Source organism: Phocoena phocoena, chromosome 16, assembly GCF_963924675.1.
Source record: "Phocoena phocoena chromosome 16, mPhoPho1.1, whole genome shotgun sequence".
In the NCBI taxonomy this organism is placed as follows: Eukaryota; Metazoa; Chordata; class Mammalia; order Artiodactyla; family Phocoenidae; genus Phocoena; species Phocoena phocoena.
Window position 1 is genome coordinate 67037872 of NC_089234.1, and position 72089 is coordinate 67109960.

The window sequence follows — 72089 nt, forward strand, 5'->3', positions numbered from 1 at the left end:
CACCACATGACAGGGCCTCTCCTCTTTGCAGGGTTTATGTAATAATGTATGTAAAGCCCTGAGAAGAGTCTTAGAAAACACCAAAAATGTTACTTACTGCTGTGTTCGTTTTTATTCCTCAAACCTCTAAGGTTCTCTTCAATTCTACTGGAATTAGTCCCTGAAAAGTTATCAGTGACCACTTTGATGGCCAAATCCAAAGACATTTCCTTGTTCTTATTCTCCTGGAAATTCCTACTGTATGTGATATGGCTATGAAGAGTTCATCATGGAATTGATATTATGAATAACTAACATTCTGTGGAGTAAAGGCTGTGAGCAATCACTGTGGCTATTAAAAATTACAAAATATTAAGCAAACAAGTTCATCATTTACTGTGAAATGTAAGCATCTATACTGATTGTGCTAGATACTGGGAATAAAAAGACAAGTATACCTACTCCCTCCCTGCCAGGAATTCTGAAAAACAAATGAGACAAATACATTGACGGAAACAATCCAATGTGATGAGTGACAGTAGGTATACATATAGAACAGTGAAGAATTCAGATTTTTATGTTGTGGAGAATCAGAAAAACTTCACAGAACAGTTGATATTTAAGCCAATTCATTAAGGGTGATTAAACATTCATCAGGTGAATAAGAAAAGCTAGTAAATTCAATTAGTAGGAAAATAATTAGCAAAGATATGAGTGTGTTAGAGTACTACAGAGAATTCAGTGCAGTTTAAGGGATAGGCCATGTGAGGAAAAGAGCCTGGATATGAGGTTAGAAGGCTCAGTCGTGGCCATACTTTGATGGCCATATAGGCCATTCAAAGGATTTTGAGTTTTAGTCTGTGAGTAGAAGGATGTTATTGAAGGTTCTGAAGCAGAGACATAATACAGACAACTTTGTATTTGAAAAATTTATCACTGATGCCAAGAGGAAGATAAACAGAGTTGGGGAAAATAGGGTGGAGGCCTTGACATATTAGGCCACTTTTTTGGTTAATTCTTCAGTCTTTGGATGAAATGAGGTTGCGTTGAAGCAGGGGCAGTGAGCAGACAAATGGGGCAAACATATATCAAAGGCAGAGTCAATAAGATTAGAAGAAAGTGTGAGAATTGAGGGCATGGGAGAAGGAGAAGATGATTTAAGATTCTCACTTGGGAACTTGAGTTGATGGTGATGTTATTCAGTAAGATATGAAACCCAACACTGCATTTACTGCATAGAAGTAAGTAATTAATTTTCTCATGAAATGTATTCATATTACTCATAACTTGTGGACTACACATTTTAAGAAATATCTGTAAAGACAAAATTTCATTGTTTGTATTGCAAAATTTAAGAACACTACTGAAATGGATTTTCTACATAATATAGCTTTCCATATTTTTCTTAATGTAAGCAATTTTAATAAATTCTACTTTGGTAATATCTTCTTGACTTACTTTCAATATGGAGCATCATTAATACTGAGACACTCTCCTAATGGTTCATACTCTGCCATCATCTTATCGGTGAGGCCCATCTTATAAAAATTCTGCAGTGTGCCAACTCCCCTTGGATTTGTCATATATTAAATTCAAGATGGACTTTGCTTCTGGCTTTCATGCTTCGATTCTCTATCACTCTCTCAAGGCCCTGCAACTTCACTCTTGGGTTTTGTGATAACAAAGGTCCCTGATGTCCTCCATCTCCGTCTCCGTCTCCGTCTCCGTCTCCGTCTCCGTCTCCGTCTCCGTCTCCGTCTCCGTCTCCGTCTCCGTCTCCGTCTCCGTCTCCGTCTCCATCTCCATCTCCCAATATTGTGTCAAGTTTTATCAAGAAGAAAGGAAAAGTAGTGCATGGACTCAACTTCCCTTTGATGTTGCTGTGCTGACTACAAGATGCATCTTAACTGGTGATAGTCATAACTGAGGGAGTGGCAATGCTAGAGAATAGAATGTTTCCTGTACTGAAAGGAAACCTGGGTCCTAGTCTTGATTCTGCCACTAGCTTAACATTTGACCTTAAGAAAACCATTTTACTTGCTTGATGCTCCCTCTCATCCTGTATTAAAAAAGGTCTCTATTCTCTCTAAAGCTGACTCTTTGAAGGTCTGGGTGGATTTAATTCCTACTTGTTTTGTTTCCAGCTGCTTCTGACTAGTGGTTTTTAAACTTCTCAGTTAAAAGACAATAAGAAATTTAGTTAAGAACTAATCATCTGATCCCTAAGATCTTTTGAACTACTTGCTGATATATACTGCTTTTAGAATTTCTGATAAAGGCCAGGCTCTTGCGTACGAAGATTCATTAGCAGCCCAGACTGTTGCATAAAGGGCAACTAGAAGCTAAGCAATAATAGCCATACCATTTTGTTAGTGTCCAATTAGGCAAGAGCTGCAGAGCTCATCTGAGGGTAATTTGAAGCAGATGCCAGCATTAAGGCACAGATGTAGGACATTTTTCAATGGCCGTGAAATGTGTGTGGTATAGGATAGCTGTTGGCTTCATCATCATTTTTCTTGCCACGGTTACAGTGGTACAATGCACTAACATTCAGCTGATTTTAAGCCCTTGGGTTACTCCCAGGAGCAGGCTGTCCTCCAGGTAGATATACTTTCAGAGCTGAGGGTCGTTACATTTTAATTTATTCCATCCTCACGGCCTTTTCACAATCTGATCTCACATTCCAGATGTGGAAGTCAGAATAAATTTCTGAACATAATACCCAGAGTTTCACCACATAGAACCAGAAACAGATGGACAACTTTGATAACCCAGGACTCTTGTCTGGCAGAAGAGGTGCCCTCTCACCGTGATTGTTGAGAATTTAAGTGGATAATTTCTGAGCCTCAAACGTCAGTACATTTTCTTAAAGCTAGACTTAGTAGATCTAATGCTTCTCTTTTCATGAAAGGTTTGTTGTCACTCAGGTTGAACAGCAAACGTAAACTTCACAGTTTCTTCCCTGTGAATAGTACCATTCTCTTTGGATGCCAGACTCTGGAGGTATTGGTATTTATCAGTCTTCCTTTTCTCCCTAACTCTCTTTTTTTGATCAGTCATACAGAACTTATGAATGCCACCTCTGTGCCTAATAAGGTGCTGGTCTATGAATAAGATAAAGATGGGGAAGGTTAACGTCGGCTGTAGTGAGATAAATGTGAACATGCGTGCAGAACAATTGGAGATAACTTCAAAACCAGAATATAATCTCTTAAAAGTTTCCTGAGAAGGCTGGGTCCTAATAGAGAGGATTGGAAGAGTTGGCTGAGTGGAGAGAGATTTTCCGGACTTTAGGTACAGCACAGCAAAGGTGTACAGATAGGACTGAACATAATTTGTCAGAAAGTTCTGAATTCAAAGGAGAGTAATGGTTGAGGCGCTGAAAGAAATTAAAGAGAAAGGAAATGGCCACCTCAGTTAATGGAAATCAGGCAGAGGAGCAGGGGTTTACAGTTTTGTAAATAGTACTAAAAATACAGCAGAGTAGAAAAGAGCACCGTCTTGGATTCTGTGAGGCCAGGGCACTAACCATGCTGCTGTCATTTCATCGCTGTCAGACCATATTCAACTTCCCTGATGTCTCTAAGCCTCAGTTCCCTTATCTGTAGAATGGATACAATGCCAAGGAGCAACGACATGGCTCTGCTGTGGGAATTAAGTGTGATAATACTTTTAAAGTAATTGGCAGAGCCTGGCCCAGGGTAAGCACTCAGTATATGCTAGCAGTAATTCTTCTTATTGTTGTCTGGAGGCTGACTGCATTGGACTGGGCAGAATGACCTTCACTCTGAGGCCTTTAGAGGTTTTCCAAATTAAAGGGGCTCCGATTCATTTCATGATGTTTATTGCTTTTCCCTTAAACTTTAAGGTGCTCTTTCTCTATTGAAATGGTTCCAATTACAGACAGTAGAATCAAAGTGATCCCTAAAGCTCCGGAAGGCACCTTCTCTCCTTTGTATGTATGTGTCTAGTTGAAATGATCCTTTATGTTCATCCTCCTGAGAGGGCAGTTGGCTGTTTAGCAACAGCATTATAAACTGAGCTCACATACAAATTATCATCCACTATAACCAGAATCGTTTTAAACATTATTTATTTACAAAGGGAGAATGGGTTTCAATTTTATATCTTAGCTGCCGGTGAATTTTCCCTAGGTAAATTATCCTGCAGTATTCGTGTTAAATCTCATCTCATTATATCTGCCAATCTCCCCAAGCTTTTCATTCAACAGCTCAGTCATCTCTCCTGTTTACTTCTTTTCTTGTTAAGAATTATCTGCACAGTTCATTAATTTTGCATTCAAATCATCTGCTGCTTCAGAGGGATGGTTTGTGTGGAACCCACTCCTCCACAAATTCTAAGGCTATGCTGTTGACAATTCAGCAAACTTTGTTTTGATGGATACAGGTTTTTTCCTATGCATGTCAGGCTTTCCAAATAGAACTTCTACATACATTTTACATTTCTGAAAACACTATGTACTCACTCATTCATTCATCGTTTATTCATCGCTTATTATGAGGCAAGTACTTTGCTAAGCCCTGGAGATCAAATTCCTCCTCTTAAACACTAACATTTTAGTGACAGAGTAATACCTATAACAAATAATTATAATGCAACATAGTAATTACAGTAAGAGATGTATGAAGAATTGATATACAGACTCAGAGAGGGCAGAGATTACTTTGAGTTAAATTTTGAGTTGGGCTTTAGAAGATGAAAGGGCGGAGGAAGACTTATTTTTATAGTCTTTAATGACACGCATCTAATACTGCATATTCACAATATATAAGCATCCCTAATCACACAAATACATACCCAAGCCAGTACGTTTCAGCTGTACATGTACATACGCACACACACACAGACACACATTGCAACTGAGTGACTTTTCTTTTGGTACATCAGGATTTGTACACAACTTTGTTTTAGGATGCGCCAGTCTCCATCGAAAACTCACTCTGTTTTCAGTCATCACTGATTCCTCAATAAAGACTGTCACCATCCTGTATGCGCAACGATGCATCTATATAGACACACTGGGCAAAGTCACTGATTTCTCATTCTAGCTTTCCTTCTTGGCCCAGAGCAGATGTATCCTGAGGATTCATCCTCTGCCTTTTGTCCCTTGGTTGCCTTTTTAGGCTCCTCTGTGTGCTTCCCTCCAGCTGTTCTATTTGGATAAACTTCTTAGGTCCTCTCATGAAGCAGTCTCTCATCCCTGTGCAGGAAGTAGAGACAAAGGCTCTCCTTTTGTACTTTTTACAAGATGCAAAGGGATGTTAACCCTCCAGCCTACCTAGGCTCTGTTGGTACCTAAGCTGTCTCTGGTCTTTATCTTATGCTTAGTTCATAAATCGCAGAGTAATATGTAGTGCATACACACACACACACACACATATAAAGTCCCAATTTTTCTGGCATTAAGTTACTAGTTGAAAAATCAATTTTCCTTTAAATGACATTATTATTTTCTTTTATTGAGATATAGTTGACATAGAACATTGCATACGTTTAAGATCTACAATGTATTGATTTTATACACATATATTTCAAAGTGATTACCTCTGTAGTGTTAGCTAACATCTGCATCACATCACAGGTATTAACACATTTCAATTTTAAATGTGAGAACATTTAAGATCTAGTCTCTTTGCTTATACTTACAAGTATATAATACAGTATATCATTGACTATAATCATTGATTAGAATCACTATAATCACTATTGCAGTACATTAAATCCCCAGAACTTTATTAATCTTCTAACTTCAAGTTTGTACCCTTTGATCAACATCTCTCCAATTTTCCCATCTGCTAACCCCTGATAACCACCCTTCTATTTTATTTCCTGAGAATCCACCTTTTTTGGATCCCACATATAAGTGATATCATATAGCATATGTCTTTTTTGTGTCTGACTTATCTCACTTGGCATAATCTCAAGGTTCATCCACGTTGTTAAAAATGACAAGACTTCCTTCTTTCCTGTAGCTGAATAGTATTCATTGTGTGTGAGTGTGTGTGTGTGTGTATATACACACACACGTATCATATGGTGCGTATATATATATATATATATATATATACACACACACACGTACGGTATATATATTTATATACACCATATCTTCTTAATCCTTTCATCTGTAGATGGAAACTTAAGTCTTCTTGTAGTTAGCCATTCTAACAGGTGTGAGGTGATATCTCATTGTGGTTTTGATCTGCATTTCCATGATATTTAGTAATGTTGTACAACTTTTTATGTGCCTGTTGGCCACTTGTATGTCTTCTTTGAAAAATGTCTTTTCAGCTCTTCTGCCCATTTTTAAATGTTTGTTTATTTGTCATTGAAGTCATATGAGTGCCTTATGTATTTTGGATATTAACCCCTGTCAGACATATGGTTTGCCAGTATCTTCTCCCTCTGTAGGAGGGCTTTACATTTTCTTGATTTATCTTTCTTTCTTTAATTTATTTATTTTTGCTGTGCAGTGTGTTTTCGTTTGATGTAGTCACTCTTCATAATTCTGGCTTTTGTTGTTTGTGCTTTTGGAGTCATATCCAAAAAATTATTGCTGAGACTAACGTCAAAGGGCTTTTCTCCTATGTTTTCCTCTATGGCTTTTATAGTTTCAAGTCTTATGTCCAAGTCTTTAATCCATTTTGAGTTAATTTTTGTGAGTGGTATAAGATAGGGGTCCAATTTAATTTTTCTGCATATGGTTATCCAGTTTCCCAGCTCCATTTATTGAAGAGACTATCCTTTCCCTATTGAGTACTCTTGGCTCCCTTGTCAAGTATTAACATATTTTAAAAAATCATATGTGTGACAAAATTTAAGAAGTATCCAAAGACATTATGAATATCTGGAGGTGGAGTTGACAAAATTTGTTAATAAATTCAATGGGAAATGTGTGAGGAAAGGAAAGAATCAGTGTCAGTTCCTTGGTTATTGGCCTGACCAACTGGGTGATGGATACAAATGTTAACAGAGGGGAAAAAAGGCTAGGTTGGAGGAAAAGAATGGCAATAAGAGCTCATTAGCTTTCAGAAATGCTAAATTTGAGGTGCCCAATAGACATTCAAGAAATGATGTCAGATTGCTCTCTCTCTCTCTCTCTCTCTCTCTCTCTCTCCCTCTCCCTCTCCCTCTCCCTCTCCCTCTCTCCCTCTCTCTCTCTCTCCCTCCCTCTCTCTCTCTCTCTCTCTCTCTCTCTCTCTCTCCCTCACTTACTAATCCTTGACAGATCAAAACATCACAATATGCTTGCAAGAGCAATGGCTTTTTAGATTAAATCCTGGATGTGCTATTCTCTAGCTGTGTGATCTAGCCTGTTTCAGTTACTCTCTCATATACTCAGTTTCTTTAGATACAAAATAGAAATAATAATGCGTTATGTATGGTATTGTTTATAAAGAATTAATTGACAATAAGGTAAATTAAATTAGAAAAAAACTACGTGGTATATGGTATAAATTTAACGTTAATGCCCTGTGGTCACCATCCAGGCCCTCCTGTGTCACTTTGTATAAAGACAAATGAAATTTGGGCATAATCTCAGATATTCTATAATTTTCCTCTCTTGGGGAAGGGGAACATTCACCTCCTACCTCTTTTGAGTTCTTGTGGCTGGAATAATAACAAAATTGACACAAGATAGATTACTAGAAGAAAAAGAAGATTTAATTCATGCACATGGAGATCTAGAAATGGGAACTGAGGGGCTTCCCTGGTGGACCAGTGGTTAAGAATCTGCCTGCCAATGCAGGGAACATGGGTTCCAACCCTGGTCTGGGAAGATCCCACATGCCGCAGAACAACTAAGCCCATGCGCCACAACTACTAAGCCCACGAGCCACAACGACTGAGCCCACGCGCCTAGAGCCCGTGCTCTGCAACGAGAGAAGCCACCGCAACGAGAAGCCCGTGCGCTGCAACAAAGAGTAGTCCCCGCTCGCAGCAACTAGAGAATGGCCGCACGCAGCAACAAAGACCCAACGCAGCCATAAATAAATACGTTAAATAAATACATTAAAAAAAAAAAGGAACTGAGAAGTGTCCAAAGCAGGCATCTTTTATACTTTTTGAGGAATTGATAGGACCAAGAAACTAAGGTTTTGGGTGCTCAGTTAATGAAGAATCTAAGCAGAGTTTGGGCTTGGGGTAGTGAATTAAAGAAGTAACCAGGTCTGTTGTTTCAGACTTCTCATCTCCAATCCCCTGTCTCTGGTGTTAAGGGTGACCTTTTACCTCTGCCTGCCTGCAGTGCACATTTCAAACGAGAGATTTATTTCCTGCCTTCAGGGAGACAGAAAGGAAGGTCAGGGTGTCCCTCTTTCACTGGCCATTTAAGTAACTTTTATTCAAAATAATCAACATGTCATTCAAGTACATTTTGGGGTGACCTACCCTGGACCTCAACACTTCCAAAACAAGACTAGTGTTTCTTGAAATCCTCAGGTTTAGAAGAAGAAAGTACTGGCATTGACACTGTTCAGTAGTAACTACTGGAGACGTTATTTTATAATAAATTGTAGTTTCTTCCCGAATAAGCATGGTGAATTAGAGCATTAGGATATGTAAGCCCTAAAGAAGCAATTTTAGCCTGCTGGACTGCCTAGACTGAACAAATAATGAATTTTTTTAAAAAACCAATTTGTGATCATGAAATAAGTATTTATGTTCAGGAAAGGGGTTCTAGAATTATGAGCAAATAAACACATACTTCACTGGGTCCTTTTATCAAGGTCTATTCCATGACTATAAACTAAATGTATTATTATTATCTAATACTAGATTAGAATTTACTGATAATAATAAATATCAAAAAATAAAATAAAATACCAAAGGGGATCCCTAACTGAGAGATGAATGGCACAATACATGACAGGAACCCAAGAAATGTAATTTTTTATTTATGCATTTCACTCAAGTTATCATTTACACAGTAAGATTTCATCTTATAAACTTGTTAAACATTTTTATTAATGGTTTATTTTCACAGCTTTATGGTTGAAACATAATTTCTAAGGTATGCTTGGTTTTATGAAAAAAAGCAGTGAATTATTTTTATTTAAAACAAAATACTCTGAAAGGATTAGGATTTAATTTTTACTTTTTAAATTGAAGCATAGTTAATTTACAATATTATATTAGTATCACATGTGCAAAATAGTGATTCCTTATTTTTGCAAATTATACTCCATTTAAAGTTATTACAAAATAATAGCTGTATTTCCCAGTGTGTATTTATTTTATACATAGTAGTTTGTATCTCTTAATCCCCTACCTTTATCTTGCCCCTCTTCCCTCCCCTGTCCCCACTGGTAACCACTAGTTGGTTCTCTATATCTGAGAGTCTGTTTCTGTTTTGTTATATTCATTCGTTTGTTGTAGATTCCACATATAAGTGATAACATAGAGTATTGGTCTTTCTCTGACTTATTTCACTAAGCATAATACCCTCTACTTTCTTCCACATTGTTGCAAATGGCAGAATTTCATTTTTTATGACTGAGTAATTTTCCATTGTGTGTGTAATATTCCACTGTGTGATGTGTGTGTGTGTATATACACACACACACATATATATATACACATATATATACATATATAAACATATATAAACATATATACACATATATAAACATCTTCTTTATCCATTCATCTTTTGATAGACACTTAGTTTGCTTCCATATCTTGGCTATTATAAATAATGCTGCAATGAACATTGGGGTGAGAGTTTTCATTTTCTTCAGCTGTATACCCAGGAGTGGCATTGCTGGGTCATAGTGTAGTTCTATTTTTAGTTTTTTGACAAACCTCCATACTGTTTAGTGGCTGCACCAATTTACAATCCCACCAACAGTGTACAAGGGTTCTCTTTTCTGTTCATCCTTGCCAACATTTGTTATTTGTGCTATTTTTGATGATAGCCATTTTGACAGGTGTGAGGTGATGTCTCATCGTTTTGATTTGCATTTCTCTGATGATTAGCATTTTCATGTGCCTGTTGGCCATCTGTATATCTTGTTTGGAAAAATGTCTGTTCAGGTCTTCTGCCCATTTTTCATTTTTTTGTTTGTTTTTTTGGTGTTGAGTTGTATGAGCTGCTTATATATTTTAGGTATTAACCCCTTATCAGTCACATCATTTGCAAATATTTTCTCCCAATTAGTAGGTTGTCTTTTTTCATTTTGTCAATGATTTCTTTTGCTGTGCAAAAGCTTTTAAGTTTAATTAGGTGCCATTTGTTTAATTTTTCACTTTTAAGGCTGATATTGGTGTGGAGGTTTAGATGGCTTGAGTATCAGGTAATTATGAAAGAGTCTGGGCTTGTAACCACAGTTATATGAGCTAGTCCTCCAATGTATGTTCAAAATATGCCAGGGAACATGGTGAGAGAGGTTCTCAGTATGTTAACACCTCAAAGGAAGGAAACATGTAATCTACTTGGGCCATAGCCAAAGATTTTATGAAGGAAGAATTATTTGGAATGGAATTAATAGGTGAGCCAACTTTAAAAAGTAATAATTTTTAAATTATATAAGTGCTAAATGCTGTGTGGTTGATATAAAACATTTGGAAAAAAAATCTTATCTGCGGGACAGAATAAAAAGTTATCTGTAATTCCGTCACCCAGGAAAACTTAAAATCAAGATTTAAACATTTATTTCAGATAAGCTTTTCTTTCACTCATATATACATTGAAAAATGTATTTTGTATAATGATATTATGTATAAATTTATACATTATTTTAAAATAATGTATCATTAGTACTGCACAGACTGTTAAATATTCCTAGAATATAATTTTGAAAAATTGAATAGCATTCTATCATATTGCTGTTCCATGATTTATTTATCTCTCTATCAACAATTTAAGGTCCTGGATGTAAATACTAATGTGTTGTGTATGATTTCGGATTTTAGAAATGGACCTGGGAGTAAAACAGGAAAGGGTAGATATATGAAAAAAGTTGTGGAAATGAGAATGTTCAGGGACCATTTAAGAAACAATTAATAGATATGTTTGGACAACAGTTAAGAATATGAAAGCTGTTGTAGGAATTATGTAAGAATTATTATGTAATTATTATGTATTATTATGTAATTATTATGTAAGAATTATTATGTTGTAAGAATATGAAAGCTGTTGCAACTGGGTTGGGGCAGATCCACATGAAAGATAAATGTTTGGTTCAGGTGTTCAGAGTTTTGGGGTGGGGGGTGGGGGTGGGGCTGGCCCTGCAGGTCTGAGCATAGCTATGAGACATAATCAGAGCAGGGTTTCAGGAAAATTCTCCTGCAAGGAGAGTGTGGGAGTGAATTGGAAAGGCAAAATAGTGAGGGGGAAGAGGCAAGACAGCAGGTTATTTCAAGAGTGAAATGCAAGATAATGAGGGCTGGAAGCCAGGTGATGATTGTAGGAAGGGAAAGGAAAAGATGTTGGAGAGAGGTGTTTCTAAGCATTTGCCATAGTGTTCTTTTCCTAATGCAAATTAAATACATTCTGGGGATACTTAGCATGGATATTACCAGCCATTTTCTTTCTGAGTGCTGCTAAAACTAGTAAGTACAATATAATGACATTGCTAAAATAAAACTTTTTCCTTTAATAATGCTGCAATCTCATTATAAAAAATAAGCCAGTGTAGAGTCACAATTCCAATAGTTTAGAATGATCTGCTAAAGGTTTTGTGTTTACTTCTTTTAACATTTCAAAAACTGTCTTGATAGACTTAGGGTTTTTTTGTTTTTTGTGTCTTTTAAATTATCTCTAGTGCTGTTTATGTATAAATAATAGATCAGGTGTTTGCAGTGGATGTTTTCCTAGGTCTGTTTTCCTGTCTAATGACTGCTTGACTCTTTCGAGCATGTCTTGATTGAAATTATTAAGAGGGTTAACATCACTGAATGCTTTTCTGTTTGTTTGATAATAACACATCAACCAATTGTTTATAGAAATACAGTCTTTTTAGAGAAGGAAAGTAGCATAATATCATGGGAAGAGGACTGGAGTCAGATTCAAGAGTGTCATGTTTTAGGCTAATTTGGCCACTATTCAACCTTGGTCAAGGCACCAAACCGCCAGGCACTGGGTTTCTGTGCTTCTAAAGCTACTTCTACTACTACTTCAGAACCACAAGTGTTAGTATTATTGCCACAGAATTACCACAGAACTATCATTACTGTATACCTGCTGCTACTCTTACTGCTAATAACATGACTCTCCCCCACTTTTTTTTTTTTTTTTAATGTGGCTGGACACACTATTCTGAGGGGCTTTACGTGCATTAGTTTTAACTCCATGTCAACCCCGTGAGACAGGCACAATTACCTCTGTCTTACTGAAGAGGAGCCTGTGGTGCAGGGAGATGAAATAACTTGCTCAAGGAAAATAGTGATTCTGGATGTTAAACCCAGATCTGTCCATACTGCCTCTGTAAGGCTGTAAAAGAAGTATATGGGATCTGACCTGCTATTGAAGTGCCGGGAGGATTTAAAACCTTGTAACTTCAAGAGCAGAGGAGCAGAAACCCTATTTCCTTTTTTTTTTTTAATAGACTTTCTTATCATTAATTTTTAACAAAGACTCCATATTTTAGAGCAGTTTTAGGTTTACAGAAAAATTGAGCAGGAAGTACAGGGAGCTCCTGCCTTATAACCCTCTCCCCCGCCCTCCACACTCCGTTTCCCCTGTTATTAACATCTCGCATTGGCGTGGTACATCTGTTACAATGATGAATAAATTTACAATGTTGTATTGGTTTCTGCTGTATAACAAAGTGAATCAGCTATACGTGTACATATATCCCCATATCTCCTCCCTCTTGCGTCTCCCTCCCTCCCACCCTCCCTATCCCACCCCTCTAGGTGATCACAAAGCAGCGAGCTGATCACCCTGTGCTATGCAGCTGCTTCCCACTAGCTATCTATTTTACATTTGATAGTGTACATATGTCCATGCCACTCTCTCACTTCATTCCAGCTTCCCCTTCCCCCTCCCTGTGTCCTCACGTCCATGCTCTATGTCTGCGTTTTTATTCCTGTCCTGCCTCTAGGTTCATCAGAACCTTTTTTTTTTTTTTTTAGATTCCGTATATATGTGTTAGCATATGATATTTGTTTTTCTCTTTCTGACTTACTTCACTCTGTATGACAGACTCTAGGTCCATCCACCTCACTATAAATAACTCAATTTCATTTCTTTTTATGGCTGAGTAATATTCCATTGTATATGTGCCACATCTTCTTTATCCATTCATCTGTCGATGGACACTTAGTTTGCTTCCAGATCCTGGCTATTGTAAATAGTGCTGCAATGAACATTGTGGTACATGCTTCTTTTTGAATTATGGTTTTCTCAGGGTATGTGTCCAGTGGTGGAATTGCTGGGTCGTATGGTAGTTCTACTTTTAGTTTTTTAAGGAACCTATATACTGTTTTCCATAGTGGCTGTATCAGTTTACATTCCACCAACACTGCACGAAGGTTCCGTTTTCTCCACACCCTCTCCAGCATTTACTGTTTGTAGATTTTTTGATGATGACTGTTCTGACTGGTGTGAGGTGTTACCTCATTGTGGATTTGATTTGCATTTCTCTAATAATTAGTAATGTTGAGCATCCTTTCATGTGTTTGTTTGCAATCTGTATATCTTCTTTGGAGAAATGTCTATTTAGGTCTTCTGCCCATTTTTGGATTGGGCTGTTTGTTGTTTTGATATTGAGCTGCATGAGCTGCTTGTAAATTTTGGAGATTAATCCTTTGTCAGTTGCTTTGTTTGCAACTAATTTCTCCCATTCTCAGGGTTGTCTTTTTGTCTTGTTTATGGTTTCCTTTGCTGTGCAAAAGCTTTTAAGTTTCATTAGGTCCCATTTGTTTATTTTAATTTTATTTCCATTTCTCTAGGAGGTGGGTCAAAAAAGATCTTGCTGTGATTTATGTCACTGAGTGTTCTGCCTATGTTTTCCTCTAAGAGTTTTATAGTGTCTGCCTTACATTTATGTCTTTAATCCATTTTCAGTTTATTTTTGTGTATGGTGTTAGGGAGTGTTCTAATTTCATTCTTTGACATGTAGCTGTCCAGTTTTCCCAGCACCACTTATTGAAGAGGGTGTCTTTTCTCCGCTGTATATTCTTGCCTCCTTTATGAAAGACAAGGTGACTGTATGTGCGTGGGTTTATCTCTGGGCTTTCTATCCTGTCCCACTGTTCTATATTTCTGTTTCTGTGCCAGCTATTTCCTTTTTATATTGCCAGCAGAGGAAGACGGCCTCATCTTCACGGTCTCTGGGCTGCAGTGTTACTAGCTTTTATACCAGGTCTTTGGACTTTTTTGATTAAATCATGCACATTCACATTTCCTATTTCTAGCCACAGTTAAAGATGGACATGAGAATTTGGACCTTCATAAATATTAATAAATCATACGAATTCTGGACTTAATTCCTTCTTCTGTTACTATTTTAACATAAGTGGTCTCTTAATTTGTCTGAGTATCAGGCTAGACTGTATATTTCCTAAAATTAGGTATCATATCTGTCTTGATTCCTATTTTATCCCTCAATAAATATTTGCAGAACAAATAACTTAATGAATGACACACTATAAGCTCTTGAACAGGTCATTTTATTAAACCTAAATGATCTTACTCTCAAGCTGTTGCTCTTAAAACTGGAATTGAAATTCACTCAAATTTGTTATGACTCTTTTGTAGAAATGGGCCTAAAATAGCATTAGGCAAATTTATATTACACACATCTGACAAGAAGTCTAGCGTCTGATTCTTAAAGTTTTAAATACTTAAATACATCTGTCAAAGTACCTGTGGGGACATTTGAAACAAGGACATTTATGCAGTAAAATTAAACCTTCTTTTAAAGAAGTATTTTCTGGGTATTAGAACAGGTATAATTTCATAACTTGGATGACATTTGAATATCTACCTTTGAAAAGAAAAATCAACAACTTTTCAAAGATTAAGGGCCAAAATTTGAGTGAGACAATCCTCTAAGAACTATTTGCTTTCCCTTTCTTCTTACCTTAATTTTCCTGCCCTTCTTTTTTTAAAACATGATCTATTAGAGTTAACTCTTTAGTTACAATTCGTTGATAATTTTTTTCCATTTAGAATATAATTGAAAGTCATTCTTTGTCTAATCCAAGTTGCTGCTTAATAAATATATTCTACACAGTGAAGTTTGAAGCCAGAGTACCAGTGAGAATGTCCTTGAATTTAAAAAGACATTAAAAAAAAAAATGAGGCAGTTCCTCAGACACTTAGGGCTGTAGGAAGCCCTAAGCAATATGTAGGGATAGTTAAAAAAAAAATCTCTTTGCTGGAATTTCAAGTAGTTTATTACTTACTCAGGTAATGTCAGGTAAAATAATGCTATTTCAGATATGGCAGGTAAAATATCTTCTCAGTACATGTCTATTCAATAAATGAGGAATTTGAGTCTGATTTGAAAGTTTCCATCTTAAAGCCATCTTCCATTGTCTTGAGGTGCAGTTTCCTTGGCCTACCAGGTCTAAGGTAACTGATTTTCCTTCTGATCCTGGTTTAGCTGAGATCGTGGGTGTGATACTGTTCACACAAAGCCGCCCCTGCTCCTCTGTGCAAAGCAGTGAGCGGCCCTCCAGGAGGACAGAGGGGAGCACCATTCTCCGACGTGGAAGATTAGCTGACATGACTGCTCTGCTCAGGTCATGTCTGCCTTGGTGTATCTCTTGTCACATAATGTTAGCTGCTTACGTCTTTGGTGGCTAATAACACCTATATGAGAGGTAACATTTTCCTCACAAAAGCAGGTACGCTGGGCTCAACTGTCCATCTCAGCTGGATTCACTGAGGTACTATAGTATATTGGATTCGTGGCAAAGTCATTTGAACTTTTAAAAAATTCTTTTTTTCTAAGGAGACTAGGTTGATCTTCCTGATGTGTATATAAGCACGATCAATCATGCCAGACTGGCTTGTTGCTCATTTTTGTTTTCTGAACCACTCACTCATCCTTTGCATTTAATTTCAGACAGTGAAGAATCTAGTAGCTTCTTAGAGGCAGATTGGTTGGAAGACCATAGCAGAGAGTGGAAGCAGTACTTGGAAATCAAATTCTTGAGGATGTCAGAAGAGGAAGGGTGTAGGTGGGGTACAATCTCACTTCTTTTCAAGCTAGTCAGTTAAAATATACTTTGATGGTTTCAGTGTATTTTGGCTGACTTGCCTGAAAGTTCTGAATCTATAATTCCTCATCTTATTTCCTTAATTTAAAATCATGGACACAACTAGTGAATAAAACATTCCACTTACCTTTCCTATTTATATTTCACACCAGATCTGTAATCCATTTCTTACATTATTATTATTTTGTTTTGTTTTGTTTTGTTTTGTTTTTGCGGTACGTGGGCCTCTCACTGCTGTGGCCTCTCCCGTTGCGGAGCACAGGCTCCGGACGCGCAGGCTCAGTGGCCATGGCTTACGTGCCCAGCCGCTCCGCGGCATGTGGGATCTTCCCGGACCGGGGCACGAGCCCGCGGCAGGCGGACTCTCAACCACTGCGCCACCAGGGAAGGCCCCTTACATTATTTCTTACAAGGCTCCTGTGCTGGCTGTCTTCTGTTTGCCCCTCCAGATCCACAATCCAGCTTTCTCTACTCTGCTATGTACCCCGTAGGAGCCTGACTTCTATGGACTGCCTCACTCTGCTCCTGTCTCTATGTGGATTTAACAATGGAAAGAACAGATGTGAGAGTGAAGGGTGGGAGGAGAGTGAAGTCGGGCTATTTACTACCTTTGTGTCTCATAGAATAAGATTTGGATATGACTGCTTTCCTCTACTGAAGGTTACAGCTTCTCTCATCCGGCCACATCCATGAAGATCTTTCCCAGTACTGCTTACTACTGACTGTTGAGTTGATGGAGGTGAAATCTGAGAAGAAAAAAATCGATATTAGCTGTGCCAGGTGTAGACTTCTCATGGTGTGATAGGTTTAGGCCAATATTAGGGGATAACTGCATTCTTAGGAATCCTTATTACTGGGTCCAGACTGGCCTGAGGAAGAAAGGGCCACTTGATTATCAGGACAAATTATGCAGGGAACTATAACTGACCCTGCAGAAAGGGAGGACAGGGAACCAGTCCTGGCCAGAATTACCCCTGCTCTTGGCCACAGTGACTGGTTAAAGATGGGTTCACATTACTGTGTGCCAGTATGAGGCCACCTGGAACTATTTTCCTACCACTGTCAAAAGTTAATCTTATCATTAGGGTGTGTATTCATTTCCTGGGGCTGCCATAACAAATTACCACAAACGTGGTGGCTTAAAACTACAGAAATGTATTCTCTCACAGTTCTGGAGGCTAAGAATTCCAAACGAACTTGCTGTCAGCGCTACGCTCCCTCTGAAGACTCCAGGAAAGAATTCTTCCTTACTTCTTCCTAGCTTCTCGTGGCTTCCAGAAATCCTTGGCATCTTTAGTCTTGTAGCTATATCTTTCTAATCTCAATGCCTGTCTTCACATGGCCTTCTTCTCGAGATGTCTCTGTGTTTCCTTTCCTCTTCTTATAAGGTCATCGTACTTAAGCCTACTCTAATCTAGTATGACTTCATCTTAACTAATTACATACGCAAAGACCCCATTTCCAAATCAGTCACATTCTGAAGTTCCAGGTGGATGTAAATTAGTTGAGGACACCGTTCAACCTAGTTGATGTTACTACCCACATATGAACCTGACCAGGAAGAGAGAGAGAGACAGAGCTTTGATGACGTCGTTTGTGCATCTGAATCCAATCAGTCAGTTGCATCAGCCAACACATTGCCTTTTTTCCTCAGATGAGTGTGAATTAGGCTTTCATCACGTATACCTTTATGCCTGCAATATAATTTCTAATCAGGTAAAAAATTTTGCCAGGGCAGAGTATGCTTGTGTGGGGGCAGGGAATGTTTTATCCTATCCTTTTTGGTTCTTTTGGCTGGTCAAATAATTTAAATGACATAAGACAGATTAACAGGAGGAAATCAAATTTATTATCTATGTACAGGGAATTCACATAAGCATGAATAATTATGAAGACAGTAGGACAAAATGAAGTATTTATGTCATTCTGGACTAAGGAGAAGGTGGTGGGGGTCTGGGCCTTCAAAGGGAACTAAGAGAATTCACAGGAAGATGAAAAGAGTTGATGTTTGGTAAACAAATGTTTGCTGGGCCATCTTGAGACAATTGTACCCAGGGAGGACTTTGATCAAACAGACCTTGCTAGTTTCCTCCCTCTCTCCTACACCTAGTTCATAGTTTACTATAGTTATCTATGGTGATAGCTTCTTCCTGGAACATGCCTTCTGTATGAAATTCTTTTAGGTGGTTCGGAGGAAGTTCACAGTGTCTTCATGAGTCTTTTGGGCTTTACTTATTTTCAGCCTGAAATACTCTACATGCCAGAATGGCCTATCTTGGGGAGGCCTGCCCTGAAACCCGTCCTCTGGAATACAATACTTTTTGTTATTGCTAGGACCATGGATTGTGCCTGGGTGAGGCCTGTAAGAGGCCAGAGGTGGTAAAAGGAAGGGAAATGTCTGTGGACTGGAACAGTTAGGGCAGGGCCTCATAACGGGTCGTAACATACAATGGTGCCCCATGACCAGAATAATGATGCTCTTATTCAGTTGGGGGCTAGGATTTAGTATTATATTAAACCTCCACAAGTGATTCTCATGTGTAGGCAGGATTTAGAACCTGAAAAATAAAAAAAATGTTCATGCTGAAGATTCTTAACTTCACCCCATAAACATGATGCTATCAAAGGAGATGCCATGAAAGAGTAATGACTGTGTTCCAGTCATAGTGTGAAGGATATTATATGCATTATCTTATTTAATTCTCATGGCAATAAGATGATTTATTATCCCCATTTTATAGACGGGGCTACTGAAGTTCAGAATCCGAAACTTCGGATAGCTGGAAGTCGCATAGCTAAAAAGTGGCAGAGTTGAGATGTGAACATATACCTTTTTGACAACAAGGCCTTAGGGCATAATTATCGTGCTACAGGTTTATTAAGAGGATAAAATTGGTATTTTAAGAAGGTGAGAGCCAGATCTGAGATTTGTTCTTCTGTCTTCTCCTTGGCTGTCTTGTGAATAAGGCCTGTCTTCACTGCAAACCTTGGATGTTGCAGCATTTAGGTTTGCTTGTTTCTGAGAAAGGGAACCCCTGGCTCAGATAAATCGCTAAGCAAAGAAAAATCCAAAACACCAGTCACATTTTTACAACAGTTGTCTACACCATGTGGCTGACGACAGGACCTTGGTGCTCTGGCCAGCTGTGAGGCCTGAGCCTCTGAGGTGGGAGAGCTGAGTTCAGGACATTGCACCACCAGAGACCTCTGGGCCCCACGTAGTATCAATCGGTGGGAGCTCTTACAGAGATCTCCGTATCAATCTAAGACCCAGCTCCACGCAACGACGAGCAAGCTCCAGTGCTGAATAACCCATGCCAAACAACGAGCAAGACAGGAACACAGCCCCACCCATTAGCAGAGAGGCTGCCTAAAATCATACTAAGTTCACAGACACCCCAACTCACACCACCGGATGTGGTACTGCCCACCAGAAAGACGAGATCCAGCCTCATCCACCAGAACACAGACACCAGTCCCCTCCACCAGGAAGCCTACACAACCCACTGAACTAACCTTACCCACTGGGGGCAGACACCAAAAAAAAAAGGGAACTACGAACCTGCAGCCAGCAAAAAGGAGACCCCAAACACGGTAAGTTAAGAAAATAAGAAGACAGAGAAATATGCAGCAGATGAAGGAGCAAGGTAAAAACCCACCAGACCAGGGCTTCCCATATGGTGTAGTGGTTGAGAGTCTGCCTGCCTATGCAGGGGACACGGGTTTGTGCCCTGGTCCGGGAAGATCCCACATGCTGCGGAGCAGCTGGGCCCGTGAGCCATGGCTGCTGAGCCCGCACGTCTAGAGCCTGCGCTCCGTAACAGGAGAGACCACAACAGTGAGAGACCTGCGTACCACAAAAAAAAAAAAAACCACCAAACCAAACACATAAAGAGGAAATAGGCAGTTACCTGAAAAACAATTTACAGTAATGATAGTAAAGATGATCTAAAATCTTGGAGATAGAATGGAGAAAATACAAACAAGGATGAAGAAGAACTAAAGAGCAAACAAACAATGGTGAACAACACAATAAATGAAATTAAAAATTGTCTAGAAAGGGGCTTCCCTGGTGGCGCAGTGGTTGAGAGTCCACCTGCCGATGCAGGGGACACGGGTTCGAGACCGGTCTGGGACGATCCCACATGCCGCGGAGCGGCTGGGCCATGAGCCATGACCGCTGAGCCTGCGCGTCCGGAGCCTGTGCTCCACAACGGGAGAGGCCACAACAGTGAGAGGCCCACGTACCGCAAAAAAAAAAAAATTCTCTAGAAGGAATCAGCAGCAGAATAACTGAGGCAGAAGAATGGATAAATGACCTGGAAGATAAAATAGTGGAACTAACTGCCAAGAGCAGAATAAAGAAAAAAGAATGAAAAGAATTGAGGACAGTCTCAGAGACTTCTGGGACAACATTAAATGCACCAACATCGAATCATAGGGGTCCCAGAAGAAGAAGAGAAAAAGAAAAGGACTGAGAAAATATTTGACGAGATTATAGTTGAAAACTTCCCTAATATGGGAAAGGAAATAGTCAATCAAGTCCAGGAGGAGCAGAGAGTCCCATACAGGATAAATCCAAGGAGAAACAGGCCAAGACACATATTAATCAAACTATCAAAAATTAAATACAAAGAAAAAATATTAAAAGCAGCAAGGGAAAAACAGCAAGTAACACACAAGGGTATCCCCATAAGGTTAACAGCTGGTCTCTGAGCAGAAACTCTGCAAGCCAGAAGGGAGTAGCAGGACATATTTAAAGTGATGAAAGGGAAAAAACTACAACCACGATTACTCTACACGTCAAAGATCTCATTCAGATTCATCAGAGAAATTAAAACCTTTACAGACAAGCAAAAGCTAAGAGAATTCAGCACCACCAAACCAGCTTTACAACAAATGCTAAAGGAACTTCTCTAGTCGGGAAACACAAGACAAGGAAAAGACCTACAATAACAAACCCAAAACAAATAAGAAAATGGCAATAGGAGCATACATATTGATAATTACCTTCAATATACATGGATTAAAGGCTCCAACCAAAAGACGTAGACTGGCTGAATGGATACAACAGCACTCTTATATATATGCTGTCTACAAGAGACCCACTTCAGACCTAGGGACACATACAGACTGAAAGTCAGGGAATGGAAAAAGATATTCCATGCAAATGGAAATCAAAACAAATCTGGAGTGGCAATTCTTATATAAGAAAAAATAGACTTTAAAATAAAGACTATTATAAGAGACAAGGAAGGACACTACATAATGATCAAGGGATCAATCCAAGATGAAGATTTAACAATTGTAAATATTTGTACACCCAACATAGGAGCACCTCAATACATAAGGCAAATGCTAACAGCCTTAAAAGGGGAAATCAACAGTAAAACAATAATAGTAGGGGAGTTTTAACACCCCACTTTCACCAATGGACAGATCAACCAAAATAAAAATAAATTAGGAAACTCAAGCTTTAAATGATGCATTAAACAAGATGGACATAATTGATATTTGTAGGACATTCCATCCAAAAACAACTGAATACACTTTTTTCTCAAGTGCTCATGGAATATTCTCCAGGATGGATATCTTGGGTCACAAATCAAGCCTTGGTAAATTTAAGATTACTGAAATTGTCTCAAGTATCTTTTCTGACCACAATGCTATGAGACTAGTTATCAATTACAGGAAAAAAAACTGTGAAAAATACAAACACTTGGAGGCTAAACAGGATGCTACTAAATAACCAAGAGGTCACTGAAGAAATCAGAGGGAAATCAAAAAATACCTAGAAACAAATGACAATGAAAACATGACGGCCTAAAACCTATGGGATGTACCAAAAGCAATTCAAAGATGGAAGTTTATAGCAATACAGTCTTACCTCAAGAAACAAGAAAAATCTCAAATAAACAACCTAACCTTACACCTAAAGCAATTAGAGAAAGAAGAACAAAAACCCCCAAAGTTAGCAGAAAGAAAGAGATCATAAAGATGAGATCAGAAATAAATGAAAAAGAAATGAAGGAAACGATAGCAAAGATCGATAAAACTAAAAGCTGGTTCTTTGAGAAGATAAACAAAATTGATAAACCATTAGCCAGACTCATCAAGAAAAAAAGGGAGAAAACTCAAATCAATAGAATTAGAAATGAAAAAGGAGAAGTAACAATTGACAGTGCAGAAATACAGAGGATCATGAGAGATTACTACAAGCAACTATATGCCAATAAAATGGACAACCTCGAAGAAATGGACAAACTCTTAGAAATGCACAACCTTCCAAGACTGAACCAGGAACAAATAGAAAATATGAACCGACCAATCACAAGCACTGAAATGGAAACTGTGATTAAAAATCTTCCAACAAACAATAGCCCAGGGCAAGTGGGCTTCACAGGCGAATTCTAGCAAACATTAGAGAAGACCTAACACTGATCCTTCTCAAACTCTTCCAAAATATAGCAGAGGGAGGAACACTGCGAAACTCATTCTACGAGGCCACCATCATATCACCATACCAAAACCAGACAAAGATGTTACAAAAACAGAAAACTACGGGCCAGTCTCACTGATGAACATAGATGCAAAAATCCTCAACAAAATACTAGCAAACAGAATCCAGCAGCACATTAAAAGGATCATACACCATGATGAAGTGGGGTTTATCCCAGGAATGCAAGGATTCTTCAATATATGCAAATCAATCAATGTGATTCACCATATTAACAAATTGAAGAATAAAAACCATATGATCATCTCAATAGATGCTGAAAAGGCTTTTGACAAAATTCAAAAACAATTTATGAGAAAAACTCTCCAGAAAGTAGACATAAAGGGAACTTAATAAAGGCCATATATGACAAACCCACAGCCAACATTTTTCTCAATGGTGAAAAATTGAAACCATTACCACCAGGATTAGGAACAAGACAAGGTTGACCACTCTCAGCAATATTATTCAACATAGTTTTGGAATCTTAACCACAGCAATCAGAGAACAAAAAGAAATAAATGGAATCCAAATTAGCGAAGAAGAAGTAAAGCTGTCACTGCTTGCAGGTGACATGATAGTACACATAGAGAATCCTAAAGATGCTACCAGAAAACTACTAGAGCTAATCAATGAATTTGGTAAAGTGCAGGATACAAAATTAATGCACAGAAATCTCTTGCATTCCTATACACTAGTGATGAGAAATCTGAAAGAGAAATTAAGGAAACATTCCCATTTACCACTGCTACAAAAAGAATAAAATACCTAGGAATAGATCTACCTATGGAGACAAAAGACCTGTATGCAGAAATCTATAAGACACTGATGAAAGAAATTAAAGATGATAAAAACAGATGCAGAGATATACCATGTTCTTGGATTGGAAGAATCAACATTGTGAAAAATGACTATACTACCCAAAGCAATCTACAGATTCAGTGCAATCCCTATCAAACTACCAATGGCATTTTTCACAGAACTAGAACAAAAAAAATCTCACAACTTGTATGGAAACACAAAAGACCCCGAATAGCCAAAGCAATTTTGAGAAAGAAAAACGGAGCTGGGGGAATCAGGCTCCCTGTCTTCAGACTGTACTACAAAGCTACAGTAATGAAGACAGTATGGTATGGGCACAAAAATAGAAATGTAGATCAATGGAACAGGATGGAAAGCCCAGAGATAAACCCACGCACATTTGGTCACCTTATCTTTGATAAAGGAGGCAAGAATGTACAATGGAGAAAAGACAGCCTCTTCAGTAAGTGGTGCTGGGAAAACTGGACAGCTACATGTAAAAGAATGAAATTAGAACACTTCCTAACACCACAAAAATAAACTGAAAATGGATTAAAGACCTAAATGTAAGGCCAAACACTCTAAAACTCTTAGAGGAAAACATAGGGAGAACACTCTATGACATAAATCACAGCAAGATCCTTTTTGACCCACCTACTAGAGAAATGGAAATAAAAACAAAAATAAACAAATGGGACCTAATGAAACTTCAAAGCTTTTGCACAGCAAAGGAAACCATAAACAACAAGAAAAGACAGCCCTGAGAATAGGAAAATATATTTGCAAACGAAGCAAGTGAGAAAAGATTAATCTCCAAAATATGCAAGCAGCTCATGCAGCTCAATATCAAAAAAACAAACAGCCCAATCCAAAAAAGGGCCGAAGACCTAAATAGACATCTCTCCAAAGAAGATATACAGATTGCCAACAAACACATGAAAGGATGCTCAACATCACTAATCATTAGAGAAATGCAAATCAAAAGTACAATGAGGTATCACCTCACACCGGTCAGAATGGCCATCATCAAAATATCTACAAACAATAAATGCTGGAGAGAGTGTGGAGAAAAATGTACTCCCTTGAACTGTTGGTGGGAATGTAAATTGATACAGCCACTATGGAGAACAGTATATAGGTTCCTTAAAAAACTAAAAATAGAACTACTGTATGACCCAGCAATCCCACTACTGGGCATATACCCTGAGAAAAACCATAGTTCAAGAAGAGTCATGTACCACAATGTTCATTGCAGCACTATTTACAAAAGTGTCCATCTATAAATGAATGGATAAAGAAGATGTGGCACATATATACAATGGAATATTACTCAGCCATAAAAGGAAACAAAATTGAGTTTTTTGTAGTGAGGTGGGTGGACCTAGAGTCTGTCATACAGAGTAAAGTACATCAGAAGGAGAAAAATAAATACCCTAGGCTAACACATATACATGGCGTCTAAAAAAAAAAGGTTCTGAAGAACCTAGGGACAGGACAGGTATAAAGTAAAGATGCAGATGTAGGGAATGGACTTGAGGACATGGGGAGGGGGAAGTGTAAGCTGGGACGAAGTGAGAGAGTGGCATGGACATATATACACTACCAAATGTAAAATAGATAGCTAGTGGGTAACAGCCGCATAGCACAGGGAGATCAGCTCGGTGCTTTGTGACCACCTGCAGGGGTGAGATAGGGAGGGTGGGATGGAGACGCAAGAGGGAGGGGATATGAGGGTAAATGTATACGTATAGCTGATTCACTTTGTTATACAGCAGCAACTAACACAACAATGTAAAGCAATTATACCTCAATAAAGTTGTTAAAAAAAAAAGTGAATGTGCTGGTGATATGCAGGGTGAATTAAAGGTGGGTGACACTTGGCAGCAAGACTAGTGAATTGGTATTTTTGTCATTATGCTTTTACTCTCCAAGCAATGAATCAAATCACTGAACTGTTGATTTGATCTGTGGCTCAGCAATCAGTCAAGAAAAGCAAAAAAGACTTAGTATTGTTGAGTAAGATATGCTTATGGCTTCAATGTGTGCGTATTTTGCAGGGCAGTGTGGCCCCTGTGCTAAGTAATCTAGCTCAGTATGTTCTGAGTAAAATTGTGGCCAGTAGGTCATTTATATATCATACATCATATACGTATATATGTAGTGATAGAAAATCATTGTAGCAAAGAATCTCAAAAAGTAAATTTATTATATTTACTACTGCTTCTCAAGGTTATTTAGGCAACTATTCTTTCATACTGTAGTTTTTAATAAATTAGAGTTTATTTGTAACTTAAAAGTGTATTTGAGTTTCTTGTATCTTTATTTTTTTCTTTCCATCACTAGTCTATACTTGATTGTGCTAATACCTTTAATGTCCTAACGATTATTATTTATTGTTTCATATTGTGGCTATATGCTTGGATTAGCTTTTAGAGGGAGGGAAACCCTGATTCAGTGGAGGTTTAAGAAGAAGCAGCCTTTTGGGCTTCCCTGGTGGCACAGTGGTTGAGAGTCCGCCTGCTGAAGCAGGGGACACGGGTTCGTGCCCCGGTCCGGGAAGATCCCACATGCCGCGGAGCGACTGGGCCTGTGAGCCATGACCGCTGAGCCTGTGCGTCCGGAGCCTGTGCTCCACAACGGGAGAGGCCACAACAGTGAGAGGCCCGCGTACAGCAAAAAAAAAAAAAAAAAAAAAAAAACAGCAGCAGCCTTTTATAACTCATTTCTTTTCCTGAGTATGTATGTTATATTCCTGGCTAATGCTGTTAGTTTTGGTAATAGAATTAATTAAAAGCTTGGTTGCATATTTTGCATATATTTTAATCAAATATTTAAACTGTTTTATTGAAAATATGTACTGATCTGAAAAACTAAATTGTATTTACAGTCTCTTACCTAAAGTTTAGTGGTATTAACATGAGTATTTTTAAAAAGTAAAAATGAACAGCGGAAAACGAACATTAAAAAATCACAACATAATGCTTAAACATAGAGGGCAAGTGGCCCCAAATGAAATACCATTTCTTAACTACATTTCTTTCTCTATAGCCACCCAGTCTGCTCCCTTCCCTGAGACTATACATAAAGCATTTTTATTAGAGACAGTGATATTCAGTCAACATAGTGATGCCATCGGTTTGGCCAAATCCTAAATCAATGCTCTAGCTATTTGTCCAGCATCTGTGCTGCTGAAGACAGGGTTTTCTGTTGACTCCATAAATTAAAGATCAAGTAGCACAGGAGGAAGGCTAGAGAAACTGATTCCCAGAGAAGTAATGGTAGTTTTTCCCCCCCTTCTGTTGTTGTAGTAAAAGCTTTCTGAAGAGTTGTCACTCATTTCCTTTGCAGTGCTAGAGGGGCAGGTGCATTTAAATCAGCTGCTCCAGACTGAATGTGGCTTCTACTAATAAATAAATAGTCAGTCCATGATAAATACACACTGTGTCTTGGTATCTTTCAGAGGGTATCTTCCAGAGAGTCAATGCTAATTATTTTTCATCGTAGCTTCTTTTGTGACAGTGTTCTTAGTGGATGTGTTCCATGCTGGATACCACATGATATCACAATTTTATGAACATTTGTTGATTTCCTGTTGTATGCCAGGGGCTTATTTTGTGCCATTTAATTTAACCCTTGTCATAACCATAAGTATTAATTTACATATTATTTTTGAGTTGAGGTAGTTGAAGCTCAGAGAGCTAAGGCACTCGGTCAAGGTCACCCAACTAATAAGTAGAGAAGTGGGAGTCAGACCAAGATCTTTTTGCCTCCAAACCTGTGGTTTTCCCATTGCACTGCAATGCACCTGGTATACTGGTTCTACATTTGTTTTATATATTGATACAAATCATGTTTATACTTTTCGGTGCTAAACTAGTGAACAAGGGAGCACATATCCTGCATCATGGAGAAGATTGCTTAGGTGTAATAACCCTTTGCTTAGTTTCTGTAGATCCAGAGCCACCATGAAGTTGAAGCACAAATTCACTATTTGGAAAATTGCTAGCCATTCTGCCTCATTTTTTCTTCAGCTTGGAAATCTGGGAATAAACCCATTAAACTTCGGATTCCTTGTTGGCAGAAATTGAATTTTATCATTGCATTCAGAGTCTAACGTAGTGACAGGAGTGTGGAAGGAGTTTAATAAATAGTTGTACGTGAATAAATGAATAACTCAGGATTACTGAGCCTCTTGGCTTTACCATACCTATACTGGTTCACTTGGACTGTGAAGACCTGGCCTAATGTGCAGGTGGAAAGGAAAGACGTTATTGCCTAAGGATTACCCTAAGCCATGTTGTATCTCATGGACCAATTCAGGTGAATCAGTAGTGGGTTCCCAGAGAGTTGCTTGAAAGGATTCTGGCTCCACACCATATTTTAGAGAAAGGCTGCAGTGATTGATGACTAAGTTCTGCTACAATGGAATCGCTATTAATTGCAGATACTAGTTTATCATATCTGCTTTACCTTTGTGGACAGTATAAAGCGATGGATAAAAAGAATATTTTTAAAAATTCTGTAGACACATGTCTGGTAATTTTGCAGCATACGAAATAAGTATATTTTATTATTGCGAGCAAAGAAATTAATAATGCCAGAAGGATATATTCATTATCAGCCCTTCTACCTGGTGGCAAAATAGAATCCAAGACATTCTGTTCATTGCTCTTGCTCCTTTTAGTCCTTTAATTATGTTGAATATGCTTCTAGACCTTTTTCAGTCCCTGAGTGATTATGGCTGTTGAGTAATAATGCATCATTAGTATGCTATGGTTAGCTCACTTGATGTGCTTACTTGAAATCCGGGCAAGAGCAGCTCCGTAAGCAAATTGGCTTTAATTATTAGAGAGAAAGGTACACCAGTGCCAAGGTGTTCCTCTTGGGACCAATGTGGATTTATTATAAAATTATAATTTGCATCCTTAATTTCGGGTCTTTTATTTGGTTCAACATTTGTCAGTGGCCCTGTATTTACATGTATACTCCTTGGGGCAAATCTCATATTCATCATCATCCTACATCTGTTTCTCAACCTTCCCTTTTCCCTTGGTATTTTCCTTCTATTGAACAATAAATCCAACCTGAGTTCTGTCCATCCTTGGAAGCCATCTGGAAACCAGAGTCTCCCTCTGTGCTACAGTGTAAAAGTGTAAAATGTAGCAAAGGCAAACACTTCTCTCTCAAATTTTTATGAAGTATTGGTACTAATGTCATTTGTTCATGTTTTAGTTTTAAACTGTTTATAGAAGAAAGAAAAAAAAATCCCCCTCAAAATAGAGGACAAAAAGAAATGAATTACATAAAAGAAATTAAGGAAAAATTAAAATTGCTAAGACCTGAAACAACCATCAAAATCAAATAAAACTTTCCCCTATTGAATCACAGTTCCTATATTTATTTTCAAGCAGGTTTATTGTGACACGGTCCTGACGTTTATTGCAAAGATACTCAGGGCAAGGAAAACCATGGTAGAGAAAGCAGGGGAGGGGAGGAAATTTGTTTTTGCAACATGCTTTTGAAATGGCTGCATACATACTTTTCCCATCAATATCCAAGTTTATTGTGTAGTGTGATTCTGAGGGCAGTTTGCAATATGGAAGAAAGACTCCGTTTGTTACTGTCACACGGAGCAGCTAGACGTGGCTAAATTACTTGAAGGTAATTTTAACACCTTTTCCTCGAACACTTTAGCCAGGAAAATATTCATCAAAGTGCTTAGAAGGAAGGGCACTATATAAGTTGAGGGCTTTACAAAAAGAAATAGTTTCTCTTTAGAATGTGGAGGTATTATTTTGTTTTTCATGCAAATGTTAATAAGCTGTTTTATATTTTATGCGATGAACTTGGCATCTCTTTGTGGTATTTAAAATTCATGGAAATTTTAGAAATGCTTAATTATAGGGTGCTGAGTATAGTGCATGCTCTGTCAGTAGAACATTGTTTATTGTAGGCATGCAAAATATATATCAGTTGAAAGAATTCTCAAGCTAGAAAAATAAACCTCAACTCTCATTCTGGCAGGTGAGAGAGTTTGTGTTTTAACATTTTTCCCCAGTGTTATTTTTAGCCATTTCTAAAGATTTCAGTCCTGGGAGTTGAGCAAGAAGTCAAATATCCTTCCTTTTTTTTTTTTAAATAACAATTTTAATCAAAGACGTATAATACGAGCACCCCTCCCCCCTCCGGGGGGAAAAAAAAAAACAGGCTGAAGGAAGTATGTGTGAGCGGGTAGAACAGATTATAAAGGGAGAAAATAAAATATCTTCAGATACTTCTTTTGCCTAGAATTAACACAGCTTTTCAGTGTTCTCACAGGGATCCCACTGTGAGAAGAGCTGGGCAGTGGGAAGAGGAAGGCCCCTGATCATTTAACAGGGCTTCCTCTTAGAAGAAATAGGGCTAATTGACCAAGATGTAGCTCACATTTCCACATACACCTTTTTGTAAAGGTCAGCGTGGGGACCAGAAGCAAGCAAAGAATAGGATGCTGCCTAGTAGGGGAAAAGAGAAGTTTCTGCATTCCTTGGAGAGAATTTAAGAAGAGCTTTCTTCTTGACCTGTTCTTTTGTAAGCCAACGAGGAAGTCATTTATTGATCATTGACTCATCGCCCCAACTCTCTTAGAGCAGCCTCCTTTTGCCTTTCCAGGAAATCCTAGCTCTTTCAGTAAGCTCCAGAGCTACCTCCCCATTGATTTCATTATTGCAATGTGAGTGGGAAACTGACCTCTTAGGTGCTCCCTCATTCATTTATTATGCATGCCCTTCAGTTTTTGTTGTCGTTTGTAATTCCATAAGTCTTTGTTGAGGCTCTGCTATGGTCCTCGGTCCGCCGTGGTGAACACTCTCCCCTTCCGTAGCTCACATTCTTCAATATCACTTTTTGCTTCTGGGATCCTTTTTTATTGCTTTGCTTTGTGCTGCCAGTTAATCCAAGTCAATCACGCCCTTCATAAAAGTCTTCCTTCTCTTTTTAGGCTTTCCTTGATCACATGTTTCTTTCTCTTCCCTCACCTGTTATTTTTCTTTGCGGTTTAGTGTAATTTACAGCCACATAGTGCTATGTTAGTGTCCCTGGAGATCCCTCAGATCTGGGTTCAGGTTTCTTGAGGCTCAGATTTCTCTGTGCCTTTCGCACTGCTTATGCCAACAGCAACTAGATGAGTACTCAGTTTTCATTGAGATAACAGAGTGTGTGATGGATTCTGACACCAGCATGGTTTTTACTCCTTCCTGAAAGATCCTTTGCAGGATCTTGGTCATCTTTTCTCCCCAGCCTCCTCTCTACCCCAGCTATTTTAAACTTAATTTTTTCTTCATTTTCCTTAACACCTTTCCCTCACTCTGCAGCCAACCTCTTCTCCTGCTTCATCAAGAAATAGAGGCTTCAAAAGAAGGGGAAAACTTCCTTGTTTTCAACTCCAACAAACTTATCTTCATCCTCTTTTTAAATCTTCTTTGTTTCAACCTCAGAAGAGAGTATGTCAATACCCCTGCTCAAGGCAAAGTCTCCTAGCTGAGATCTTGGTCCCCTCCTTTTCAGCCTCCTTGAGGAAATTTCTCTATCAGTTTTCTCATTGTTCTCTTGGGTCATCAGCTTCATTACACAATAACTCTTTCCTTAGTATAAAGTATAAAGATATTAAGATTGTTTCTTCAGTCTTAAAAAGTAATCAGATCTTATCAATTCCCTATTATTTGTAGCCGTCTTCTGGAAAGATGCCATCTTCTGGAGACATCTGCTCTCTTCCCTTCCTTACCTCCTGTCACGCCCACTTTCTATTGCAAACTGTCATCTGTCTACACACTCCATGGACTCCACTGTAATCTACACAGCGGGCTATCCACACATTCCATGGACACTGTTCTCACCAAGGTCAGCTTCTAGTTGCTAAATCCATAAAAGACTTTCCAGTCTTTCCTTGTAGTGATTAACCCCGTTTACAATTCATTTCTTTCTTTCTTTCTCTCTTTCTTTTTTTAACAATTCTTTTCATGAGGCTACTATTTTGTTGACCTATTGAAACCCCTTTTTATTCTGTTTTTTACTCTTACCTCTCTGGCCTTTTTTTTTTTAACCTCATTCTTCTTTGAATGCTTGTCTTCTTTTTTTCAGTCCCTTTTCTATCCCTGTTGATAGTTCCATTGTTGTAACTTTTTCTATACTACATTCTGTCTTTTCATTTCAGATAACAGCCTTTGATACTAATTACAACATTCGTATCTCCAATATGCTCATTTTGGAGTCAGTGAATTTCTCCTGTGACACCGCACTTGCGTATCTCACAAGCATTTAACTGAGCATTTTGTCCAAAACAAAATTCATTTTTTTCCCACCCACAAAGCAGCTCTTTCCTGTTTCATTTAGTGGCATTACCTGTTTGCCTAAGTCTTTGTTGCCTCACTTTTTCTTTTACACCCTTCATCCAATCAATTGATGAGTTCTGAAGATTCCTTTTCTTAATAGCTTTAGAATTTATCTTTTCTTTTCCATCCCCTGTGGCATTATTTAACTAAGTCCTCTTCATTAGAGATTACCTAATTACTTAAACAGCCTTTTATGTCAATGGTTCTCAATCTTGGCTATACACTATAATAATTTGGGGAGCTTTAAAAATCCCTGATGCCCTGACAACACCCCAGACCATTACATTAGGATCTGTGGGTTGGAATTCAGGCATTTCAGTGTGAAGTAAAGGTGGAGAGTCACTATTCTAAGCAGCCCCTGTGCACCCAGACTCCTGTGACTCGAATGCCAGTGATGTTGTCAGGATGATATTTATGTACACCTGATCATCTTATCCCCTTTCCTAAGACTATTTAATGGCTTCCTACCGCATTCAGGTAAACAAAATTCCTTAGAATACTGCTAGTGCTCTTTATATCTCATTAAATCATTTAATAATTTCAATAGATATTATTTACACATAATAAATCATTCAAAGAGTACAAAAGAATATACTTTAGGGAAAAAAAATAAACCTTCCCTTCCACCAATTTTTTCACCCCCAGATTCTTAACCCACCTCCACATGGTTTTTCAGTATTGCTCTCAGTATCCTTCATGGTATATTCATTGTATATTTTCTTTTCCTTTTTTAAACAAAATTGATAGAACACTGTAACACTGTCTTGATTCATGACACCTTCACTTAACCATCTATCTGGGAAATACATTCATCTCAATGTATATAGAGAGAGCTGAATCATGTTTTTAAAGATAGTGGTATAGTGTTCCCATTATAATGTAACGTAAAATTGTTGCATGCAAAGTAGTTCATTTAGTGAAAAACTGATTCACGTTGTTTCCAATATTTTCCTGTCTCAAACATGGTTGCAGCAAACAGCCTTGCACGTGTCATTTTGTACACTTGCCAAAAATATATGCATTAAAGAATTTTTTTGGTTTCTTTTTCATTGAGATATAATTGACACATAACATTATATTAGTTTCAGGTATACAATACAATTATTCACTATTTGTATAAACTGTGAAATGATCACCACAAAAAGTCTAGTTAACCATCAGTCGCCATACAAAATTACAATTTTCTGTGTGCCTGATGACAACGTTTAAGAATTACTCTCCTGGGAAAAAAAAAGAATTACTCTCCTGGCAACTTTCAGATATGCACTACAGTATGATTGACTGTAGTCACTATTTTGTACATTACATCCCCATGACTTATTTTGTAAGTGGAAGTTTGTACCTCTTAAGCCCCTTTACTCATTTTTCCCAGCCCCCAGTACCCTTCCCCTCTGGCAACCACCAGTTTAATCTCTGTATCTATTTTGTTTTATGTTGTTTGTTCATTTATTTTGTTTTGTTTTTAGATTCCACATTTAAGTGAAATCTAAGGTATACATCTTTCTCTGTGTGACTTACTTCACTTAGCATCATACCCTCAATCTCAGTCTATGTTGTTGCAAATGGCAAGATTTCATTCTTTCTTTTGGCTGAGCAATATCCATTATATACACAGACCTCATCATCCTTTCCATTCATTCAGTGATGAGCACTAAGGTTGTTTCCATATCTTGGCTATTGTAAATAATGCTGCAACAAGCACAGGGGTGCATATATCTTTTGGAATTAGTGTTTTTGTTTTCTATTGATAGACAGGAGTGAAATTGCTGGATCATATGGTAGTTCTATTTTTAATTTTTTGAGGACCCTGCATACTGTTTTCCATAGTGGCTGCACCAATTTACATTCCCACCAACGGTGTACAGGGTTTCCTTTCCTCCACATCCTCTCCAAAACTTATTATTTCTTGTCTTTTTTTATAATAACCATTCTAACAAGTGTGAAGTGATATGTTTGTGGTTTTGATTTGCAGTTCACTGATTAGTGATATTGAGCATATTTTCATGTGCCTGTTGGCTATTTGCATGTCTCCTTTGGAAATATGTCTATTCAGGTGCCCCGGCCATATTTTAATCAGATTGTTTATTTTTTTGCTAACAAGTCATATGAGTTCTTTAAATATTTTGAATATTAACTCCTTAATGTGTATATGATTTGCAAATATTTTCTCCCATTCAGTAGGTTACCTTTTCATTTTTTTTTTTTTTTTTTTTTTTTACCTTTTCATTTTGTTGATGGTTTTCTGTGCTGTGCAGAAGCTTTTGAGTTTGGTGTAATCCAATGTTTTTAAAGGCAAAGGCTTTTGTGCCTTTGCTTTTAGAGTCAGATCGAAAAAAAATCATCAAAAAGACCAATGTCAAGAACTTAACACCTATGTTTTCTTTTAGGAGCTTTATAGTTTCAGGTTTTACATTCAGGTCTTTACTCCATTTTAAGTTAATTTTTGTGTATTGTGTAAGATAGTAGTTTAGTTTCATTCTTTTGCATGTGGCTGTCCAGTTTTCTCAACACTATTTATTGAAGAGACTGTCCTTTCCCCATTGCATATTCTTGCCCTCTTTGTCATAGATTAATTGTCCTTATAAATGTGGGTTCATTTCTGGGTTCTCTATTCTGTTCCACTGATCTTTGTGTCTGTTTTTATGCCAATATCATAAAGTTTTGATTAATATAGCTTTGTAATATAGTTTGAAGTCAGGAAGCATGATACCTCCAGCTCTGTTCATCTTTCTCAAGTTTGCTTTGGCCACTTGGGTCTTTTGTGGTTTCATACAAATTTTAGAATTGTTTGTTCTATTTTTGTGAAAAATGCCATTGGAATTTTGATAGGGATTGAATTGAATCTATAGATCATTTTGGATAGTATGTACACTTTAACAATATTAATTCTTTGAATCCATGAGCACAGAATAACCTTTTGTTGATTTGTGTCTTCAATTTCTTTCATCATTGTCTTATAGTTTTCAGTGTACAGGTCTTTTACCTACTTGGTTGAATTTATTCCTAGGTATTTTACTCTTTTTGATGATATTGTAAATGGGATTATTTTCTTAATTTCTCCTTCTGATAGTTCATTATTTGTGTATTGAAACACAAAAAATATCTGTATATTGATAATGTATCCTGAAACCTTACTGAGTTCATGTATTAGTTCTAAGTTTTTTGGTAGATTCTTTAGGGGGTTTTTTTGGTATATAATATCAAGTTATCTGAAAATAGTGACAGTTTTTCTTTTTCCTTTCTGATTCAGGTGCCTTTTATTTCTTTTTCTTGCCTAATTGCTCTGGCTAGAACTTCCAATCCTATGTTGAATACAAGTGTCTTTTTCTTGATCTTAGAGGAAAAGCTTTGAGCTTTTCACCATTGACTATGATGTTAGCTGTGGGCATGTCATATATGGCCTTTGTTATGTTAAGGTACATTCCCTTTATATCCACTTACTGAGATTTTTTTTTATCATGAATTGTTAAGCTCTGTCAAATGCTTTTTTGGCATCCATTGAAATGATCGTGTGATTTTTGTCCTTCATTTTTTTTAATGCAGTTTAATCACATTAATTGATTTGCAGGTGTTGAACCATCCTTGCATCCCTGGAATAAATTTCACTTCATCATGGTGTATGATTACTTTAAAGTATTGTTGAATTTGGTTTGCCAATATTTTTTAAAGGATTTTGCATAGAATTTGCATCTATGTTCACTGGAGATATCAGCCTATAATTGTGTGCGTGTGTGTGTGTGTGGTGTCCTTGTCTGGTTTTGATATTAGGGTAATGCTTACCTGTGAGTTTTATACTTTCATATGTTTTCTTGTTACTAATTTGTGCCCCTTCTTTTCAGCTTAAAGAATTCCTTTAACATTTCTTGTAAGGCAGGTTTAGTGGTGATGAACTCCTTTAGCTTTTGCTTGTCTGGAAACTATCTCTCCTTCAAATGTGAATGTTAACCTTGCTGGGTAGAGTATTCTTGGTTGGAAGTTTTTTCATTTTAGTACTTTGAATGTATTGTGCCTCTCCATTCTGGCCTATAAAATTTTGCTGAAAAACCTGCTGATAGTCTTATTGGGGTTCCCTTGTATATAACATGTTGTTTTTCTCTTGCTTTTAAGTTTCTTTCTTTAACTTTGACATTGTAATTATAATGTGTCTTGGTGTGGATCTCTTTAGGTCCATCATAATTGGAATTTCTGGGCTTCCTGGGTCTGGATGTCTGTTTTCTTTCCCAGGCTAGGAAAGTTTTCAGCCGTTGTTTCCTTAAATAATTTGTCTGCCCCTTTCTCTCTCTTCTTCTTCTTCTGGGACCTCTATAATGTGAATGTTAGCTCATCTGACGTTTCCCATATGTCCCTTAAGCTATCTTCACTTTCTTTAATCCTTTTTTCTTTCTGCAGCTCTGATTTGGTAAGTTCCTCTCCTTTGTCTTTGAGTTCACTGATTTGTTCTCATGCTTCATCCAGTCTGCTGTTGAACTCCTCAAGTGTATTTTTCAGCTCATTTATTGTGTCTTCAGCTCTGAGACTTCTCTTTGGTACTTTCTTATATTTTCTGCCTCTTTGTTGAAGTTCTCACCATGTTTATCCATTCTTTTCCCTCATTTGGTGAGCATCTTTATGATCATTACTTTGAACTCTTTATCAGGTAAATTACTTATCTCCATTTCCTTAAGTTTTTTGTTTTTGTTTTGTTTTTGTCCTGAGGTTTTATCTTGTTCTTTTAATTTGGGACATATTCTTCTGTTCCTTTATTTTGCTTGACTTTGTGTGCTTTTCTATATATTAGGTGAAACAGCCCCCTCTCCCAGCCTTGAAGGAAATGAACCTTATTGTTCAACCTTGTCCTAGCTCTTGCTTATCTCTCAAATCTTTGTGATTGTCTAAGCAGCTAGATTTATTCTTGGTAGTTACCAGTTGAGGGTGTTCCAGGACTTCTCAATGTTCCAAAGTGAGGAATGTCAGTCAGCACCTTGTTTCAGGCTGATTGGAAGCCAGACCCTCAGGCAGCAGTTTTTAAAGTAGGTAAATATATACAGTCCTGTGGGACTGCAATTGTGAACTCTGCTGGCCTGCAGACCAGGTCATCTGGAGATTTCCCCTGGGCAACAGTTGCAAAAATCAGGGCTTCAGATGAGTGTGTAAACGCCTTTCTGGAAGGTACCGGCATGCTGTAGAGACATCGAGGGAGAGAGCAAAGATAGCATCTCCTGGCCTACATTCCATATTTCCCAGTAGCCTCTAGATGTGTTGCAAACCTGGGGCCTTCCCCTCAGGCTGAAGGTCCTGAACAAGTAAATAGAACTTTTTCACAGAAAGCCTGTGGGTGTGTTTCAGTCTGCTGTCTGTGCAGTGCCCTTGGGTGGTAGCCTGCCATGAACTGCTGCTCCAAATTGTTATAGTCCCATGGGACCCAGGAATGCAAACCTTCCTGGCCACTGGAGCCAGATGATCAAGTAGTGTCCTCTGTGTGGACTGCACGTGGCTGCCAGCATTAGCAAGGCACTGGGAGAGTGCAGGGCTGTAGCACACGTCAGAGTTAGCAAAGTAGAGAGACAGCACAAAAATGGTGCCTGCCTGTGCCTCCACCCTCAGAGAGACTCCCAACAAGCCTCTTCCCTTTCCATAGACATATTAATATTAGCAAATGAATCTCCTTCATGTATAGTCTAGGTGTTTTACAAACCGTTGCTTTTACGCTGGGTCCCAGGGTGAGTGAATCTGCATATAAGCTCTTTAAGAGCAGTATCTTGGTTGCCTGTGGTCTTCTGGATCTCTCGGATGTAAGCTCTGTTGATTTTCAAAGATAGACATTTTGGGGGCCCATCTTTCTGGTGCACGTTACAAGGTTTGGGATGCTTGATGTGGGGCACAAAGTGTTCACTCCTCAGGAAGAAGCTCTGGATTTGTGAGTTTCCTCCTGATTGTGGGTCGCCACACTGGGGGTGGGGCTTTGGGCAAGATTATGTCTGCCTCTCCTACTCGTCTCTATATGGCCCTTTTATTTTTTGTTGTGAAGGAGCTGTTCATCTTACTTTCATGTCTTTTTCACAGGGAATGTTCCATACATAGCTACAGATTCAGTGTGCTTATGGGAAGAGGTAGAGTTCAGGATCTTCCTATGCCACCATCTTGGACTGTCCCCCTGATGTGCATTTTGTGTTTGATAGGAATTGCCAAATTATCTTCACAAAGGCTGTGCCTATTTACATTTCTACCAGCCATACCTGTTCCCCATATCTTCCTAAACATACTGTGTTAGTCAACTTTTTGATATTTGCCGTTGTGTGTTTATCTCAGTATAAGTGAGAATGAGTATTTTTTGAGGTGATAAAGCCATGTGCATTTCTTTGTCTGTGAATGGTTTATCCATTATTTTCTCTGAGCTCTTTTTTATTTCACAGTTTCCTCAAATATTAACTAAAATCCTAAAAGAAAAGATTGTGAATTTGATCAGAAAGAGTGTAGGGTAGGGGTGGGAGGAAAAATCTAGGTATATATTTGCAAAGTTAACAAGGACAGATGGATAGAAAGGGAAAAACGGCCTATCAGGCATCTGATCACAAGTGGCTTTCTTCTGTTAAGAGCCTTGAATGTCACAGGTGGCAGAGAAAGAAGCCACTGAGCAAATGCTTTCTTGGTTGAAGAGCTATTCTGACTTGTCAGTAGCCACTCTGAAATGACTACCTCCAGGAAGAATACACAATCACATTTTTATCTGAATACCAAAGAAATCACGGCTATTTTTTGAGCCAGGCTTTCTCTGTCTGACTATATACTAGCAGAAACAAAACTGAAATTTTTAAATAAGAGAGATTTTTAAAAAGGAGTGCTATTATTTCCATGTTTCCATATAAAGTCTAGGTCTTAGGGAATAAAAACAACTGGTTGAATTTATTTTCCTATGAATCTATAATAAAATGTAGTTATGTCTATATTCCATAGAACTAACAATATAAATAGTTATGAAAATAGGGTACATGATTTATGAGAAAATTATTTTTTAAGTTGCCAATAACTTTATATTCCCATATATAGAAATAAGTGCTTAAGGATTTTTAAAAGACAAAATTAGACCTAATTAATATTTTATTAAATTTCAGCTGTTGCCATATGTGATAATGTGCCCGCTCTGTGTGCTAAACCTATATAGGTAAAGTAAGCCCCAAGGATGGATTGCTCAAATTTGATCATATATATGTGTATACAGACACACACACACACACACACACACACACACACACACATTGCCGAAGTGCCTAAAAATGCGAATGAAATAGAGTTAGGGTGAAGTGGGGGCTAAAATTTGATGCATCAGTCATCCCTTCTAAGAATGAGATTATGGCGTTATTCACCGAGTTCTTAGTTGAAGCTATTATTTTTTTCTCTTTAGGCTTAATTTGTTTTCCACTCAATTTAATACTCTACTTTAAATGACACTTTTCATGGAAGGAAGCACAGACCAACAGGTTCATTGCACTATGGAGATGATCAGGAATTTTCTTCATAAAGTTTTAGTCTCTGTATCACATAGGGCATAATAGTTAACGTTTTTCTTAAGTTAATCTTTATTTTTTGGAAGATAAAAATTGTGTTCACTCTAAGCCCTCTATTTGTTATTTTATTTTTCCTCCATCTACTTCTTAAATGTATGCCTTTCCCTGGTTTAGTTCACAGTTTTCCTCTCTCTATACTTTATTCAGGTGGTAGGGTCATAAAATTCACTCATCCTACACCTCAGGTGTGCAGAGAAATTGTAGTTCCCCAGACTCCCATCTGCTGGTTAGAGGGAAATTATATTTTAGTTATATTTGCTTTGAAATTTAGTGGGACTGAGAAGTGTTAATGGTCTGTAAGGTATGACTACCCGGTCTCCCAGATTTCTTTGCCCTTTAGCTTATTTTATGAACTGGACATAGGAATGTGGCTCATGAGACCTGCTGGTAGAGGGGATAGGTCATGCTCATGAGGCTCATTGTGCCTGAGCCCTTCCTGTGTCCTGTTTATTCTGATATCATTGATACACCAAGGCTCACTGGTTTTCACATCAGGACTCACTGACTCTGCAGACCCCTCTAAGGGTTATTTGGCTCTGACTAGGTGATACGTTCTTCTGTTCAAACTTTGTTTTTTTTCAGAACATTTGTGAATGTCCCTTGATTCTTTCTTTGATCTACACAAATTGTCTCTGAGAGGCCCCTTTTCTAAGTCCACACGGTTACCCGGGGTCTGGAAGTTCTGTTGCTTTCTTTCAGCTTAATGGGCATGCAGGTTATATTCTAGGGCTGGGAGCTCTCAAAACTGGGATCCAGCCTTCCTAGATACAAAAAGTGTCCCTGAGTCCACACTCCTAACACCTGGCCAATGTGCTACAAAGAAGTGGGTCTAGCTCTCAGATCCTCACTATTTGCAGGTCTTGCAGAGCTATGTTCCCTCCCTAAGGTTCAGGTAACCTATTCCTCTTTCTGGTGTATCCATACACCTCTTCTCTCTGCACTCATCGTCCAGGACATCTGGCAAAATCTTCTGAATTACTTCTGTATGCAAACTGCTTCTTTGATATATCTCTGTCTATTAAGTTTCTTAAATGTCACTTGGGCAAAATGAAACTTCATTAATTCTCCTTCATTCTCAACTTTTTCCGAGATGGCCTGGCCATTCACCCCACCCCAATCCCAACCCCAAACACTGAATTTCTCATGCCGGAAACCAGGAAATTATTTGTTCCTTTTTGTCCTTACTCTTCAATCCTGGATTCTATCCAGTATATCAACAAGTGTTATCACTTTTACCTCTAAACCCTAAACTTAATCTCAACTACTTGAATCACCTCCTCCACACAGTAGCCAGAGTGGCAGAAATCAGAACATGACTCTCCCTTGCTTACCATCTTAAAGGCCTATCAGATTTAGGAGAAAATCCTAAATTTATTGCCCTGGCCTACTTGACCCTCCACGATCTTGTCCTTGCTTTGTTTTGTGTCTTCATGTTAAGTCAGTCTACCTCTTGACCATTATGCTTCTTTCCGTTCCTCCAACACAGTAGTTCATTCCTGCTCAGGAACTTTGCAATATGATTCTCTCCTCCAGGAAGGCTATTCATCCCCCACTTTCGGCATGGAAAAGTTGCCTTCATCTTATAGTTTAAATATGAGTTTGAATAGTGTCATCTCCTAAAGGCCTTCTCCAATCACCTAAGCTAACATAGCCTCATGGTTGTTGGCTATAACTTTATTTTTATTCTCCGCATAGCATTCAGCATTATCTCATGTTCTTCTCAGTACTGGTTTGTTTGTCCTCCCTTTTTTCTCATTTCCCTCCATTCAGCTCCAGAAATGGCCTTGGCTCATGGCAGATACTCAAAAAGTATTTGTGAAAATAGTAAGCTAATGAGTAGATTATTTTCACAAGAGAATTTCATCTGCTTTCTTCAAACACCTAAAATGTCCTTGAGGGCAAGGCCTGACTACCATTTTGGAGGAAAGGGAAGGAAAATATGACACAGATTAATATCTGAATATATTTTCTGCCTATGTATGACTGTTTAAATAGATGAAGGAAGACGAAACGGTGTGGCTTTCACATTCTTAAAGCCAAGCAAACATAAACAAATCTCTGAACATCTCCAATTCTCATTTTTCTCACCCCTGAAGCTTGAGTTATAAATCTTGCCTCACAGAGGAATTTTAAGAAGAAAATGAAATTGTACATGTGAAAGTGCCTTATAAAGTGTTGAGAATAAAAGCTAACTTTTGCAACACATTACATTCATTGCCATGCAAGAGTGGATTAGAATAGAGAAAGGACGCAGATGCTGAAGACTTAAAGCATAGCCTCAAATGTGGTTGACCAACCCTCTGGGTTTCCCAAGGACTGAGGGGTTTTCTGCGATGCGGACCTCTCTTTGTGGACAAAGGGGAGATATATGGTCACATTAGCCTCACTGGGCTCTGTACCAGTAAAACCATTGTATGAATCCATTTTCAATTTTATGGTTCCTAAATACAAGATACTGAGGTAAAGTAATATGAACAAAAAGGAAGCTGAAATATATGGGGAATCCAAAAACCTTGAAAAGTAAAGAAGGATGGCAGAGAGTCGCACATCAGAGTGTATTTGTGGAGAAGGTTTAGATAATGAGGGCATAACTAGCTTTCAAAAAATATTTCAGTTATGCAAGATGAATTAGTGCTAGAAATCTGCTATGTAACAGTGCCCATAGATAACAATTCAGTATTGTACACTTAAAAATTTATTGAGGGTAGATCTCATGTTAAGAGTTCTTACTACCAAAAACCAGAACAAAACAAAAGAAAACAAAAACCCACAAACAAACAAAAACAAACCCGAAAGAGGCATGCTAGTAATATCTATGTGCCAGGTACCCTACTAGATCATCAGACTACAAAAATGAGAGGAATGCAGTCCCTGCCTGACTACATCTCTTGAAGCCATCCTGTTTCTTCATTCCTGTTCCATCTCAGCATAAAGCACAATCTTCTCCAATTTTCCCCACTTACTACCTAGTGTCCAAACATTCACATTCCAAGGCAAGATTCATACAGCAGCTGTAGTGCTTTGAAGAGCTGATCTGATACTTTCACTCCCTTACTCAATCCTTTTAATAAATATCCATTTCTATTAAAGATGAACAAAAAGGGGAGCCTGGATATGACCTAAGTATCTCAGGCCCTTTGGTAACTCATAGCCTCATCTTCAGTGTTCCCACACTACCTACTCTTTGCATTTTTTTTTTCTTTAACATCTTTATTGGAGTATAATTGCTTTACAATGGTGTGTTAGTTTCCGCTTTATAACAAAGTGAATCAGTTATACATATACATATATCCCCAGATTTCTTCCCTCTTGCGTCTCCCTCCCTCCCATCCTCCCTATCCCACCCCCCTAGGTGATCACAAAGAACCGAGCTGATCTCTCTGTGCTATGCGGCTGCTTCCCACTAGCTATCTATTTTACATTTGGTAGTGTATGTATGTCCATGCTACTCTCTCACTTTGTCCCATCTTAGCCTTCCTGCTCCCCATATCCTCAAGTCCATTCTCTAGTAGGTGTACGTCTTTACTCCCATCTTGCCCCTAGGCTCTACATGACCTTTTTTTCCCTTAGATTTTATATATATGTGTTAGCATACGGTATTTGTTTTTCTCTTCCTGACTTACTTCACTCTGTATGCCAGTTGTTTTGGGGGTGAGGGGCACAAGTGTCAATTACTTTTCTTTTACCAAGTGCATGGTAATAGTTTTATTTTTACATTGGAATGAACAGTTTCTTACCTGGCTAAGTATACATTTTTCTGATAACTCGCAAAATTTTGGATTTTGTTTCTAAGTATCTGGAAAGCTCTGTATTTCTGGAGTGTGATGGTTCAAAATAGAATGAGCTTTTAACTTAAGCTTGGTGTTACCTTGCGTGAAAGGGATTAGGACACAGTGCAGAAAGGAGCTGAGTACTTAATGTAGCTACTTTCCTTCTCCCAAGACTTTAGTCTTTAAATGATCAGTTAAGAAGGCAGCCACCGAAGACCAACCAGCATAATAGTCAGTGTGATTTTCCCTCTTATTTTGAAAGCCAAAAACATAGCTAATAAAAACAGCCAGATAAAGTTAGGATGCTTGTTGTGTTTAAAATATTAAATAAATATTTCTTTATCTTTTAATAATGAAAGCATTTTGGTACTAAAAAAACCCTTTGAAAAGCATGTGTTTTTAAGTGGTATTATTTGTATGAGGTTTTGATACAGATGTCATGGCTTGCATTAAAATATTTTCAAATCTGCTTGATTTAGGAAAGATGTTCTTAGTGACAAGTATCAGTTGTGTTGTATTTTAACTTAATTTTCAGTATTTGGTGTGCTGACACCTTAACACATGTAAAACAAAACTCCTTATTATCTCTTCCAAAACTGGTACCTCCCTATTTATTTATTTTTTTGTTTGTTTGTTTGGCTGCTCAGGGTCTTAGTTGCAACACACGGGATCATGGTTGCTGTGTGTAGGATCTTCGTTGTGGCACGAGGGATCTTTAGTTGCAGCATGCAAACTCTTAGTTGTGCATGAGGGATCTAGTTCCCTGACCAGGGATCAAACTCAGGCCCCCTGCACTGGGAGCACGGAGTCTTAGCCACTGGGCCGCCAGGGAAGTCCCCCCCCTTTCTTCATTCTTTGTCTCTGTTAATGGTATCATAATCTGTGCAGTTGCTTAGATCAAATCTACAGTGTTGGTTATCTCCATGTTGGGCCACACTAGACAACATGTATATTGCACTTGTGCCTAAAATAGTAATAATCATTTTACAATTTAATGCTCTGTTTAAGAGTGTGTTTCTTGCAGAAGACTGTGTATCTGTCTCTTGATGCCGTACCTTAGATCATTGTCTGACACAAACAAGACAATAAATATCTGAGGAATGAGTACAGGATTAAATGAATAAGTGAGGTTTTTTCTGTCTGTCATATCTAATTATCCTCCAGGTTCTATAGATTTTACTTTTGAGGTACTTCCCTTTTCCATCACAAATGCTTCATTCCCAGGCCACAGAGCTAGCTTAGGTTTTCATAAGCAGTAACTTTTGGACATTTGCATGAGACTTCTTATCTCATTTTCATCTCTTGCACCCTTTCCTCTCTATTGCATCTTTCATACTGCTATCAGAGCATCTCTGAATTTGCCATTCCCTTGCCCAAATACCCTCCCTGGCCCTAATTCTACGGCAGGACAAGATACACGACTCTCTGATATCTGTAGTACGTTATCCAAGGTCTTTTGTTGTGTGGTCTGAGAATAGCCAGCTTTCTTTTTCACTGTTTCCACTCATGCACACAATATTTCACCCAAATCAGAAATTATTATTAATTTTTTCTGTCCATGCTGTGTTTTAGCTCTTTTGTTTACCTAGAATATCTTCTCCACTTTCATCTCTGCTGGTCACAGGGCAGTTGAGCCCAGATTATATTCATTTCTTGTATGACTAAGCATTTTAAATTGATGAGCCAGTTATAGAGCCTTTATCAAAGTCTTTTTCCCCTAGTGCAGACATTGTTAATGCTTTATTAATCATATGGTGTGGTATAGATTTTGATCCATGTTAGTAAAAACAACATGGATAATGCTGGCTTAATTTTCTGAGCACTTACTATGTACAGACACCGCTCTCAATATTTTAACATACTACTTTTCATCTTCATAACAACTCTATGATTAGGTGCTATTACAATCTTGATTTTATAGACAAGGAAACTAAGGCAGAGAGAGGTTACTTGGCTCTCCAAAGTTCTCACAGCTAGAAAGTGTTGAAGCCAAGTATTGATCCCAAGGTGACTTTTTAGGACTGATGAGTTTAATCGGTGTCATAACTGTGTATCATAACACACACATCCCAGGATGTAAAGAGCGTAGATCATGTGTTCTTAAAAAGCTTAAGATGAAGATTCTAGGTAAAGAAAAGTTTATTCAGTCAATAGGGATGAACTAGAAAAGAAAGTAAAATGGATAAATTAAAGAGCTTTCTGAAACAAGAAATGTGAAAAACAACCTGCATTTATTCTCAAACTTTTATTGAACATCTCTCGTGTTTCAAGCACTGTCCTTGGTACTGGGATCATATTCCTATCATTGTATGAAGTGTGTAAATGTAAATCCTAACTAAAGTGTAGTATATGTTATTTAAAAACTTCCTCTGCATAGACAATACTTCTGAGAGCTAAAATTGCTTCACGCCATGCAGTTTCAGATTGAAGTTGTAGAACCTCTATTAGGTGACCATGTCCTTGTGCTGCTCAGATGTTCTTCATGACAGCCTGCTGTGAGGAGCGCAGTGAACTAATGGCCTTCAGTTGAAGTACTTGTAGATTTTCCAGCATTCACACCACAGACATGCTTTCTATGGGCTGCTCCAAGCCAAGAACTGAGCATGGTGGAGGGCCAGAGCCAAGCCACCCCTGCCTGATGTGGGGCTCTTCCAAAGGACAGCCTATGCTTGGGAACTCCCTTTCAGCTTGGCTGAGACTTTCTCAGAACTGCATTGCCTTCTGAAGCTTTCACACCTGATTTTTCTCCCTGCTTTCATAGGTTTCAGACCTGCATCTCGGTCGGGAGGCTCTCCCTACTTACTTCTGCTCCCTCTTCTATCTTCTTTATCTTTCACCGGCATGTCTCTCAATAACTGTCTGAGACTTCTGATCCTATTGAAGTGTCTGTTTCTCAGTGGCACTGAACTGACATACTAGGTGAATTCAGAAACCTTTTTGCACCAGGAATTCCAAGAGCTTTTATATATACTATTTATGTGCCACTTAATTCAACCACAATTCCAACAATCATATCTGAATGTATAAGATTGTGAAACAGGCATCTATGGGGACATTACTTCCTATTTATGTGTCTCACCCACGATCCAATAAATATCTGATTAAAAAGTACACCTGCAGAGATTTACTATCACTCTGTGGTTCGTAACCCTCTACTTCACCTGTTTTATTATGGAATCGAAAACACACAACACAGGCAGCATACAAATGAAAATGACTAATAATCAATTTTTAAAATAAATTTTATATCATTTTTCCCTAAATGAAGAATTTTTGTCAGGGACTGGTTAGTGATGATCTATGTTTAAGAAGCAGACATAACTAATAATGAACCACGTTCTTTTAATTTTCTTCTTTGTTTCCCTAAGAAATCATAAAAAATCTTATCAAGCCTGTCTAGCTATTTTGAACCCTTATCTCTGGTGGTTTTCCTACCAGGATTGATCTCTCCTGTAACTAGAGATAAGAAAGTTATAAATCCAGAGATAAGAAAGTTAGCGTGATTACTTGTTTTACAGGATCTTATGGGACTTTATTGATGAACTGCATTTAGAATGCCGTGAAAAGTTAAAAGAGATTAAGAATTCAAACCTGATCCTGTGGAAAAGCTTTAATCAGGAAGACTTTGTAAGCTCCAAATTTATATTAACTTCCTAAGCCTCCTCACCAATATAACACTGGGGGCATCTACATCTGTAAGGACGTGGGAGACTGAAGGAGGATGTTGGAGGAGGTTATTAAAACAAGGGCAGGGCTTCCCTTGTGGCGCAGTGGTTGAGAGTCTGCCTGCCAATGTAGGGGACACGGGTTCGTGCCCTTGTCCGGGAAGATCCCACATGCCGCGGAGCGGCTGAGCCCGTGAGCCATGGCCGCTGAGCCTGCGCGTCCGCAGCCTGTGCTCCGCAACGGGAGAGGCCACAGCAGTGAGAGGCCCGCGTACCGGAAAAAAAAAAAAAAAAAAAAAAGACAAGGGCAGACCACTGATACAAAGTCCAGTACTGGTCAATCATCTTATTCTTTTCAAAATTCAAATCAGCACCTCATTTTTGTAGATCTCAAGTTATCTTTTACTTGCCAGAGGACCAAAAAAAAAAAAAAAACCAATAGGCAAGAAGGATACATAGAATCATTGACAGAGTATTAAACATTTAGCTAGAATATTGGAAAAATCAAAAACAATCTAGAGCAAGTGTTGGCATATTATGACTTACAGGACAAATCCAGATTGCCTATTTCTATAAAGCTGTATTGAAAAACAGACATGCCTATTAAGTTATATATTATGAATGGCTGCCTCCAAACTAACAGAGAGGAATTTAGCATTTACAACAGACCATCTGGCCCTCCAAGCCTAAAATACTTACTATTTGGCCCTTTAAAGGAAAAGTTTGCTGCTCCTTAGGCTAAAGAAGGATATTTAGGAATACAGTCCAGGCATGGAATGAGAACGTTTTCCTAACTTATACGAAATCTGTATAATTAATAGCCTGTCACCATGTGAATATAATCATCCTTGACTGTGTCAGAATAACATATGTGACATTTGTTCCTTTTTAAAATTGTTTATGTAATGTTCGTATGTATGTTCGTATGTAATTTCAATGGTCCTCATTGTAAACAAGAAACACTGCACATCACTTTTAGTGAGGTTAGTCCAGCAAAATCCCCCACTCCCAAGGAAACAAACACTGTGTGCCAAGAGTACTACATTATTGAGACTTACTGTTCTATAAAGTTGGTGAATAAAGAGTTGCAATCCCATTTCAAATATACCATTCATTGATTGTCGTGGCCTTTCCTTACAGTGGCATGAGCAGAGTTAACCATACTTTTATTTCTCTGTCACTGTTTCTCCCATAGATAGGCTCTGCTGGCCAGCTGAACTGAAAATAATGGTGTTATAGAGCTTAAAATAATATTTCTGCTGTTAACACAATTGAGAATCTCTCCATGTCTGATGCCTTACAAGGGTTTGCTCTTTTGTTTGTTTCGGAATTTTTCTGTAAAAGGAAAACAAAAATCAAATCATACACATAGCAAACTCCCACTTGCCATCCCCTTATAGCCCCTCTCTATGTCCTCTAGAGTATCACTTCCATGTATTTATAATTATATATTCTATTGTTTTATGTGCTTTCGATTTTACATTAATGGGGTCATACTGGACATACATGTTTGCAGCTGGATTTTACACTCAACATTGTTTTTGATACATATCTTTGTTAATATATTTAAATCTAATTCATTAATTTTAACCTGGATTAAAGTGACTAACATACACCCCTAAGAATAGACATTGTTGAATCCCGCCCAGGCAGAATGATACGGCAGCGCCTCGGGAGCCTCGGTTAGCCTCCGATAGCCAGCACCCCCCACCACCGTCCCCGCTGGCGGGGCACTGCCCGAGTCCCCCCGGGGCACGGTGCAACCCAACCCGCCGAGCGTTGGGACCGGGGTCCGGTGCGGAGAGTCCTTCGTCCTGAGACACGGCGTGCGGCCGGAAAGGCAGCCGCCCCTCTCCTGTCACGGACTGAACGTTCGCGGGGAACCTGGTGCTAAACCATTCCTAGACAACCTGCTTCTGGGTCGGGGTTTCTTACGTAGCAGAGCAGCTCCCTCGCTGCAATCTATTGAAAGTCAGCCCTCGACACAAGGGTTTGAAAGAAAGAGAAAAAAAGAAACAGAACCAAAAAAAAGAAAGAAAAAGAAAAACAATAGGCATTCTTTTAAGATCTTTAAAAATATTAAATCATTTATTTTGATCAAGTTGATATTGATAAACCATTCTGTGACTAGGCCATTGAATTTCTTCATCCTGCTACTGGAACAGTCAAGTTGTCCCACTTATTTACTATGACAAATATTGGCACAATGACTGTCTTTATGCATAACTTCCTTGCACGTGACTACAAGAGTTTCTCTAAAGTAGAATTACTCTACTTTACTACTGACTTTCTTTTCCAAGCTGTTGCCCCACCAGGACTGTGTAAAACTCCTTTTCCCTGCAGTGTTTTTCAAAATTTTGCAGTTCCCTCATTGCTAACAAAAAATAGTTCTTTTAATATTGTCTATGTATTTCCTCCCCTGTAAACTGCCTTTTTATAATCTTTTGCTCATTTTTCTGTTGTGTTGTCTCTTTCCAACTGATGAAAGAAGCTTTTCAAAAATTCTTATACTAATTATTGACAGATATGTATTTATATGGGCATATATAAAAATGGTGACATTTGAACATTAAAAAAAATTTTATTTTATATTGGAGTATAGTTGATTTATAATGTGTTAGTTTCAAGTATACAGCAAAGTGATTTAGTTATACATATACCTATTCTTTTTCATATTCTTTTCCCATATAGGTTATTACAGAGTATTGAGTAGAGTTCCCTTTGCTATACAGTAGGTCCTTGTTGATGATTTATTTTATATATAGTAGTGTGTATATGTTAATGCCAAACTCCTAATTTATCCCCCCCTCCACCTTTCCCCTTTGGTAACCATAAGTTTGTTTTCTAAGTCTGTGAGTCCATTTCTGCTTTGTAAATAAGTTAATTTGTATCATTTTTTAGATTCCACATGTAAGTGATATCATATGGTATTTGCCTTTGTTTGACTTATTTCACTTATTATGACAATCTCTAGGTCCATCCATGATGCTGCAAATGGCATTATTTCATTTTTTTTAATGGCTGAGTAATATTCCATTGTGTGTGTGTGTGTATGTGTGCGCGTGTGTGTGTATACCACATCTTCTTTATCCATTGCTCTGTTGATGGACATTTAGGGTTGCTTCCATGTCTTGGCTATTGTAAATAGTGCTGCAGTGAACATTGGGGTGCATGTATCTCTTTGAATGATGTTTTTTTTCCAGTTATATGCCTAGGAGTGGGATTGCCAGATCATACAGTAGCTCTATTTTTAGTTTTTTTTTAAGGAATCTTCATACTGTTTTATAGGGGCTGTACCAGGTAACATTCCTACCAACAGAGCAGGAGGGTTCCCTTTTCTCTACACCCTCTCCAGCATTTACTGTTTGTTGATTTTTTGATGATGGCCATTCTGACTAGTGTGAGATGATTACCTCATTGTAGTTTTGATTTGCATTTCTCTAATAATTAGCGATGTTGAGCATCTTTTCATGTGCTTTTTGGCCATCTGTATGTCTTCTCTGGAGAAATGTGTATTTAGATCTTTTGCCCCTTTTTTGATTGGGTTGTGGTTTTTTTTGGTATTAAGCTGCATGAGCTGTTTGTTTATTTTGGAGACTAATCCCTTGTCATTTGTATTGTTTGCAAATATTTTCTCCCATTCTGTGGGTTGTCTTTTCATTTTGTTTATGGTTTCCTTTGCTATGCAAAAGCTTTTAAGTTTAATTTTAGGTCCCGTTTGTTTATTTTTGTTTTTATTTTCATTACTCTAGGAGGTGGGTCCAAAAAGACATTGTGGCGATTTATGTCACAGTGTGGTCTGCTTATGTTTTCCTCTAAGAGTTTTATAGTATCCGGTTTTACATTTAGGTCTTTTGAGTTTATTTTTGAGTATCCATTTTGAGTTTATTTTTGAGTATGGTGTTAGAGAATGTTCTAATTTCATTCTTTTACATGTGACTGTCCAGTTTTCCCAGGATCACTTATTGAAGAGACTCTTTTCTCCATTGTATATTCTTGCCTCCTTTGTTGTAGATTAATTGACTCTAGATGTGTGGGTTTATTTCTGGGCTTTCTATCCTGTTCTATATGATCTATAAGTCTGTCTTTGTGCCAGTAGCATACTGTTTTTATTACTGTAGCTTAATAGTATAGTCTGAAGTCAGGGAGCCTGATTCTTCCAGCTCCGTTTTTCTTTCTCAAGATTGCATTGGCTCTTTGGGGGTTTTCGTGTTTCCATACAAATTGTAAGATTTTTTGTTCTAGATCTACAAAAAATGCCATTGGTAAATTGATAGGGATTGCACTGAATCTGTAGATTGCCTTGGGTAGTATAGTCATTTTGACATTTTAAAACCATATAAGTGCCACAAATACCACACATGTATTTTTGCATGGATTATATAATAACTATGCATCTGAGACAACTATTTTCAAGCACAGGATAATAGGCACTCAAAACTGCAATCTCTGAGTGAAGGGAACTCATGAGTAAGCCATATATTTATCTCAGCATCCTGTCCAGGGACATTTTCTTTTCTTTTCTTTTCTTTTCTTTTTTTTTGGGGGGGGGGTGGTATGCGGGCCTGTCACTGCTGTGGCCTCTCCTGTTGCGGAGCACAGGCTCTGGACGCGCAGGCTCAGCGGCCATGGCTCACAGGCCTAGCCACTCTGTGGCATGTGGGATCTTCCCAGACCGGGGCACGAACCCGTGTCCCCTGCATTGGCAGGCAGACTCTCAACCACTGTGCCACCAGGGAAGCCCCAGGGACATTTTCTTAATTGTGGTGCAGAAAAGAAAAATTCAAACAAAGCTTCTGAGCTGAGAAGGCAGAGATCAGGATTTGACTGCTAGAGCAGCTACAGTCTGCAATCACTAGCAAGGAATTAGCTGAGTGAGGGGATCAGGTGACAGGGTGCAGGGCAGGGAGGGCAGAAATCTGTGTGAAAGCTTCTTACAAGTCCCTGGCTGAGGGTGGAATTGTGATTTTTCCAGGCAAGATCATATAAAATTCTCAGCTTTTCCTGGGTTGAGAGTAGAACAAAATAAATAGAAATCAATAAGTGGTAGCAGACATTTGAATTCCAGCACAGGCAGAGTGGAGAGACCTTTCTAGCATCTGAGCATTTAATTAAGATGTCAGCAAGACTGTAACTTAAGAATAAGCTCATGCCCTGTCATAAAGCATACTTTAGACCCTTGGAGATTGAGCTTCAACACGTTAGAGGAGCTTGATAAGCACCTTGAACTTTCGACCAACCCACCCCAATAAAACATAAAACCAAACCTACACATGTTGATGGAGATCAGCCACTAATTTTCTAGGGGAAAAAAAAAAGATCAAAAATTTACAGAGAAAAGAAACAAAATGCGGCATCTATATAATGTGTCAGTTATAATGTCCAAAATCTATATAATAAAAAATACTATATTTCTGAAGAAATAGGAAATTGTGACTTATAGCCAAGAAAAGAAAAATGTAATAAGTGGAAACAGACCCCCAAATGGTCCATATATTAGATTTAGCAGACAAAATTTTAAAAGAATATTATAAATATATATAAAGAAAAATATCTTAATGAGTAATCTTGAAGAAAATCCTAGCAGAGACATAGAAATTTCAAAATACAACAAAATGGAAATACTGGATAAGAGTGCTGTAACAACTAAAATGCAAAGTTCATGGTAGGCTTAATAGCAGACTGGATTAGACTTTTTAGAAAATGGAAAGTCAACTTGATGACATAGCAATAAGAATTATAGAACCATATAATTGGATTCATGCAATATCTAATCAGATAATCCAGTTGCAAAAATGGAGAAAAAAAGATTGAAGAAAAGATACAGGGCTTAGTGACCTGTAAGTCCTATTATGTCAATAATTACATTAAATGTATATGGACTAAACACTTATTTTAAGGCAGATCGTTAGACTGGATTAAAAGAATACAACTCTGCAATATTTATTAGCAATGTGCTTTAAATACAGAGTTGGAATTAAAGGGAGTAAAAAAGATATAACCTGCAAATAAACACCAAGTGTAGGAAAGGTAATATGGCTATATTATTATCAGACAAGGTAGGCTTCAAGACAGAGTGCTATCAGAAATGAAGAAGGACATTTCACAGGCTAAAGAAACAATTCATCAAGGAGACCTAACACTTCAAGATGTAAATGCAATAAGTATAGACTTTAATATATATGAAAAAAAAGTTGACAGTCTCCCCATGGCAAAAAAAAGAAACAGACAAAGTGACCATCATGGTTCATGATTTTAAGACAGTTCTCTCGGTATTTGATAAAACAAGTAAGCAAAAATTCAGTAAGAATCTGATCGAAACTATCAGCCAATCTCACTTAATTGATATTTACAGACCAATGCATATAACAACTACAGACTATGTATTCAACTGCTCATGGAATGTTTATCAAGGTAGATGATGTATTGGGGCATAAAATGTCCTAATTTCAAATGATTTAAATATAGCAGAATAGGTTCTCTGAAGAATGAACTTAAGTAAGAAATGAAAAATTAGAAAATATCCTAATATTTGGAAATTACATAATCCACTTCTAGTAAAATTCATAGTGCAAGAAATTAGAAAATATTCTCTACCCAATGATCATAAAAATGGAAGTGTTAGGCTATACCATGCATTGGAAGAGTCAATATTAAGATGTCCATAGCCCTCAAATTGATCTACAGAATGAATGCAATTCCAATCAAAATCCAAAGCAGGTATTTTTGTTGTTGTATAAACTGCCAAGTAAACTCTTAAATATATTTCAAAATGTAAAGATTCTGGAAGAATTCAAATATTTTGGAAAAAAGAAGCATTTGAAAGCCTTCTACCACCTCACTTGAAGACCTCCTATAGATATAAAGCTACATAAATCATGACAGTGTAATACTGGCATCAGGGTAAACATAGAAATCAATGAAACAGAGTAGGGAACCCAGAAATTGACCACATACTTTCTCAGTTTATTTTTGAAAGATGTGTTAAGACAATTCAGTGGGGAATGAGCAGCGTTTTCAACAAAAGGTGTTGTAAGAATGGGGTATAAATATGGAGAAAAACTAACTTCTCTCCCTATGTCACACAGAAATTAATTGATAAGAAACATGGACCTTAAAAAGTAAGTTAAAACTAAAACCTAATCAGCTAGGGAAAAAACGTGGGAGAAAGTCTTTGTGACTTTAAGTTAAACCTACCCTATGACCCAGCAATTCAACACCTAAGTATTTATGTGAGAACTGAAAACATATGTCTGTAAAATGATGTGTACATGAATGATTATACGTACTTTATTCATAATAGTTCTGAACTGTAAACAACTTGAATGTTATCCAGAGGTAAATGTTTAAACTATTTTATATTCATACAATGAAAAGTTCAGGTATGGGCTTGAATTATAAGTGGCATGGAGGAATGACTGCAAGAGGCATGAAGGAACTTTCTGGGGTGAATGCAATGTTCTACATCATGACTTGGACAGTGATTACATGAGTGTATGTTTATTATGATTCATTCAACTCCAAATGCAAACTCAAGAATGTATATTTTATTGTTTTTAACTTATACCACATTAGGATTATTAACATAACAAAGAAAATAAAAATTGTTGTTCTCATAAAGTAGAGAAGATATTGCATCTATGAAATAAGAAATCTATGTAAAGGGAACAAATATTTGAAAATATAAAACTTTAAACATTAGAAAGTTGTATATAAAAGTATGTGTGTATTGTGTGAATGGAGAGAGAAAGGCGGGGAGGAAGGGAGAGGGGGAGGGAGGGAGGCAGTGGGAGAGAGAGAGAGAGACAGAGAGAGAGAGAGAGAGAGAGAGAAAGAGAGAAAATAAAAAGATTGAAAAAAATAAAACTGGAATTCCCTTGGTAAAAAAAAATAAAATACAAGAAACGTAATAAAACTAGAAAATCAGCTCAAAATGTAAATCAGCCTGTTGATAATCGTTTTAGTGAAAGAAGAGAGAAATGAGAGAAGAAAATATTTAAACAAATATCCCAAAGGACTCCTGTTTTTATCATGACAGACAGTTAACTTATACCAACCCTCACATTGAGCATAACTATGAAATTTGGATAAAAATTTTTAAATGAAGTAAAATAAGAACATCTGCTTGAGTGCATCAGAGAGATGACAGAATAGAGAAAACTCTTTCTGTCAGAGAAACTATAGGAGCTCCTGTGTACAGTTTGGTTCATTTGGTAAAAGTGAAAGCTATTTTATTCCAGTCAAATTTATACTTAGCCACCTGTTTCATGAATAAAATTATAGTTTGTTATCAAGTCTTTGATTTGAGATGGAGAGTTGTTGATATGAATTTAGATACATAATTTACACAAGTCTCTACCTGGGACTTATCTTTAGAGGGAATGGAATAAATTCTGTATATGTATATTCAGAAGAAAGCCCCTTGCTCAACCTAAAAGTTATTTGGTGATAAATAGTGGGACAAAATATTTCTGAATACTCTGTGTGTGTGTTTGTGTGTGTTCGTGCACATGTATCTTTACTAAAGTTTTTTAAAGTATTGTTAAGATAAAATAGTGGTGCCAACTTTGGATTATGGATACGCTTTCTAAAGTCTCAGGAATGAATTCTGATCAGAATTACAAGAAGTATATTCCCTTTTAAAATAAATAGCACTTTTACTGAAACTGACTTTCTCTGTCTCCAAGCCAAAGCAATTTGAAACAGTCTGTTTGATAAGTGTCTTCAGTGGAAGAACCCAATTTCCTGGTTATGTTGGCTTTCACTGAATAAAAAAAAATATACATCAAAGAAACGATGATCTATTTCTAAAATAGAATAAAAGTAACAAAGAAAAGTTGAATCAATTACTTTAGAGAGTCTTAGCAAAATTTCTAAGGGAAAATTCTTTTTAATTAAATTTTCAACATTGATGCAGTATACACACTTTCTAATTTATCCTCTTCCTTTCAAGAGCATATGTTCTATTCTCAAATCTATTATGAGTGTATATAACCAGCATGATCCATTTTGTCAAACTGAGGTAAGCATAGTCATATTGTCAAATATTTTTCTCAAGATCTAAACTGCCCATACTAATAAGGAGTCCCATCTTTCCCTTTTATATTCTATGCCAACTCAGAAATTCAGAAATATTCAAGAATTGTGGAACTTTACTCAGCCTGTCTACCTATCTATCAAGTTGCTATTTCGATATGAATAACATTGACCTAGGTTTTCAAAGAGAAAAGGTGATAATTCGTACAATAAGTATTGGTTGTAACTAGGTGTTTTATATTGGAAAAAAATGTAACCAATGTGATTATGAATATACATTTATAATGAACAAAATTTACTTGCTGAATTTGTCTTACCACATATTTCCCAGAGCAGAGGGTATTTAGTTTTATTCATTTGTTTTTACAGACCTTTTTTTTTTTTTTTTTTTCAGTTCATTCATCTAACCATTTCAAATAACAGGTATTAAATTTCTACTATTTACTAGGAACTTATTTTCACAATGTGACGTTTAGATATTAAAATGATTCTAAAATGTGTATTACCATAAAAATTTATCAACTTGATAGAAGTTGGTAAGAATTCTAGTAATTGGTATGGGCATCTTCTTTGAAATATAAAATTGCTTATCCAATTTATACTGATACTTGAATAATATAAATAAAAGAGAAGCAAGATTGCATTCTCTTTCTTCCCTTTTCTTTATCTCTTTTTTTTTTTTTGGTAAACTTTGATCTTTATTTTAATAAACATGTAACAAAATATAGCCTATCATTTTTTTTAAATAATTAATTAATTTATTTTTTTTGGCCACGTCTTGCGGCATCTTAGTTCCCTGATAAAACCTGGGTCCCGCAGTGAAAATGCCAAGTCCTAATCTCTGGACCACCAGAGAATTCCCTATAACCTCTCATTTATTTATGGCAAATCAAAGTTTTTTCTTTCTTTTCTTTTTTTTAATTTTAAAAGTTCACTAAGTGTATACTCATAAAAGAAATCATTTCTGGAGTAATAAACGTTCTGAACAGCTAAATGGAAACTCCTTAGTTAATGCAACTGTCAGCTCAATTGAAATTCGGTAAAACAAAGAAATATTAAAAATGTTCTCTATCACTGTCAGTAATGTGCCATCCATAAGAATAATATTTAGCTGTAGGACTTTGGAACTGGCAGTCATTTCTCAGATAATAGAAATTTGAAAATGTACCGGTTCTACAAAAGTGAGTTTATTTACATGAATAATTTTTACAGTTTAGATATTGGTATTTAATGAAGCATAGTTTGTAAAATTGAAAACACTTTAAAATCTCTACTTACAATTCACTCAGCCTATTGAAAATAAAAGAATCCTACTGGGATAGTTATTAAGCAATTGTCTTTCGGCTCCATAGATAACTTTTATAGGCTTTGTGATGCCAGGACTGGGACTATGAAAACTATATTTCCCCTTTGCCAGAGACTGTTAAATTATGCCAGTAGGGGGCCCTGGAGAGAGTCCAGAAGGCAGGAGGTAAGAGAAGAAATTTCTGCTTCTAGTTTGATTTTTTCTTGTTGGAATCATTCCAGTGAAGGCCCTTCCTATGAAAACAGCAGCTGGCTCCAATTTTTGTCTTTTCTTCCTGCCAATCCCAGAATCAGCTTATCATACCCATTAGAGGTACCAGTAGCAGCCTGGCTGTGAGTTCACCAGATGGCTGAGCCCCAGAGGCAGGCCCTCATCTTCATATTTCTCTGTTCTGATAACCCCAGACCCCTCCTCATTCCCCTATTCCTGGGAGCAGGGTGAGCTGCTGCTTGCAGTTCCTATTTATGTGTTGCCTCAGGGTTTTCTTTTTGTTTTGTTTTGTTTTAAGCCTTTTAATGTCTATTTCAAAATTCTCTAAGATTTTCTTTACATAATATAAAACACTGCATATTTATATTACTTGTGATATATAATGTATTATCTATTCAAACAGTTAGTGTAGTTTCTGTTTTTCTGACTGGACCCTGATGGATATAACTGCTGTTCTATGCTGAGTGGGTAGGTAGACTTTTATAGGGTCTTTTTTTTTTTTTAATTGTGTAAGTATTTTGACTTCAAGTTTCCACTTAGGATGTAGAAAGCTGGAAAGATTATCACTCTCACCATTGCAAAAATAACAAGAACAAGAACTCTTCACAGTCTGAAAAATTCTCAAATTTTTGAACTCATCAGGGAGTTGAAGTCACAGGATGACAACTAACTGATCATCTAGGGATAGACAGGTATGTTTAAGAAGAGATGGGATGAAAGCTCTTGCCTAAGTTGGCCTATCCGCTGGAAAATGGTGAAGAGGATTCAACTAAAATGTTTAACATATACTGAAGGCCAAGTGTGGAGAAGCAAGGTCATATAAACTCTGGAGGCCACAGACGCAAGGGGATTTCATGCTCACATGAAATCCATGGATGTCACTGGTTGCTCACAATAAAAGATCGAGGGCAAGGTGAAAGACCTGAAAACATGACTCGTGTAGAGCAGGTTTGAGAGAGGAAAACAGCCTCTCTGAGAAAGGCTCAAAGTCTCGTCTGGATCACTCTTTTCTTATTTCATAGAAACAAAAGTCCTGAACAGCTGAGAAAATGGGAATAAATGCTGTTACTCTTATTCATTGGTGAAGACTTTGCAGCTAGGAAAAATAAACCTGAAAAAGTCCTTTACCTATTCTTGAGGGGTCAGGAATGCACACTTGGCTCAGGCATACAGGCAAGATTACTGAGAACTCCCACTACTGAGACAGCAACACAGTGTCTAAGACAGATTTAATCAGAGCAAAAGGAGCATGCCCTCTCCAGCCCCTCACCACTAGCTTGACAAACTAACAAGTGTTGAATAACAGCAAAAGCTTATGGGTAGGAAAAAGGCAAGAGCATGGAGAGTAATTTGCTGTGAGGCTCAGAACAAAAGGAAGACCTAAGGTTGAGGGTGGAGCAGACATTAGGTAAACTCTCTGGCAGACCAACCCTACCATATGCACAATGTGGCGTCAGAGGGATTTGGAGCCTGTGGTTCACTGTAGGTAACCACAGAGATAATAACTCCCAGATCTGGCTTGACTTCTGATAAAACTGAATCATCTGTCCACACTGAAGATTTAGCAGAAGGCCAGAAAGATCTGCTCATTTCTAAACATAATAAATACTCTTTATTTCAGTTTCTGTGGTTGTATATAAGATGTCTAGCTATCAACAAAAAATTACAAGGCATAGAAAGAGTCAAGGAAAAAAAAATCAAGAGCCAAAGCAATCAGCCAAACCATAATCAATTATGAAAGAGATGTTAGAGCTATCTAACCGTGAATTTAAAAATAAATGTGGATATTTTAAGTGCTTCAGTAGAAAATAATGGGCAGCATGCATAATCAGATCAGATGGGTAATTAAAACAAAGATACATAAACTATAATAAAAAATAAAGTGAAAATTATAAAAATGAAAAACATATTAATAGAGATGAAGAAAACCTTCAGTGGGCTCATCAGTAAACTCAACACAAGGGAGGAAAGAATCAATGAACTCAAAGCTATGTCAAAGGAGATTATCCAAACTGAAACACAAAGTGATAACAAAGTACAAACAACAAACCAGAACAGAGCATCCAAGAACTGTGGAACATTATCAAACATAAGGGGATTAGAACCTCAGAAGGAAAACTCAGGGCAGAAGAAATACTTGAAGAATTAATGGTAAATAATTTTCCAAAATTAATAAAAGAGGCCACAGATCCAAGAAGCTCAGACAATGCCAAACAACATAAATAAAAACAACAACCATCTAGACAACACATTTAAAGTACTGAAGGTCAAAGATAAAAAGACATTCTTTAAGGTAACCAGAGAAAAAAGTAACAAAAGAAAAACAAAGACAAAGATTACAGCAGACTGTAGGATGATGGAAAAATCTCTTTCTTAAAAAATTTTATTTTATATTGTAGTACAGTTGATTTACAATGTTGTGTTAGTTTCGGGTGTACAGCAAAGTGATTCAGTTATACATATACATATATCTATATCTATTCAGATTCTTTTCCCATGTAGGTTATTACAGACTATTGAGAAGAGTTCCCTGTGCTATACAGTAGGCCCTTGTTGGTTATCTATTTTAAATATAGTAGTGTGTATATGTTAATCCCAAACTCCTAATTGCCCCGACTGTTCCCCTTTGGTAACCACAAGTTTGTTTTCTAAGTCTGTGAGTCTGTTTCTGTTTTGTAAATAAGTTCATTTGTACCATTTTTTTAGATTCCACATATAAGTGATATCATATGATATTTGTCTTTCACTGTCTGACTTATTTTACTTAGTATGACAATCTCTAGATCTATCTGTGTTGCTGCAAATGGCATTATTCCATTCCTTTTTATGGCTGAGTAATATTCCATTGTATATATGTACCACAGTTTCTTTATCCATTTATCGTCGATGGACGCTTAGGTTACTTCCGTGTCTTGGCTATTGTAAATAGTGCTGCAGTGAACATTGGGGTGCGTGTATCTTTTTGAATTATGTTTTTTTCTAGATATATGCCCAGGAGTGGGATTGTTGGATCATATGATAGCTCTATTTTCAGTTTTTTAAGGAACTTCCATACTGTTCTCCCTAGTGGCTGTACCAGTTTGCATTCCCAGCAATAGTGTAGGAGGGTTCCCTTTTCTCCACACCATCTCCAACACTTATTGTTCATAGACTTTTTGATGATGGTCATTCTTCCTGGTGTGAGGAGATACCTCACTGTAGTTTTTATTTTCATTTCTCTGATAATTAGCAATGTTGAGCATCTTTTCATGTGCTTTTTGACCATCTGTTTGTCTTTAGAGAAATGTCTATTTAGATCTTCTGAAAAAAGAAAATTGTCAACCCAGAATTCTATGCCAGCAGAGAATCTTTCAAAACTGAAGAAGAAATAAAGACTTTTTCAGACAAAATAGAGAATTGCCAGCAGACCTGCCCTACCAAAAATGTTACAGGAAGTTTTTCCAACAAAAGGAATATGATACTAGACAGAAACTTAGCTCCATAGACAGGGATCAAGAGTGCTGAAATGGGATAAATAAGTTTAGATAAAAATTCATTTTCCTTATTTTTAATTGCTCTAAAAGATAACTGATTATCTAAAGCAAAAAAGAGTAGCTATATATTGTGTTTTCACAGCATGTATAAAAGTAAATGACAGCAGCCTAAGGGGTGAGAGAAAGTAATTGGGATTGAACTGCTAGAAAGTCCTTATACTACACATGATGTGTTATAATATTATTTGAAGAAAGACTGATAATTAAATATATATATTGTAAACCTTATGTAACCACTAAAATTAAATAGGTTTCTTGAAGTCCTGTGGATTTGCTGACCTCAGGTCACGACCATCACTTGAACCATTCACCATTAAGGGTAGAGGTGAAATAAAAGAGGTATGATGAGTCATACAGTACCAAGCATGGTCACCTAGATAGTAGGTTATGTGGGTGGGCAGTTCCTCTCAGTATGAAGTAAGGAAATGATGATAGGAGGATATCAGAAAAAAGAAAAGAACACGAAAAGAGCAAAATATGGTTAATTTTGTAAACTTTCTTTTCTTCTTGAGTTTTCTAAATTACATTTAATAGTTTAAGCAAAATTATAACCCTGTCTAATGTATATACAGAAAGAATATTCAGCACAATTTTGTTATAAAGGGAGAGGGTAAAGGGATGTAGATGGGGTAAGGTTTCTGTACTTTCTGGACAACAGTAGACTTTCATAAATCATATACTGTGGTAGGTAGAATAATGGGCCCCAAACAGGTCCATGTCCTGAGCCCTATAACCTGTAACTGTGTTAAGTTATATGGCAAAGTAATAAAGAAAGCAAATGGAATTAAGACTGATAATCAACTCACCTTAACATAGGGTGGATTATCTTGGATTATTCTGGTGGGTCTTGTGTAATTGCAGGGGTCTCTTGAGGTAGAAGAGGGAGGCAGAAAGGAAGGTCAGGTTGATGTGCTATGAGATGATCTCCATCTTTGGCTTCTGGCTTTTGAAGATGGAGGAAGGCTTCAGAATCAAGCAACTGGTGGCTTTAGAAACAGGCAAGGTAACAGATTCTTCTTCAGTAGGCCCAGAAGGGAACACAGTCCTGCCAACGCCTTAATTTTAGCCCTGTGTGGAACCCACATCAAAATTCTGACTTACAGAACAGTAAGATAATAAATTTATGGGGATTTGAGGTGGTTTTTTTTGGCCTTTGCTGTTTTTATTTATGTTTTAATCGAAGTATAGTTGATTGACAGTATTTTGTTAGTTTCTGCTGTGCAGCGAACTGACTCAGTTATATACATACAGACATTCTTTTTTATATTCTTTTCCATTATGGTTTATCACAGGATATTGAATATAGTTCCCTGTGCTATACAGTAGGATTTTGTTGTTTATCCATCCTATATATAATAGTTTGCATCTGATAACCCTAAATTCCTAAGCCATCCCTCCCCCACCACTCCTCCCTCTTGGCAACCTCAAATCTATTTTCTGTGTCTGTGAGTCTGTTTCTGTTTTGTAGATAAGTTCATTTATGTCATATTTTAGATTCCACATATAAGCTATATCATATGATATTTGTCTTTCTCTGTCTGACTTACTTCATTTAGTATGATAACCTCTAAGTCCATCCGTGTTGCTGCAAATGACATTATTTCATTCTTTTTTATTGCTGCATACTATTCCATTGTATATATGTACCACTCTTCTTTATCCATTCATTTATTGATGGACATTTAGGTTGTCTCCATGTCTTGGCTATTGTGAATAGTGCTGCTATGAACATAGGGGTGCATGTATCTTTTGGAATTATAGTTTTGTTAAAATGGCCTACTACCCAGAGCAGTCTACAGATTGAATGTGATCCTTACCAAATTACCCATGACATTTTTCACAGAACTAGGACAAATAATCCTAAAATTTATATTGAACCATTAAAGACCCAGTATTACCAAAGCAATCCTAGGGGAAAAGAACAAAGCAGGAGGCATAACTTCAGATAATACTACAAACCTACAGTAATCAAAACAGCATGGTATTGGCACAAAAACCAACATATGGATCATTGGAACAGAGTAGAGAGCCCAGAAATAAACCCACATACCTAAGGTCAATTAACCTTTGACAGAGGGGTCAGGAATATACAGTGGAAAAAAGACAATCTCTTCAACAGGTGGTATTGGGAAAATTGGACAGCCACTTGTAAGTCCATGAAGTTAGAACACACCTTCACACCATACACAAAAATAAACTAAAAATAGCTTAAAGACTTAAATAGAAGACATGACACCATAAAACTCCTAGAAGAAAACATAGGCAAAACATCCTCTGACATAAATCATACCAATGTTTTCTTAGGTCACCCAAGGCAATAGAAACAAAAGCAAAAATAAAGAAATGGTACCTAATCAAATTTACAAGTTTCTGTACAGCAAAGGAAGCCATAAACAAACTGAAAAGACAACGTATAGACTGGGAGAAACTATTTAATTTCCAAAATACACAAACAGTACATACAACTCAATAACAAAAAAATCCAAACAACCCAATTGAAAAATGGGCAAAGACCTAAATAGACAGTTCTCCAAAGAAGACATACAAATGGCCAATAGGCATATGAAAAGATGTGCAACATTGCTAATTATTAGAGAAATGCAAACAAAGATTACAATGAGGTACCACCTCAAGCCAGTCAGAATGGCCATCATTAAAAAGTCTACAAGTAACAAATGCTGGAGAAGGTGTGGAGAAAAGGGAACCCTCCTACACTGTTGGTGGGAATGTAAGTTGGTGCAGCCACTATGGAAAACTACTGGAGGTTCCTCAAATAACTAAAAATAGAGTTGCCATATGATCCAGCAATCCCTCTCCTGGGCATATATCCAGACAAAATTATAATTCAGATTTGTGTTGTTTTAAGCCCTGAAATTTGTGGTAATTTGTTACTGCATCAACAGAAGGCTAATACACCTGTCAGTCTACCTTGAGCATGTGTCTTTTAATTGTAATTTAAAAAAATGTTTTATGTCACATAATGTTAAATGTACAAAAATTGTTGCCACCTGAAATTATTTTATATTTAAAGTAATTTAAATGCCACCCACCCCTCTTATCTGAAGACAAGTAATTTTGTGAAATCACATGGTATCACTTTACTCTGGTGTAATTTATTTTAATGAAAATGAATTCTTCAATATTACCACACACCATATATATAATCTTACAATTATATATAAATAAATAAGTTATTTCAAGTGCAAAATAAGCATTGAGGCATCAAAGCACAATCATAGCTATCCAAGAAGTCATAGTAAGTGAAAACTCTGTCATGAGACTTCTAGAGTTAGTGCATCTCTGTTTTTAATAAGCAACAAATCAAGCCAAACATAAGCTTAAGAGATAAAGTAAAAATGGGAAGGCCTTTCAGAGAGCAGCTGCAGTTGTCATGAATTATGTTAGGTTTCTCCCCTTGTGCTCTTTCATTTAATTCTCAAAATACCTGTGAATTAAAGAGATTAATATACTATTTTACAAATATTAGAATTGAACATTAGAGAAAAAAATGACTTACTCAAAGTTGTTAGTTACTGAGGAGAAGAATTCAAATCCATTCAGGTCTTACCATTCTACTAAGAAGTAAGGAATGCTGTATCTCCAAAGGTATCATTAGCAAGAGCTAAATATAAAAATATGTTCACTGGGAATTGCAGCATGTAATAAAATGGACAACTATCTTATACATGAAATGCATATACCAGACTTACCAAGCCTCAACAGCTAGTGGGAGTGGGTGATGTTCAAGAACCAACCATCATACTGTACTTAGAATCTCAAGATTCGTTCAACTTTCTGTGAACAACTTCTGTCAATTTATTTCTTCTTGTGAAGGTTTTCTGTTAGGGCCCTGAAAAATGATGTTCATTTGGGGTTCTCAGCCTATGAAAGTAGACTAGAATTACCTGAATTGTAAATGTAGGCAGAGTTCAGTTTCCTATCCCCAAACTCCCACAGGGCTTTTTAGCTGCCGTGAAAGTCACCTGATTAAAATATGAATTCTGGAAGGCATGGGTCTTTTTCTGGTGCCTCCTCAGCTGATCTTGATTGTACATGCAATAGAAAGTTATAACATACCATTACAAGTGTAATGATCTTGAGTTCTTGGTTACTGACATAAAAATGGACAAATTTTTCTTTTATTTTGGACTTTGTGTTTGTAAATTGAAGAATCTTGATATTGAGAGAATTGAATAGCTCTAACATTAGTGCATTTATTGGAGGAGTAAAGATGTCAATTGGTACACGGTGGTCATTATATAACCACAGTTTAATTGGATCATGAATTTTGTGTGGACACTTTATTATCAACATAAGCAGGCAAAGGTCAGCTCTTGAATAGTTTTTCCTCTTTCTAAATACATTTTTGAGTTTTATAACCTAGGGTTAAAACTTATGAAATTTAGGAAATAGCTCTTAATGATGAACTAGGAGACCTATATTATAGTTTATTTTGTGTCTAGCTAATTTGATTTTAGATAGGTCACTTGATCGTTGGCCTTCAGTTTTCTCAGTTACAAAGGTCTGTATAACCTGGACACTTCTCACCTTTCAAATGTCACCACCAGCCAGTCTCTCTAACCTTTAGTCATAGAGAAATATTTTCAGCTTCAAGATCACCCCAAACTTCTACCTGCCTAGAGCTTTTTCACACCTTGTTTTTAATGTGTATGTTCAAAATGCTTTGCCCTGAGTTCTTTACATGGCTGGTGCCTCCTTTTCATAATATCTTATTAAAGGTAGTCTCTTCAAATAGGTCTTTTTGATGCACTCATCTGTGTATGTTCTGCCCTCCCACCTTGTCCCTAGAATTGTCTATCACAAAATCTTGTAAGATATTTCTCTGTTTCTTATCATATATTTATTTGTTTATACAGTTATTCACTTCCTCCTCTAATAAAGTTAATTTCCACAAGGATAGGATCTAGGGTCTTATGTCCATTGACTCACCTGCTCTGCTCCATCTAGAATTTCTTTTTATGGCGCAATCACTTCAGGCAGTGTCGTTCAGGCAAAGTGAATGCAGAACTCAAGTCCAACCCTTTTGGGATCACATCTTTGTCTACTATTCAACAGTTGTTCCCAGAGTTGGCACTGTTTGTGGTAAAATTGCATGACTTTGAATACTAGTGAATTTATTTCTATATGGTCTAGTTTGAGTTATGATTTATGCCATAACTATTGATAATCAGAAGGTAAATGTGCTTTAGTTTCTTTGTAGTTTATTAATTATTTACTTGTTTATACATTGATTTGTTTTGGCTTTCCCACAATTTTTTGCTGATTTACATAGTTTTATCTGAATTAATTAAGTTTGTTACTTTTACTGCTACTAATGAACGGACTCTTTATTGCCTCCAGTACAATATTTTGATCAACAGTATCTAAACTACTACTCATAACTAGAAAGTATCTGCTGAAGGGATACCTAAGTGAATGAATGGCAGAATAGGACAAGATTCTTCCTGTCATCTAGTTCTAACTTCTAATTCTATTTTTTCTTAATTGTTTGTTTTTCCTTTTTTTTATTCAACAATCAATAGTCATGAAAGAAGAGAAATGAAAGATACCTCTTAATAACCCCTTTCTTTATTATCACCCATACCAGGAATACTTGTTTTCTTGGTTGCCTGTCTTTTACATAGATGGGACAGGTATGTTTAACCTACCAGTTTTATTAGTATTCATCAACTCATTGTTTCCCATTTATCTGTAGGATATTTACTCTTTCTTTCATTTTGAATAATAAGACCTGAATTGACTTGAGATTCTGCCCTTCAGGAGCTAAAACACCTTGAATAAATCACTCTTTTCTCTCAAAGCTTCAGTTCCATTATTTATAATATATGATATTAAACTCTTCACTTAACATCTGTATTGAGGATTAAATAAAACACAGGTGAAGGAACCTAACACAGTGCTTAACATGTAGTATTATATTCACTGTTTTAGTGTTGTTTCTTCTAAGTTTATTCTCTTTCATAAATAGTGCTATTTTTTGGGTCTTTAGGTTTCCCCTCTGCAGTTTACTTTTTTTCTTTTTTAACATCTTTATTGGAGTATAATTGCTTTACAATGGTGTGTTAGTTTCTGCTTCATAACAAAGTGAATCAGCTATACATATACATATGTTCCCATATCTCTTCCCTCTTACGTCTCCCTCCCTCCCACCCTCCCTATCCCATCCCTCTAGGTGGTCACAACACACTGAGCTGATCTCCCTGTGCTATGCGGCTGCTTCCCACTAGCTATCGGTTTTACACTTGGTAGTGTATATAGGTACATGCCACTCTTTCAGTTTGTCCCAGCTTACCCTTCCCCCTCCCCGTGTCAAGTCCATTCTCTAGTAGGTCTGCGTCTTTATTCCCATCCTGCCCCTAGGTTCTTCATGACCTTTCTTTTTTTTAGATTCCATATATATGTGTTAGCATATGGTATTTGTTTTTCTCTTTCTGACTTACTTTACTCTGTATGACAGACTCTAGGTCCATCCACCTCACTACAAATAACTCAATTTCATTTCTTTTTATGACTAATATTCCATTGTATATATGTGCCACATCTTCTTTATCCATTCATCTGTCAATGGACACTTAAGTTGCTTCCATGTCCTGGCTATTGTAAATAGAGCTGTAGTGAACATTGTGGTACATGCTTCTTTTTGAATTATGGTTTTCTCAGGGTATATGCCCAGTAGTGGGATTGCTGGGTCGTATGGTAGTTCTATTTTTAGTTTTTTTAAGGAACCTCCATACTGTTCTCCATAGTGGCTGTATCAATTTACATTCCCACCAACAGTGCAGGAGGGTTCCCTTTTCTCCACACCCTCTCCAGCATTTATTGTTTGTAGATTTTTTGATGACGGCCATTCTGACCGGTGTGAGGTGATATCTCACTGTAGTTTTGATTTGCATTTCTCTAATGATTAATGATGTTGAGCATTCTTTCATGTGTTTGTTGGCAATCTGTATACCTTCTTTGGAGAAATGCAGAAAACTATAAGACACTGATGAAAGAAATTAAAGATGATAAAAACAGATGCAGAGATATACCATGTTCTTGGATTGGAAGAATCAACATTGTGAAAATGACTCTACTACCCAAAGCAATCTACAGATTCAATGCAATCCCTATCAAACTATCAAGGGCATTTTTCACAGAACTAGAGCAAAAAATTTCACAATTTGTATGGAAACAGAAAAGACCCCAAATAACCAAAGCAATCTTGAGAAAGAAAAACAGAGCTGGAAGAATCAGGCTCCCTGACTTCAGACTATACTACAAAGCTACAGTAATCAAGACAGTATGGTACTGGCACAAAACCCTAAATGGAACAGGATCAATGGAACAGGATAGAAAGCCCAGAGATAAACCCATGCATTTATGGTCACCTTATCTTTGATAAAGGAGGCAAGAATATACAATGGAGAAAAGACAGCCTCTTCAATAAGTGGTGCTGGGAAAACTGGACAGCTACATGTGAAAGAATGAAATTAGAACCCTCTCTAAAACCATACACAAAAATAAACTCAAAATGGATTAAAGACCTAAATGTAAGGCCAGACACTATCAAACTCTTAGAGGAAAACATAGGCAGAACACTCTATGACATAAATCACAGCAAGATCATTTTTGACCCACCTCCTAGAGAAAAGGAAATAAAAACAAAAATAAACAAATGGGACCTAATGAAACTTAAAAGGTTTTGCACAGCAAAGGAAACCATAAACAAGACGAAAAGACAACCCTCAGAACAGGAGAAAATATTTGCCAGTGAAGCAACTGACAAAGGATTAATCTCCAAAATTTACAAGCAGCTCATACAGCTCAATATCAAAAAAACAAACAACCCAATCCAAATATGGGCAGAAGACCTAAATAAACATTTCTGCAATGAAGTTTACTTTCTATTCCTAAGTAAAACATCTTTAGATATTGCTTTTTCTCTGATTTTCCCAATCTTTTCTATATTTTGCTTTATGTTGCTTTATGTCCTAGTAGAGATCAGATTATGTTAAGTCACTTTTAAAATATAGATTTAAAACCATTTGCATTTTATATTTCTTTTTTCTGGATAACTTCACCATCCTAGTGATATTAAAATAGAAAACACTGTTTTGCTCTATTTCTGTTTGGTGTATGCTCTTTTTATGCACAGAATCGGGAGGAGGGATAAACAAGCATGATGGAAATAGACGTAAAACAGAAAACGTGCTGGCCACAGAGCTATTTTGAGAATCCTAGTGAATCAGGAAGAATTATGCAGTTTAAAATAGAATTTCCCAATGTTCTCATTTCTTAGTGAACAACTTGACAAGCTAACCCACTCCATGGCAATCTTTATATTAATATAATTCTACTTCAGTGCATTTGTTCTGTACACACTAGTAAGTTTTGGGGGTATCCTTAACATTAATCCAGCTAGTTATACAATTGATTCTTCTACAACCCATGAACAATACCACTCTGTATTTTCTACTGTGTGAAATAATAATTTTATATTTTAAAGCATGATTTTATTCTTCAAATTAATGAAATGAATCCAGGAAGAGGTTGTTTCTCACAACCTGCTGCATTTCTTCATGTTTATGTAGGTAGTTTTGCTTAGGATTTAGAAAAATGTGTAAGTTTGACGATCATCCTCTCAAGAAGTAACATCTTCCAGTGTGTGCAAAGTAAAACAAAATGAGGACTGAAAATGAAGGAACTGTGGGGGGTTTTTTGTTCTGACAAATTCCAGGTTTTTAAAAAAGTATAATCATCAGTAGTAGATTCTGTCACAAATCTGTTCCTCTAAAGTCGTTTGCAAAACAGAAGCTAGTTTTCGCAATTACAAGGGTGCTATTTTTTAGCAAATCCTTGCCATCCCTACTAATGTTAATAGAAGTTGTAAGTGGGGCAGTAGAATTTCATATTTACATATGATGATAGTGACAAATGATTTTCTGGACAGTAATTTCTGGGAAAGCAGATGAAATTCATTTGTGATCCAGAATGTAATCTTTATGTAAAATGATTTCTCTGTTTAATTTCAGTATAATGTTCAGACTCTGCTACCCTTGATTTATAAGTTAAAATTCTTTTCTAAAAATTATTTTGCAGCTACATACAAGAGACAGTAAATCATTTTGCTCCCTTCTGGCCATGAATGTGTATTCTTTAAAAACTGTGTTGGCATTCTCACCATACTCACTTGAAAAATGCAACTTATTTTCATTTTTTTTAACAGTGGTGCATATTTAAGAAACAAGGAATTTGTAAAGCTTGCTCAGACAAAAATAGAGTGCATTTATTATAAATAATAAGGATTTTTTAATATATAAAAGGGAGTTATGTTGAATTAAAATTTTTAGCTAATATTTTAAATTTATGCAGCTTAACCATATTCAGTCAACAGAAATAAAGTCATTTGGTTGCAAATTAATGTACTCAGATTACTGTAGGGTAAGATTAAGTTAAAACTAACATTTCGTTTTTAAAACACTTTTGAGTACATAACTTCATTAAACCATTTGCAATTATTTTTAAAATCTGTTTTATTATAAATTGATTATGATAGAGGAAATGCTCTTAAGACAGTTGGAAAAGGCTGAAGCTTACAATTTTAGATAAAAGAGTGTTATTTAGTGTTGCAGACAAAACAATTTTTGGAGTGACATTGAGGTTTGGGAATCAATCAGGGTGCTGAACCTGAGTCAGTGATTTGGTTGTCAAGGTAACTCTCCAAATTGGAAAAAAGCACTCAGTAATGTGACATACAGAAACACAATGATTGCTCTCTATATCCTACAAATAAGGTTCAGGAATTGGAAGTTCAACTTGCAGATGATCAAACTCTTACTTCTAATAATTAGGATTTATGATTTAGAATAAAAAGGAATATCTTCAAGTTTAAGACATATCTACCTTTTTTTTTAATCCTAAAGCAGCAGCTTTTACTTTTTAAATCAAATGCAAAAGAATTAATTTATCTGAATAAGGTTTTTTATACATTCAAGCATAAATGAAAAAATATAATTTTACTTATAGACAATAATTCCTGCACTCTGTCAATCCATGAAGCAGTAAAGGACAAATGTTGACAAAATGTTGACGTATAGTGTGTGTATGTATATGTGTACATACATACATGTATGTATTTTTGTATATATGTGTGTATATACTGTACTATACATATATATATATTTAACAGTAGTGCCTTTATTTTTAATATCAAAGGAATTTATCAAAGGAACAAAAGATAATACAATGAACACTGAGTTCCTTCCATTGCCCTTAAGAAATAGAACCTTACTAGGGTCATTGAAACCCTTTTACCCTCACAGAGATTATTAATATTTAAACTTTTCTGTTTTTTTAAATTCCCTTCATTTTTCTAATATTTTTCTTCATATTTTTTTACTATATGTAGTATACATAAGCTATATGATTTACTTTTACATTTTTAAACTTTATCTGAATGGTATTATCTGAAAATTACTTTTTTGCTCAATATTTTATTTCTCAGATACTTCTAAGCTGATTTTTTTATGTAAACTCAATGTATTTATTTCCAAATAATGGGAGAACTTCTTAAATTTTTTATTTTGAAAATCTGGTGGGTGTAAAATAATATATTTTGGTTTTATTTTATTTTCTGAATTCTGCTGTTTGAATCTCCGTTTATTTGCATAATGTCCATTTCTGTTCTATAAAAAGCCTATTATTTAATGACTTGCTTTTCCATTTGATTTCAATAGTTTTTACATATTCTAGATCTCAGTCACTACTTCTTTATATTACTTTTTTACATGGTAGTTTTTACATCGTGTGTTTACATATTAGTTTTCAAACATTAAATCAACTTTACATTCTCGATTTCTACCACACTTGGCCATGATATATATTATCCTACTTATACATTTTCTCATTTGATTTGCTAAAATTTTGTTCAGAATTTCTGTACCCTGTTTTATAAGAAATATTTTTCTGTACTTTTATTTTCTTAAAAAATATATGTCTGTTTTTGACATCAAGGTAATAATGCTAAATTCCTGACATGATTTGGGAAGTGTTCCTTTGCTTTTCAATTTCCTGGAAGTATTTCTGTTATCTCTTCCATAACTATTGGGTATAATTCTCCACTAAGGCCATCTAAGCTTGGAGTTCTCAATGTGGGAAGGTTTTTAAACTACAAATAGAATTTA